The sequence below is a fragment of the Protopterus annectens genome, chromosome 2.part2, assembly GCF_019279795.1.
Source record: "Protopterus annectens isolate FY-2018-M chromosome 2.part2, PAN1.0, whole genome shotgun sequence".
NCBI classification, from domain to species: domain Eukaryota; kingdom Metazoa; phylum Chordata; order Ceratodontiformes; family Protopteridae; genus Protopterus; species Protopterus annectens.
This window is the reverse complement of record NC_056730.1, coordinates 301,454,071-301,526,159: the sequence shown is the minus strand read 5'-3', so window position 1 is coordinate 301,526,159 and position 72,089 is coordinate 301,454,071.

Sequence of the window (72,089 nt, the reverse complement as noted above, 5' to 3'; positions counted from 1 at the left end):
TATTAATAAATAACTGATATCAAAATCATGGGCTGAAACTAAATGCCAAAAAATGCATTATTATATACTTTGGAAAGTCATTTACCATAGGGAACTACCACATTGATAATACACCTCTAAGAGTTGACCCAGTTGTTCAGGATTTGGGAACATATGCAGACAGTAACCTAACTTTTGACCAACATATCCATTGTTTTAAGAAATCCCTTCCATATTGGACAGGATTATGTTTAGATCTAGGGATGTAATTTTATAATTTTACTTAGCCCTCATGAGGTCAGTCATTGAATATAATGCCCCCTTCAGCATGTATCCATCCAAAAACATGCAGTAACTTGAACACCCACAGAGATGCCATACTAAAAGGATGAAAGGTCTAAAGAACATGTCCTGCATGGACCATCCCAAAGCTCTATTCCTATATTCAGTATCCTCCAGACTAATAAGTGGTGATCTGTGTCTGGTACATAAGGCATCCTCCAACCCATTACTTACTTTACATCTGCAAGTCAAATGGCATCAGAAATACTCAGTCTAGGGATGTAAACATCTTCATTATTTCTTTCTTTCTTTCTTTCTTTCTTTCTTTATTTGCATTTTGTTTACCAGAAAGGTCCACTGGGCCATAGAGAACCCATTTTCAGTGGAGGCCTGGGGAGAAAAGCTTCATAGTACAAAAAATGAACAGTTTGAAATACAAAACTGAATACAGATAATAAGTATGTACAAAATATAGAGTAAATACCATGAGATAAATGTATAGTAGTATAATCTGAAACAATCAGTTTAGAGTAAAGATCTATATAGTGTGCTGTCTCTATAATCTGCATCTACAGAGTATCATCTTACACGCAAAAAAAAAAAAAAAACAGAAAAGAACAGAAAATAAGGTTAATAAGAAATGGTGTGGCATACACTTTCTAGGGCAGCTTGGTGCAGGTACACTTCCAGCTTGAGGATAGGTGGTTGTGAAGGGAAGTCTTGAATGAGGTAGGATTTTGAGTTGTTCTAATGGATAGGGGTAGAGCATTTCAGTTCCTAGCTATTGAGCATGAGTATAGAAGCTGGCCGGGTGGGAGATTAAGTTTGTGAACCTCCAAGAACTTCTGAACCTCTGATCTAAGGGGCCTGTTTGGGTGGTAGTAGCTAATTTTTTGAGCTCAGGGAAGGACAGTCTAGGGTTCTAAAGATTATTTTATGAGCAGCTGATAGTTGCAAGTAAGAGAGATAGTTTGGTAGTTCTAGCTATTTCAGACTTAAGAGCAGTGATGGGTGGCGTATTTAGAAGTGGCTGCAAATTTGGTGATTTTATCATAACATGTCTCAAGTTTGGATTTAGTAGAGCTTTGAATATTGGTAATTAGAGGGGCACTGTAGATGAGAGAGGGTAATAGGTAAGGGTGGCTAGGGTTATTTTTGTGGCAGGGCTTAGGAAGTAATTATGTTTATAGAGGACTCCAAGTTTAAGTAGTGTCCAGTGAATATTGTATTGTATATGGAGGTCGAATTGCAAGAGTTCATCGATAGTGACTCCAAAGAGCTTTGTGTAGTTGACAACTTTGATTATAGGCTTACTATAAGAATAGATAGTGAACTCAGTTTTATTTAATGGGGTTGTTTTCTTAGGAGTGAATAGTATGATTTTGGTTTTATTTGGGTTCAGGGCTAGGTGGTTGTTGTGCATCCAAGATTCAGTAGAGCAGAAGTAATTTTGAGTTAGTTGAAGTAGATCAGAGAAGGAGGTGGCAGAGCAGACATTAGTTGAGTCTTCTGCATATTGAATGACAAATCCTTGAGACAGAGATAAGTGGAAATTGTTTATGAATATATTAAATAGGGGTGGTCCAAGTATGGAGTGTTGGGGAACTCTGGTAGGGGTGTTGAGGAAAAAGAGATGGAGTTATGCCATGTGACAGCTTGTTGTCTTACTTTTAAGTAACTAGAGAACTAGTTTAGAGTGGGGAGGGAAAGACCAATATTAGAGAGTTGGGTGATAAGTAAAGGATGAGAAACAGTGTTGAATGCTGTGGATAGGTCAAGAAAGAGGGTGGAGACAATTTTGCCAACATCATGGGCTCTGCTAACTTTATCCATAAAGGGCAGAAGGGCAGTTGTAGTACTATGGCCAAGCATGAAGCCATGTTGTGAGGATGAAAGTATTTTAATTGTCAAGAAGATAGCGGTGCAGTTGAATACTGATTCATTTTTCTAGGATTTTGGATATTGGCAAAAGAATTGCAATGGGTCAGAAGTTCATGATGTCAGTATTATTACCACCTTTATGGAGAGGGAGAATGAAAACCTTTTTCCAGGTTTTAGGAACATAAGAGTCAAAGAGGGATCTATTGGTAAGTATGCTTATGTGGTAAGTAATACTGTCAGCAGCAATTTTGGTATATTCTGAGGGCATGCCATTAGCGGCATTAGAGCAATGTTTTAGTTTTTTAGTAGTCTTTTTATAGTTGAAATTGGGATGGTATTTGCAACAAAGGTAGAAGAGTAGCAGGTGATGGACTTTTGTGGATGTTGGGTGTAAGTAGGGGAGGGGGAGTGGGTGGATGATCTAGATGTGGGTGTGTGACATGTGTGGTAATTTGTCTGAGAAAATATTTCTGTGATGACATCTATGGAGTTGATAAAGAACGTACTAAAAAGGGAGGCTATTTTTTCAGGAGATTTGTCAGGGTGAGTGCAGGTTTTTTTTTTTTTTTGCCTGGATTAAGTAGTGACGTAACAGAATTCAAGATTTTTGGGGGGTTCTGCTTGTGGTTCTACTGATGTTTTAGGTAGTGTTCTTTTTTTATCTTTGTTGAATAGCTTTTTTACTTGGTTATGAAGTTGCTTGAATTCTAGTAGGTCTGGCATGTTTCTGTGTGCTTGCCATATTTTGTCTCTGGCATGCATAAGAAGTCGAATAGGCTTAGATAGCTAAGAGCTATGGTATTTTTAATATTTAGTGTATTCATGAAGGTGGTGCTGAAGTAATCAACAACTTCATCAAGAGAGGGTTTTTAGTAAATTCCAATCTGTTGTTTTTAGGATATTGTTAAATGTTAGATGGTTGAATGAGGTCAGATTCCTTGTTTATTTATAAAGACTGGGAGACAGTTGCTGAAGGTGGTTCGGAGTGTTTCGGCTGAGGATATTGTGTTAGGGTTTGTAACCAGAATCCAGTCTAAAATGGATCCTTTTTCATTGATATTTTTAGGTCAGGTGGGGGAGTCAATGACTTGGGTGAAGATAAAAAAAATAATATTTGAAAATGGGTGGTTGTAGTTGAATTCTAGCCAGTTGATATTTACATTGCCTTGTATGATAGTCTCATTTTTAATATTGGAAGAAATCCAGGCTAGGATATCTTCCAATATGGGTATGTTGTTTCCAGGGGATATGTAGAGAACTATGATACCAAATATTTTGCTGTTATTCATATTTAGGAAATTTATGAATATTTCTGCATTAGAGAACTGTGGTATAGGGTTAGTAAATAGAACTAGATTATAGGTGTTGGAAAAGGAAAGGGCAGCACTGCCTCCTTTTTTATGGACCCAGTCTAATCTTATCATTTGAAAGCCTGGAGGGAGAATTTCAGTGTCTTTAATATGGGGTTTAGAGCCAGGTCTCAGTGGTGGCAATAATGTCAGGTTGTTGGTGAGAGATCCATGCATGGAAGTCTGAGATTTTATTATGGATGCTTCAGAGATTCAGATTTACTATATATAATAACCTGTGTGAGTCTCTGTTGATGGGTCTAGTGAGATGGTTGAATGTAGTGGTTCCTGGATTGGGTTGTATCTCGCCGCATAAAGGTATGGTGGAGAACTTAAAAGTGTAACATGATAGTTTTCAGTTGGTGGTTGGTTTGGTGTGACTCATTTGATAATTTACAGTAGAGAAGTTTAGTTAATTCAACTTTTTATATATATTGAGAAGATAAGCTTTACTTTGTGATGGAGGAGATTTAGTTGATATATGCTCGGGGAAATGTCTGTATAGCAGTTGGGTGGAATAGGTAAGGAAGAAGAGGTAGAAGAGGTGGCAGAGATGTTAGTGGAGAAGGAATTGGGGTTTGGAACAGTGAGATGTATTAGGGATCTAAGGAGTGTGGAAAGTAGTAGAGAAGAGAATGTGAGTGTAGTGGAAGAGAGAATGGTTGTCAAGTGTAGGGTAGACAGTAGTGGAAGCTAGAGTAGGAGTTGTTATAAGGCTTTTATTGAATAAAAAGTGATAGTATAGGGTCAGAGGATTAGTGCTGTGGGAGAAGGTACAGCTAAGTTAGAGAAAGTGAATGTTAGGAAGAAGGGGAAGAGATAAAATCAGGGGTGGGACCAGGAGTAAGTGTTATATATTGTAGTAGTCTGGTGGGGTTGGGTAAGGGAGAGTGTACTATGGGGAAGCAATGTGTGCAGTTATAGTACATGAAGAGGATATTCGGGTGGAGTAGAGGTGGAGTAAAGGTAGGTAGAAGTGGTATAAGGAGGAAGTATTCTGGGGGGAGTGGCAATGAGCAATGTGAGTGATAGGTGGAATTTGTGATGGTGATTGGTTGGAGTTAACATAGGGAGGAGTTAGCCAAGTATAAGTGTAAGGAAAGTGGGGGTGTGTGGGAATGGGACTAGGGTAGGGAAGCAGAGTGAGTCCAAGCATAGCAAGGGTGAATGGAATGGGGCTACACCCAAAAGTGAGGGTTGACAACAGAACTGATCAATTACACTGTAAGTAGTGGCTATGAGAATCAAGGAAGAAAGCAGATGAAAGCAACCCATGACCTGTAGTGGGTTTATTGAGCAACATTAGCAAAACAGTTTGGAAGGACAGCTATATCTCACAGAGGATACCGCTGCTCTGGAACAGACTCTCCATCCACATAAAACAAAGTTCATCCCAGTCTATATTCATGTGCTACTTAGTTCTAAGGATGGTAAACAGAAAATTTACCCCAGGACTGCCCCCTGTGCTGCTAATGGACAAAAGTAGCACCTAAATGTTTTATCCCACACATGAGTCCCCTCAAATTATTTATGGTATGATCCCAGTTATTCCAGTTAAGAGTAATATATAATTATCAACCATGGAATGAGTAAGGCCCATCTATAACCAAATGGGATAGAGTGTTTTGATCACAAAAGGGAAATTGACTAAGCTTATACTGACCCACAAGAGGAGCAAGCTCAGTACTTGCCTATGAAACTATAAACATTAAAAAATGCCAGTGAATGAAACGCAGACCTCTGTCTGCATCAGGAAGAGTCAAGTTTGTCACTTTAATGAATTCTGTTTTAAAATGTGCTTTTGAGATTCTGTATATTCAATCCTTATTAGAGATTACAAGTACATTATGGGAGGAGATACCAGTTCTATGAAAATCCACTGTATGTGCAGTCATTCTATGTAAAAGTTTGGACACTAACAGAATTGACATACAGAGATGTTCTACCAATATTCCCACCTAGGTGACTCACAAACTTCCAACATATAACATAGTTGCAACATCTTTTTAATATTTAATATCTTGTTTTATATGCCATTAACATACTATTGTAATTTACTTTCCATTTACAGTTTGTGATACTTATTAGGCATCCATGGATAACTACTTTGTTAACATTCTAATTTAATTATAATTAAAAAAAGTATGCAGTAGAGCACTATTATCCAGATTGTCAGATGTCTACACACATGTAAATGTGTGTAACACAGAGTCTTAGACATTGATGGCCACTAAGTACCAGACAGCAGGCCCTGCCATTCATTTTTTGTATTACTGGATAAGATGCACATCCTGCTAACTCCATATCTTTGATAGCTTATTGGTCTCACCAAGTGCTTGTATAATGATGTTATGCTTTCCCCATCTATTTTTGAATTCATTCAATGTTTTTGACCTTGCAATTTCTGTGGAATATTACTTCCTCTATCTTCCTTGAACCAACCACTTTCTATCCACAAGTGTTGTTCTTCATTCTCATGTAACTATTTTTAAAATACAATGCCTATGCCTGTATTTGGACTGATAGCAGAGAAGCAAGCTGCCCATCTGTGCTGCTGGTGACATCTGTTCAGAAACAGAAGTGGGCCACATGTAGGGTCATCTGGGAGGGATAGGATGAAATGGCCAATGGCATGTTCTTTTATCTCATGGAGGGGGTCACTGCCTGTGTGGCTCTTGCTGGAGATCAGGAGTACTACAGGGCACTCGTACCATTGAGGGAAGTGACACAATGTCCCCAACATCTTTGCACATCACACTTCTTGTGTGTGGGTTACTGACTGACTGACTGACTAACACTTCATTATGACTCCTGACACCCGTCTGCTACTCCTTATCAGGTTCTTGCTTCCAATCTGTCACAGTTATGCCAAAAGGCTAAATTACTGAGTAGTCTGGTGGACCTGACCAAGCACTGGTAAAACCTGAATGCCAAAATGAGCTATATAGGGGATTCCAGGGAGAATGTAGGAAATATGTGGGGACTAGCCAGAGGGAGGGAGGGCTACAGGTAAGGAGGGTTTAGGAAAATTAAATAAATAACTAAATAAATAAATAAATAAATAAAGTGAAAATGAGCACCCTTTAAAGCTATTTATTCTCCTGAAGCACTTGAAGGCTATTTACTCCCTCAGCCAGTTGTTCTGAAGAATGTACATATTAAGGACCTTTAATCTCTGTTAACTTTTTGTGCACATCATGCACCATTTATATTGTCTTTCTTAGAACTACATCTGCCTCTCCTTTGGTGTTGTGCTTAAAAGGTCTTTAGAAATCCAGATAGTTCTGTACATGTGGCCATGAGAATTCTCTGTAAAACAGGATAGTAGCTTCTAGTCATCTCTTGATGGTAATGCTTCATATAATTCCCAATGTTTCATCCATATTCCTTGCATCTGTTACATACTGCTTGCTTAATATAATATCATATGATATGAGTATGTCAAGCTCACTTTACCTGCTGTTGCTGCTTTCCTGGTTTCAGAGGTTCATAGGTTCATAGGTAGGTACTAGGCTATCGGCCCAAGGGTCTAAGTAGACCTAGCCAACAAGGTTCCCTGGCTTACGCCACCCAAGAAAGTTAATTTCCTGTGCCTTGTCTAGCAGAGCCACAGAAGTGATCCCCGGGGTGTATTTCCTATTTCCCATCCACTTATCAAGATTTTTCTTGAAGAGTGCTAATGAGGAACTTTGCTTGACATAAATGGGTAGCTTGTTCCAGAGTAAAGGAAGTCTCTGGGACAGGAATCTATCCCTCCAGCATGTCCTGTTTATTGTGGTGACAAGGTTTAGGTCCCTAGAGCATGTAGCTCGAAGGGATTTGGATTTCTTTAGGTGTAGCATTCCAACAGCTCTGGGTTTAACATAGCTTTAAATGTTAGGCAGAGATCTCCTCAGAGTAGGCGATATGCTACAGAGTAAAGGTGGAGTTTTTTGAGACAGTCAGTGAAGGGCATCTGTTTGAGGCCAGTAATCCTCTTTGTGAGGTACTTCTGTGGCCTTTCCAGCTGCTTCAGATGTCTTGTGAGGTAGATTCCAAAAGGGACTTTGTACTCAATAATGGGTCTAATGAGGGCCGAGTAGAGGGGAACAATGACCTCTTTTTTCATGGATGAGAACCCTTTTGTGATGAGGCATGTCACATAGAAGGATTTCCTGACTACTGTGGCAATGTGATTATCAAAGGAGAGTCTACTGTCCACCTGGGTCCCAAGGTCTCTTATCACACATTCGGCATTAAATAGACTGCCATTTATGTGGTAGTTCATGGGTACAGAGTTTTTACCAAAGGAGATGACAATACACATTTTGGCATTGAGCTTGAGGCCATGCCTCTGACACCAGGCATCTGTCTCAATGAGGCCCTTCTGTAGGATGACCACATCATTTGGGAACTTGACTATGGCTCCTAGTTTGCAGTCATCTGTGAACTTCGTTAGCCAGAGGCCTTCTGTGTTAGCCTCTACTTCAGAGAAGTAGATGCCAAACAGGAGAGGTCCCAGGACTGAACCTTGTGGTACTCCACTTGTCACTGGTTTGAAGTCAGATTTGGAGTCTGCAAACCTTACAGTGTGGGTTCTGTTACTTGGCAACCCATCTTGTGATGTAAGGATTTATACTTAGTTTAGTGAGTTTAGCTATAATTCCAGAATGGAGGATGGTGTCAAAAGCCTTGGAGAGGTCAAGATAGGCTGTGTGAACTATCTTACCCTCGTCTACGGCTTTGGTGACTGCCTCAAAGAAGTTGATCAGGTTCAGAAGGCATGATCTGCATTTCACAAACAGAAACTGGGTGGGGTCAAGAGTTTGGAGGTTACCAATGTCTTTGTTTATGAGTTCCATGACGATACGTTCCATGGCCTTGTAGACCAGGCTGTCAGGCTAATAGGGCGATAGTTCCCAGGATCAGTGGTGCCCCCCCTTTGTGGAGTGGGATAACTGTTGCTGTGTGCCATTCAGTGGGCACAAAACCTGATGTGAGACTATGATTGAACATGGTGCTTAGGTGGGGAGCCAGTTCATTCTGATGTTCATGTAAAACGCAGCCTGGAATGCTGTCCAGTCCCATGGATGCTGTGTTTTTGGTTTTAGAGAGTGCAGATTTTACCTGCATAAATGTGATTACAGGGACTCTGCATTCTTCCTGTATAGATATGGGCCCTTTAGTGGGTGAGAGGGGGGTAAAGTTAGCACTGAACCTATCTGCCAGGATGTTGGCAATATCAGTTGGTTCTGTAATTTTTGTGCCATTGTGCTGCAACTCAGAGCAGATCTGGGTGTTGCCATTAAGATTCTTGACATAGCTATAGAATGCTTTGTGGTTGCCCTTAGAATCAGTGGTGATTTTGTTTTCGTAGCTAGCTTTGGAGGATCTTATAAGGGATCTCAACTTCTTACTGAGGCTGACCAGGGAGCTCCTCCACTCATGGGATTTTACTCTCTTTTGCAACAGTTTCTTCCTCCTGTTGTAGAGTTTGTTTATGGCAAGGGACCACCAGATTGGCTTCCTTTTTTTGGAGGATAGCATCTTGGTTCTGTTTGGGATAGCACGATCCATGCACTCATGTAAGTGCTTATAGAGTGCATTTGTGTAGGATTCAGCAGTCGTAACTGTATTGTCCATCTGCATGGGTGTCATGAAGTTTGCCACTTCTGTCTTAAGAAGCATGAAGTTGGCTTTGGAGAAATTTTTCCTTAATGGTGGGTGGGGGCGGGATGGAGATATCTAGGGTGATTAGCTTATGGTTGGATCTGACCAACGAGGAGTTGACTTCAGGTGTGGAACACCGGTCACTCATGTTGGTAATGACTAAGTCTAGGATATTGTTGCCACTGGTGCGGGTGTGGATAAGTTGATCCAGGGCATTGAAATTTATGAATTCCAGAAAGCGTTGAGTGAAGGAGTTGATACATGAGTAGTTTTCCCAGTTAATAGTGGGGTAGTTGAAATCGGCCATTATTAGGGTGTTTGGTTTAACCCTAATATTTTCCAGTATATCGAGAAAAGAGGAGTGGGAATCATGGGGTATGGTGGGGGATCTGTAGCAAGCTACAATTTAGATTTCAGTTTTGCCCAGAGCTAGTTGCACTTGGATAACCTCGGATGCATTATGCTGTGCAACTAGCCTGGAGGTATGGATATCCTTAATGAATATGGACACACCTCCACCTTTGGTGTTCGGGTCTAGGTTAGATGGCCGAAATGTGCCATATGAGTTATAGCCTGGTAATGCAGAGGTGATCTCTAGAGCCTTGAACCAGTTCTCAGTCACTGCACAGATATTGATGTTCTCCATTTTAAGGAGTGTCTCGAGTGAATGCATTTTGAGATTTAGACTTCTAGCATTGAGTAGCATTAGCCTCAGTGTTTGCTTGCCTGTTCCTGTTACGTTGGTGAATTTGTCATTTGAACCTTGCCTAAAAAAGGCACTATAGGGGCGGCAATACCCTTAGCCAGTATCTGGAATCCCAGGGGCAACAGGTGCAGGCCATATCTGGCAAAGCATTGTGGTCTGTCGACCATGTCGTCTCAGGCAGACATATACTGGATCCCCTTAGAATGACACTAGAAGCTTAGCCAATTGTTGAAGTCAATCATTTTGTCCTTGAACTACGGTATCATTCTGGGCAATGGCAGGATGCTACTCAGGGCTAGGGTCATACATGGCTGGGCTACAAGATTGGAGAGCTCTTCCATATCTCTTTTCATGTAGTCCAGGGAGGTACATCTCAGGTCGTTCACACCAACATGGACAATGACAGAGTCATATCTGTCCTTGTTGTGGAGTGACCTGAGTGCGTGGGTTATGTGGAAGATCCTGGCACCCGATAGGCAGGTGACAGTAACCTTCTCCTTGTTTAGCCTGGTGAGAGGGACATCATTGTGCCTGACTATAGAGTCACCTATGACTAGTGTGTATGGTATGTTCTTTAGCCTTATGGGCTGTAGTTTATTGGCACACTGAGTCTGTGGGCTATGTGTCATTTGGGTTATGTTGGGGGTTGTGGTTGCTTGCGTTTCTGCTTTGGAGGTCTCTGTTGCTTAAGCAGATTATTATTGAGAGCCTCTGCGAATGTTTTTGTGTTTCTATGTGTGGATTTTGGTGGTGTAGGTTTAGTGGGATTATGTGATGAGTGTGGTGTGGTGCAAGTGTTTACCTTCTCCTCTTAACTGTTAAGTTCAGTCTTGGTTGGAGAGAGCTTTGCCTCCAGTTTGGCTAGATAAGTGCATCTCTCACAGGTTGTGGTGTTGGGTGGTAGGAGGAGAGGGTTATCTGTGTACATGAGGCAATTGCTACACTGCCCCAAGATGTCCAGCCAGATTCATCAGATAGACAGGAGAGAACACAGGGCGCTGACCCTTGGACATGCCTGAATAAAAAACTACTTTCCTATAGACAAGTGAGGAAAGTGAGTATAAGAGCTGTTTTTCTCTAAGCAGGTGAGGAAGTACAAAAACTGTTTTCCTCTAGGTAAAGAGGAAGGTTTCTATTTCCTACATGTATTATTTTATATTAGTTTGCACAGAATTACATCTTCCATGCTTCAGCCATTCCTTTAGTTTTTATGGCCACCCCCCCCCCATAAAGATTAAAGCACAGGAGGATGCTGGGTGTGCTAACTGCATGTATTGGTATGTGGTAAGACATGAAGATGAAGGAAGACTATTCTACACCAAAGTGTGTAGTAATTACACTGCAACCAACACTGTCAAATGATTTGGCATGAGATCTGGCCGTTTTATTCCCCAGACAGGGCAAAAGACCTAAGGTTCACTCATTCTTTGACTGCAGTAAGGCCCCTACAAGCATATTCATTCCCTTTCAAAGGCAAGAGCCAGACACACTGGACAGATCATCACTCATGGGGACCCACCCCTTTTCAAATACCCCCCCCCCATGGTGATTGTGAATTTTTCAGTCACTGATTTTAGGGAGATTAATAATTCCTATACATACATGGTCAGTCTGCTTGATTAATGAGCAGTATAGTCACCACTCCACCTATAGTGCTGCATGCTAGACCCCACCACTAATAAAAGGGTTTACGCTACAATGGATTTGACTGTCTCCCTCCCTTTTCAGGGACTGGTGAGCTGGTATTGGCTGCTAACTCCCAGCCTTTCCCACCTGGCTTTTCTAGTATCCAAGCTGCTAATTAAAATCAGGTCATCTGAATTGTTCTCCAGCCCTTATTCCGCTGTGCTATGGAGGTGGGCTTGATGGTGGCTATTATTAACAAATCCCCTTTTTTTCCTTCATGAATGCAGAATGACTCATTTATTTGACACCATTTTCTATAACATTTAAAATATCAAGATTTTATAATTATAATTATCCAGGAATGTTGTATATCTAGCTACTTGCTCTTTGAAGAAAACATTTCATGTGGAAAAGCTATTATGACATTGAAAGAAAGTATTTACGAGCACTGCCTCTCTGTTATGAGTTGAATCCAACTGCTTGAATGACCCCCATGGACAGGAACTTTTATCTACAGAGTTTTCAAGGCAAAGGGGGACATGGAAGTAGACTGTCTGGTCTGTCTTCCATAGCACATCCACACATGCACTCCCCCTATAAACAGTTTAGAGTCTTTGATCCATCTACTGCATATTTTTTGAATGTGGGATCAAACAGGAGCATCTAGAGAAAATCAATGTGAACAGAAGAAAAACATGGAAACTCTGCACAAAGGCATGCCAGCTAAGAAATGAACCAGAGAACCTCTTGCTGTGGGGTGGCAATACTACCCACTACACCACTGTACCACTTAGAGCTTTACAGATATGTGACAGGAATAATGCCCTGTCTAGGCATTTCCTGTCATTTAAAAAAGCTTCAAGAAATGTATTTATGTGGTTATTGACAATATGTATTTTTTTGTCCTAAGAGGGGCAGATTTAGAAAATGTACTTGATAGTAAAGAATTTGCCTGGCAAGTCAGGCCAGATAACTGTACTGTTCTGGGCATAAATTATGTATTACTTGTTAAATGTGTATTACAAAAGTAGTATGCTATGAAGTCTAAATGAATGTAGTCTGATTTAAGTGTGTTTTGTGATTTTAAATATTTCATAGCTATGTGAGTTTTATGTGATGTTTGGTGATCATGTCATCTCTAATGGTTATATAAAGAAGGCTGTAGGCTAGCCACCCAGCAGTGTAAAGCTTGGATCGAGATGATTGTCACTGTGACACCCCGGCCCCATGTGCAAAACTGGGAAAAAGGGGTTGAGGATAGATGGATGGATTTAAAGAAGGCTGTCAATGAAGTTCTCAAAACCTGAAGAAGTCCTTAGATGAAAGCACTTACTACAGAACTGAATAAAGCCACGCTTTCTGGATATTTGCGTGTCCATTTTTTTATTTTATTTTTTGCTTTTTCAGTTGCTTTTTTATCTCAAGTATCATAGAAAATGTAGATGGGCTACTGTGTCTGTCAGTCTGAGGTAGTAGTGGTATCTATTGTAATATGAGAATGACACTAATTGTGGAGTCCTGTAGGTGCCTTTTATACAGTAGACTCATGCTAAACCATCTTCGGATGCCTTCATGCTGCCTGGTGTGTCTTCCTGAGTACCAGAGTCATGTATCTGTGCTGGTCTGCATATGTATGTATATCAGATGGGCATCTACCTCCTGCCATATAAGGAAGTTATGAGACATTTATTTATTATTTATTTATTTTATTCTACATTATGAGACATTTATTTATTATTTATTTATTTTATTCTACATTTGTTGACTGGGATATTCCCACTGGATACATGTCCATTTTCAGCGGAGGCCTGGTGACAAAAGCTCCACCTCACATATGAATAACATTGTACAGTATGTCTTGGTATAGAATGCTAACTAGATAACATACAAAATATTGTAGTAAAAACTCCAGTCATACAGATAATAAACAGGGTAGTCATAAATTTATATATAATGCATAAGTAACAGATAATAATTCTACTAGGCATTAAAAGACTAACAAGGTTATAGGGCATTAAGAAGAAGTCAGAGTTAGTCCAGTAAAAGGGAAAGGTATGGAAAAAAGAGAATTAGTGTAGGATATCCCCTGATTAACTTTGACCTAGTAAAAGATGTATGGTAGTGTATAAGTAGGGTAAAAAAAAGATAAGAAATATATCAGTGAGGAGGATGGGTGGGAGGGTAGAGATAGAAAGGATGGCGAGGTGAAAAGTGATGTGTTACATATATTTCTCTTAGAGGGAGGAGAGATAAGTTAAGTATGGAACAGTAGATTGCAAATGTTCTATCACCTTATCTTCTACCAGACACAGCTCTCTCTGTGACTCTTTATTTCAGAAGATCACAGCATTAGCCACTTTGACTACTGCAGGACACAGGAGAACGTACCTGTAAATTAGTTTGACAGACTGTCCAGATTTTCCTTCATGTTTTTGGGCTGTTCCTCATAAAATGTGGGTTTTTCTGGCAAATCACTAAGGACTGAAGTCACTAAATAATGAAATTTTTTTCAGTTTTAGACTTCATATAATTTAGAAATTAATGCAAATCCAAAAATGGTTATACTAGCAACTTTCTAAGTTTATGGGAAGAATATTTAAAATTTATCCTAATTATCAGTATCTGTTCCTGCATTATTTTGGCTCTGTCCAGAATTCTTGCACTAAGAGAATGAGAAGTTTGCAAGAGAGACTGGCAGATTGGCAAAGTTGGTTGTACTGACATGTACTGACCCATTTTATATCCATATTCCATCCCAATGGTAAGATGGGTTCACTTATGGTGACCTACTTTTTTATTTCTCCAAATCTTTTTGGTTTCTAATAACATGAAGGGAATGAACTTCCTAACTCAAAGTATGATTAAAGTTCATGAAATTATTGTTTCAATCTTTGATGTTAGCCAGAAGTGCTCTTCACAGCACCCACAGTGTGCCCAATAATGACTCCTTCTACAGTTCATATGGACTTATATGTATCGGTAACATATCTAAGTTTGATTGTAAATTCTTTTTATAAGACCCGTTACTCCTACTAGTACTGGAAATGTCTGGGGATCCTTCTTCGACATTGCCCTCATTTTTGCCTGCAAACCCTGGTATTTAATGACTTTGTTTCTCTCAGTATGTAAGACACTGTAGTCACTGGGTGTAGTAATTTCAATGATCAGTGCTACTTTTGTCTTCTTTTCATGGACTGCTATATCTGGTTTTCTCACATATATGTTTGAACTGTTGATAATGGATGATCCCATGTGATAAAAACTTCATACATTTTTATAATGCTTTGTGGCTTATGTTTCCAGTGTTTTTCAGCTACTTCAATACCATAACGTTTGCACAATCTCCAATGCAACAGTCTTGCCACATTATTATCCCTTCCCGTATACAGTCATTCTGCCAGTAGTATATCAGAACCAGCAACAAGATGTGTGACTATGTCCAATTCTGTTTTACAAAACTGACCTTTGGTCTTTTACAAACCAATGTGCACATAGTCCACTATCTTGGGCCACCAATATTAACCTTTCATCTTGTGGTTTAAATTCTCCTCTCCTTAATCATTCCTGCATTCGAACCTGATCAACATGAGATTGTTCCAAGAGTTTTCTTTACTTGCAACTATATTTATGCATTTTTCACATTTCTTGTCTTCTTGTCTGATCCTTCACCTTATTTTCTTTCTTTTGTTTTTTTGGCACATTGAGTTGATGCCTGATTTTTATCTCCTTCTGGTTAGATTTCCATTCCCGCTTGAATCAGATATGTTTCTGTTAAACTAAGTAGGCAAGTCATCTTAGACTTATTCTCCTCTTGTTTCAAAACGTTCACTATGTTTGGTTCTTGTGAGGTCAGCAGATATGAATGCAGTCCCAATACCTTCTTCAAAACAGGGGATATATAATCTTGGTATGCACTGAATTTTATAAATTGTTTTTGAGCATGAATCATTCTTCTTGTTTTCCTGTCCAACCTATCAAGAAACTTTTGGGGCCAGTCAATCACTCCAAAACTTTGTTAGGACATGAAGAGCTTGGACTTTGTTCCTAGCTGTCAACACTGTTTTCAGTATTAGTTTAAGTCTTCTAAAGTATTTCTTACCAAGTTTTATTCACATCTCTTCATGGTTTATTGTTGGTCCTTCATTAATTTCCAAATATTTATATATTTCCTCTTGCTCAAGTTCTTTTATATCATATTCTTGCCCCAGACTGATGTTTTCTTGGTGCTGCAGCTTCCCTGCTTTAAAGGTTGCTTTTGCACATTTATCAAGCCCCAATGACAGTCTTATATCATCTGAAAACGTTTTGATCACTTGCAGTTGTGCTTTCAGTTCCTCATCTGATGAACTATACAATTTTAAATCACCTACAAAAAGATGAGACATTTTTGCACTTTGTTGTTTTCTGGGAGCCAAATTGTTTCCATGACCTAATTGGTTATAGGTTCATAGGTTCATAGGTTCATACTAGGCTATCTGCCCGAGGGCATTTACAAGCCTAGCCCATAGTTTTGTGGCTTACGCCACCCCTTTAGTATGGGGAACTATACCCATTATTTTGCTGTGCCTCTGTCTAGTAGTGACACTGAGGTAATCCCTGGGGTATATCTGTGATCTCCCATCCATTGGTCAAGATTTCTCTTGAACAAGGCCAGCGAGGTGCTCTGCCTCACATATACCGGGATTTTGTTCCACAGCATAGGGAGTCTTTGGGTGATGAATCTATCCCTCCAGCACGTCCTATTAATAGTCGTGTCGAGGTTTAAGTCTCCTGCCCTTGTGGCTCTGACGGATCTAGATTTTTGAGGTGAAGCATATTCATCAAATCTGGGTTTGACATGGCCTTGTATGTCAGGCAAAGGTCACCTCTGAGCAAAGCGGTGTTTACTGAATAGAGCTGGAGTTCTTTCAGTCGGGCAGCATAGGACAGATTTTTGTGACCCTTTATCCTTTTGGTGAGGAACTTTGTGGCCTCTCCAGCTGCTGCAAGTGTCGGGTCAGATACATTAATGGGGCATTGTACTCAATCATTGGTCTGATGAGTGATGAGTATAGGGAGACTATGACCTCCCTTGATCTAGATGTGAATCCCTTCATGATAAGGTGGGTAATGTAGAAGGTCTTCCTAACTACTTTAGCTACATGGGTGTCGAATGACAGGCTACTGTCAACCTGGGTCCCCAGGTCCCTGATAACTTCTTCTGTGCTCAGTGGGTTGCCACCTATATGGTAGCTAGGGATAACCTTGTTTTTCCTGAAGGGTATGACTATGCATTTTTTGGCATTTAACTTTAGGCCATGGCTCTGGCACCAGTTATCCGTTTCTGTGAGACCCTTCTGAAGGATATCTGTGTCAGATGTGTTTTCAACTATGGAGTTTGCAGTCATCTGCAAACTTTGTCAGCCATAACCCTCCTGTGTTTGCTTGTACTGAAAAGTAGATGCCAAACAAGAGTGGGCCCAGGACTGAGCCCTGTGGGACACCACTTGTGACAGGCTTTGAGTCTGACATGGCGCCAGCAACTCTGACCCTGTGGGTTCTGTCACTCAGCCAGTTTGCAACCCATCTTGTGATGTATGGGTTAACATTTAAGCTGATGAGTTTTTCAATGATACCCAGTGGGGTATTGTACGCCAGATCGAGGTAGGCTGTATGGACTGCCTTTCCTCATCAATGGCTTTGGTGACTGTTTGAAAAAGTCAACCAAGTTTAAAAGGCATGATCTGCCTTTGACAAAGCCAAACTGGGTTGGATCCAAAGTCTGCAAATTCCCTATGTCTTTATTTATGAGGTCCATTATGATCCTCTCCATGGCTTTGCAGATAAGGCTTGTCAAGCTAATGGGCCGGTAATTTCCAGGGTCGGTGGAGGCACCGCCTTTGTGAAGTGGGACCACAGTTGCAGTGCGCCACCCTGGATCCAGAGGTGAGACTATGATTAAACTGCTGTCCTAGCTGTGGGTTTAATTCCTCGTTGAGTTCGTGGAGCACACAGCCGGGGACACCATCAGGTCCCATGGATGCTGTGTTTTTGCTTTGGAGAGAGCAGTTCTCACTTGGGCGTTAGAGATGTTTGGGGCAGGAGTCGTTTGGTAGAGTTATCGCTCCTTGTGGGGGGGGGGGGGGTGAGAAGTTTGCACTGAACCTGTCAGCCAGTATGTTGGCAATGTCTGTAGGATCAGTAATCTTCACATCATTTTGAACTAGTTCTGAGCATATCTGGGAGTTTCCTCCCAGGTTTCTAACATAGCTAAAGAAGGCCTTATGATTGTCTTTTGAGTCTTTAGCTATTTTTCTCTCAAAATTTGCTTTGGATGATTTTATGAGAGCTCTTAGTTTTTACTTATAGTGATCAAAGGTGTCTTACCTTTTAAGGATTTTGCTCTATCTTGTAGTAGCTTCCTCCTTTTGTTGTAGAGTTTGTTTATGGCTGGGGTCCACCAGACTGGACGCTTGCCTTTGGTACAAAGAGTCTTTGTTTTGCTTGGGATTGCCTTATCCATGCAGTCCTGCAGGTGCTGGTAGAAGGCATTTGTAAGTGATTCAGCGGCTTGAGTACTGTTTTCTCAGGGGCCTTAAAGGAGACCACACTAGTCTTTAGAAGTGTAGTTCTTTACTGTGGTCTTTTATTTCAGGTGGGGTGGGATGAGGACCTCCAGCGAGATTAGTTTGTGATCTGATCTCACCAGTGAGGGGTATACTTCGTGTTGAACATTGTGCTCCCATGTTCGTGATGATGAGATCAAGTATGTTTTCTCCTCTTGTGGGGATGGTGACTAGTTGTTCCATGGCATTTGAGTTTATGAATTCCAGGAACTTTTGGGCTAGGGTGTTTGGGCTTGAGTAGTGTTCCCAGTCTATATTAGGGTAATTGAAGTCACCTAGTATGATGGTGTTTTGTGATACATTTATCCCCTCCAGTGTTTTCAGGAAGGCCATGTGAGGTTCTTGAGTTTGTGAGGGTGGCCTGTAACATGCTACAATTTGCAGAGCAGTCTTGCCTATGGTTAATTGCACCTGGATGGTCTCCGATGCATCGTGCGTTGCCACCAGTCTTGAGGTGTGGGTGTCCTTGATGAATATGGATACCCCCCCTCCTTTCTTGGTATTGTCCAGATTTTGGGGCATGATATGAGGTAAAACCTGATAGTGCTGGGGTGCTCTCAGGAGCCTTGAACCAGGTTTCTGTCACAGCACAGACATCGATGTTCTCCATACTGAGAAGGGCCTCGAAAGTGCATTTTGAGATTTAGACTTCTGGCATTGAGCAGCATTACCCTTAGTTTTTTCCTTTTTGTGTTCTAGGGTGGTAGGTTTAGAATCTGAGCCTTGCCTAAAAAGGCACTATGGGGGTCCAGCATGTCATCCCAGGCAGACAGACATTGATCCCCTTTGAATGACACCAGAGTTTAAGCCAATTGTTAAAGCTGATCATCTTATCTCTGTATTGTGGCATCATTCTTGGTGAAGGTAGGATACTGCTCAAGGTCAGGGTCATACCTGCCTGAGCTACATAATCAGAGAGCTCCTCAATGTCTCTTTTCATGTAGTCCATTACACCAGCGTGACAATGACTGAGTGTACCTGCTGTTGAGAGACCTGAGTGCTTATGTGGCTGATTCTAGCACCGACAGGCAGCTTACTGTAACTCTCCTTACTCAGTCTGGCAGTGTGTCTGACTATGGAGTCACCAATGACTAGTGTGTCTGGCATTGTGTTTGGCCTTAAGGGCTGTGACTGTGAGGTCTATGTGTTGCAGGTGTTGTGTTCTGAGGTGGTGGTTGTTTGGGTGTCTGCTTTGGTGGCATCTGCTGTTTTGGTAGATTTTTGATCAGAGCCTCCGAGTATGTCTTTGTGTGTTTATGTGTATGATTTGAGGTTGTGATGGTACTATGTGAGACTGGGTCTATAGTGTGTGTGGTAACCTTCTCCTCCTGACTGGTCTTGCCAGTCCTGTGTTGAGAGAGCTCAGCCATAGTTGCATCTCATGTATTTGTGTTTTGTGGGAGGAGGAGAGGGTTGTTCAGTACATGAGGCAATTGTAACATTGCCTCAATATTCCCAGGTTCACCAGCTGAGCAGGAGAGGACACTAGCAACTGATCCACATGCTAGAAGGAATAGACAAAAACTTTAAAAGAGATTCCGGGGATGTGGGTGACTGAGAAATGGGTTTTGGGGTACTATTTATGACAAGAGTGCTGTATCAAGGTAATAAGTACTGTAGGAGCAAGTGCTAGGTTTAACAGATATAGAATAGTCTACTTGGAGTCAAGTAGAGATGATCTTTTTAGTTTTAGGATACGCTGATTAGAACAGTAGTATAGTTCGAGGAAGGTAGTTTAAAATTTGAAGAGTGGACTTTAGGTAATAGTTTAAACCTTCTGCCCTAGTGTGCAACAGTGGCAACTCCGCTAAATCACATTGCGCTAAAGCGCGGCTGCTAAAACGCTTTATAGCAGGGGCTGGAAAAGACAGGAAATGACCCAAAATGGCCAATAGACTACAAGTTACTGCCTTAAACCACTCCTCTAAGGACAAACAGGCAGCTCAGTACTCCCCACTCTCACTGGTGAGTAAAGAAACTTCCCCCTGACCAAACAAGGAAAATGGAGAAACACAGGAACCAAGACAAAGCCCAGGGATCAGCAAAATCTGGTCTCTGGAACACTAGTTAGGAAAGTATGGAAAGCAGACAGCTTATTGGGTTAAGGGCAAGACAAAAGAGCAGCGGTGACAGTGTCACCCTGGAATAGCCCCCCTTTGAATTTTTATCCCTGGAATAATAATTTGTCCTTTATCATGGCTCAACTGCAAAGTGGTTTGCCACTGTTTCATGGTCGATATATTGTAATCAATCAGTGTAGGGTGTATCTTATACATTTAAAGAACTTGTTTATCCATGAAAATGGGATACTGTCAAATGCTTTTTTATAGTCTATCCATGCCATACTTAGATTCTTTCCCTATTTCCAGTTCTCCATTATGACTTTATTTCACAACAAATGATCCTTTGTTCCATATGACTTTCTTTTATTACCCTTTTGTTTCATTGACATGACTGAGTTTTCTTCTAAATGACTATAAAGTCTGTTGGCATCAATACCAGTGTATAGTTTATATATCACTGGAAGGCAGGTTATTGGTCTATAGTTTTAAGGATAACTTGCAGAGCACTGTTTTTCCTGTTGTTAACCAGGCTGGTGTGAGTTAATACTTTTAGCCAGAAGTTAGGTACTGTAGCTGACCTGGGGCTTTGCCAATTAAGAGCTTTTCTTGACTTTGTTTAAATTTCTCTGGCCATTACTTCATCCCATTTTATATCATGTACATTTAAATTTAGTATTCTTCCATTTAGCCTCTTTGTTATGTTCCACTTGATCTTCATAGATGCTTCCCCAAAATGTGTCTAGTTCTTCTTTTTTGATGATGTTTCAATTCCTTTTGCCTTGTTTCCCAATTCTCTATAAAACTTTTTTGGGTCATCAGTAAATTGCTTCTTTTGTACTTTTCCTTTATATTTATCTATATATATTCTAAGATTTTCTGCCTGTGCTGATATTTTTAGTTTATTATTTGTGATTGTGCACGGTAGATCCCAATCTGTTATAATACTGCGTTTTGTTTTTATCACGTCTATCTTTCTAAGTACTTTTCTTGATCTCTTCCCTCTTCTATACTCCTCTAACCGTTGCACTTCTTCTCTTAATAAATACTACCCTACTACCACCCTGTGTACTTGTGGTAAGACTACCTGTTATTAATGTAACTGCACAGTAATATATCCTATTTACTTTTGTTATATATAACATGAATCTCTAAGGACAGTCCTAATTACTGTGTTCATTTGTTTTACTAAACTTCTAACTTTTGTGTTTTATTGACCTTCTGTAGTCTATTTATTTCATTGATCTTAATATGTCTGTCCATCTCTATTAAATCAAACAACTCTTCTCTTAGATCATGTTCTTTTAAACTGAGGGCACATTCTTTGTACTCCATTTCCATTTGCATTTCACGCTGCAACTGGGAACCACTACAGACACTTGGGTTAGACCAGGCAGTAGACAACTTCAATACTACCTTCTCTAACATCCTTAACAGTCTAGCTCCCAGCAGAAAGATCAGAGTTAAAGCCAGCTGTGCCGTGAAGGAAAGATTAGTTTGCATTTATTTTTTGTATTTTTGTATTACTTTATTGCCTTTCTATATTTTGAATACTATGGTTTGTTTTCTTTACCTTGTGTTTTACTTGCATTCTTCTTTAACAGCATAGTAAAACTTCAAAAGAGACCACAGCTCTCTCTCTTCTGAGTCAGGCAGAATTTTTTCCCCACCTCCCCACCCAGTTACAGTTCTCTTGTTAAATACCACTGTCTTTCTAGTTGCCTGCCTCTTATGTTAATCTTACCATATATCTCATTTCCTCTCTACTTTCACTGGCTTGTGTGAGTAATCACAAAATCATCATTTTTGAAATCCCTCCCCTTCAACTATTTAAATTTATTGGCCATCCTACTGTATTCCATAGTAGCAGAATACAAAAGTGACCACCCCTTTCAATCCATTTTGCTGTTTTAAAAATAGTAACTCTCCACTAAACTTTAACTTTTTAAACAGGTAAAACTTAAGTTACCTACTTTCACATCTAACTTCTCTAGTGCACACTACAGTGTGCATTTTTTTTTCATCTTACCTTTAAGCATTCCTGTGACTAGCACTTGCTCTAATACCTGCTGGAAAGCACTAGGAAGCCTTAAACTGATACAATCACTCAACTCTCCTTGTTAATAAGGAGAAATTAATAGTAGGCACTAAGCAGCCTATAATTGCAAAGTACCTTTCTAAAGTAAGGGAAAACAGCTCCTGTACTTTACAAAAAAAAAACAAAAAAAGCACCAAACCAGGCATGTCCAAGGGTCAGCTTCCAGTGATTTCTCCTGTCCACCTGGTGAATCTGGGCATACTGGGGCAATGCAGCAATTGCCTCATGTACACAGACAACCCTCTCCTCCTACCACCCAACACTACAACCTGTGAGAGATGCACTTACATAAGCAAAATGGAAGAAAAGCTCTCTCCACCCAAGATTGTGCTAGACAGTCAAGAGGAGAAGGTTAACACCCACACTACATCTCAAGCAACACATAGCCCTTTTAAACCCACACCACCAACAACCACATATAGCAACACTAAGTCCACATATGCAGAGGTCCTTAACTGTAACCTGCCCAAGCAACAAGGACCTCTGAAGCTGAAACGCAAACAAACACCAATCACAACCATAGTGTCACATAGTTCACAACACCAGTGTGTCACCCAGCAACAGCCCCTAAGGCAAGACAATGTACCTAACACTTTAGTTATAGGTGACTCCATAGTCTGGCACACTGATGTCCTTCTCACCAGGTTGAACAAGGAGAAAATTACAGTCAGCTGCCTGTCGGGTGCCAGGATCCGCCACATAATGCATGCACTCAAGTCACTCCACAAGTACAAATATGATTCTGTCATTGTCCATTTTGGAGTGAATGACTTGAGACGTACCTCCCTGGACTACATGAAAAGAGACATGGAAGAGCTCTCGGATCATGTGGCCCATGCAGGTATGGCCCTAGCCCTGAGTAGCATCCTGTCTTCGCCCAGAATGATACCACAATATAAGGACAAAATGATTGACTTCAACTATTGGCTAAGCTTCTGGTGTCACTCAAAGGGGATCCAGTATCTGTCTGCCTGGGATGACATGATTGACAGACCACGATGCTTTGCCAGAGATGGTCTGCACCTGTCACCCCTGGGATTCAGGTTACTGGCTAAGGCTCTTGTCACCACTATAGTGCCTTTTTTAGGCAAAGTTCAAAGGACAAAACCACCACCGTAACAGGTACAAGCATGCAAAATCTGAAGGTAATGCTACTCAATGCTAGAAGTCTAAACCTCAAAATGCACTCTCTCAAGGCACTCCTAAAAATGGAGAACATCGATATCTGTGCAGTAACTGAGATCTGGTTCAAGGCTCCAGAGAGCACCCCTGCAATACCAGGCTACAACTCTTACCACACTTTTCGGCCACCAAACCAGGACCGAAACACTAAAGGTGGAGGAGTGTCAATATTCACCAAGGATATTCACACCACCAGGCTAGTTGTCCAACACAATGCATCTGAAATTCTCCAGGTGCAACTAACACTAGGTAAGACTGCAATCCAAATTGTAGCTTGCTACAGATCCCCCTCCATACCCCAAGATTCTCACTACACCTTTCTAAACATACTGGAAAATATTAAGATAGAACCAAACACCCTAATACTGGGTGATTTTAACTACCCTGCCATTAACTGGGAAAACTACTCAGGTACCAACTCCTTTGCCCAACGGTTCTTGGAATTCATAAATTCCAATGCCCTGGATCAACTAATCCATAGTTCCACCAGGGGATCCAATATCCTAGACCTGGTCATTACCTACATGGGAAATCGATGCTCCACACCTATGGTCACTCCCTCGTTAGTCAGGTCTGACCTTAAGCTAATCACCCTTAACATCCACATCCCACCCCCACCCCCAGTAAGGAAACCTCCATAAAAAACTTCTCCAAAGCCAACCTCATGCTACTCAAGTCAGAAGTGACAAACTTCATGACACCCATGCAGATGGGAACTGAAAGTTCAACTGCTGAATCCTACACTAAGGCACTGTATGAGCACATCCACTCATGCATGAATCGTGCCATCCCAAATAGAACCAAGATGCTCTCTTCCAAAAAAGGAAGCCAATCTGTTGGTCCCCTGCCATAAACAAACTTTACAACAAAAGGAAGAAACTGTTGCAGAAAAGAGGAAAATCCCAGGATGCAAAAAACTTGCTTACCAGCCTCAGTAAGAAACTGAGATCCCTCATAAAATCCTCCAAAGCTAGTTACAAAAATAAAATTGCCAAAGATTCCAAAGACAACCACAAGACATTCTATAACTATGTCAATAATCTAAATGGCAATGCTCAGATCTGCTCTGAACTAAAACAGAATGGCATTAAATATACTGATCCCAAGGATATTGCCAATATTCTGGCAGATCGATTCAGTGCCAACTTCACCCCCCTCTCACCCCCTAAATGGCCCATCTCAATACCAGAAGACTGCCAAATTCCGGTAATCATGGCCACACAGGTAAAAAATGCTCTCTCCAAAGCTAAGAATACAGCATCCATGGGACCACATGACATCCCAGGCTGTGTACTACATGAACTACAATATGAATTGGCACCTCACCTAAGTGTCATGTTTAATCATAGCCTCACCTCAGGTTTCATGCCCACTGAGTGGCACAGAGCTATAGTTATCCCACTCCACAAGGGGGGATCCACCTTGGATCCCGGAAACTACCATCCCATCAGTCTGACAAGCCTTATCTGCAAGGCCATGGAGCATATTATCATGGAACTTATAAACAAAGACATTGGCAACCTTCAAACACTGGACCCCACCCAGTTTGGGTTGTGAAGGGCCGATCTTGTCTCCTGAACCTGATTGACTTCTTCGAATTAGTCTCCAGAGCCATGGACAAGGGTAAGGTGGTCCACACAGCCTATCTAGACCTTGCCAAGGCCTTTGACACCATCCCTCACTCTGCAATCATAGATAAACTTACTAAGCTAGGCATTAATCCCTACATCACCCAATGGATTGCTAACTGGCTTACTGATAGAACCCACACTGTAAAAGTAGCCGACTCCAAATCCAGCTCCAGACAAGTGACAAGTGGAGTACCTCAGGGTTCAGTCCTGGGACCGCTCTTGTTTGGCATCTACTTCTCTGAAGTACAGGCCAACACTAAGGGACTCTGGGTAACAAAGTTCGCAGATGACTGCAAACTGGGAGCCATTATTGAATCCCCTAATGATGTGGATACTCTACAAAAGGGCCTTATAGAAACAGATGCTTGGTGCCAGAGCCATGGGCTCAAGCTCAATGCCAAGAAATGTATAGTTATCCCCTTTGGGAAAAAACATGTATCTGTGAATTACCATATAGGTGGCAGTACACTAACCACTGAAAGTGTGATAAGAGACTTAGGGACACAGGTGGACAGTGGTCTCACCTTCAATAACCACATCGCCACAACAGTCAGGAAATCCTTCTATGTGGCACACCTCATCACTAAGGGCTTTTCATCCAGAAAAAAGGAGGTCATTGTCCCACTGTACTCATCCCTCATTAGACCCATTATAGAATACAATGCCCCGTTTGGTATGTACCTCTCAAGACATCTGTAACAACTGGAAAGGCCACAGAAATACCTCACTAAAAGAATCACAGGCTTAAAGCAGATGCCCTACGCTGACCGCCTTAAAAAACTCCAGCTATACTCTGTCGCATATCGTCTACTCAGAGGCGATCTCTGCTCAACATACAAGGCCATGTCAAACCCAGAGCTGTTGGACATGCTACACTTAAAGAAATCCCAATCCCTCAGAGCTACATGCTCCAGGGATCTAAACCTTGTCATCACAATAAACAAAACATGCTGGAGGGATAAGTTCCTGACCCAGAGACTCTCCAGACTCTGGAATAGATTGCCCATACATGTCAAGCAGAGTGCCTCTTTGGCCCTCTTCAAAAGGAACCTTGATGATTGGATGGGAGAAAGGAAATTCACCCCAGGGATCACTTCAGTCGCCCTGCTAGACAGCGGTCCAGGGAAGTAAACAATGTGGGAAGAATTAGCCAGGGAATTGTTATGGCTAGGCTTGTATAGGCCCTAGGGCTGATAGCCTAGTACCAACCTATGAACCTATGAGCTACGCACCCTTTCTAAATTAGGGCACCAGAGCCTTACTAAAAGCTAGAGATAAAGCCTGGACAATCTGGAAAACTGACAAAACCCTCTAGCTCCAGGCAATACTATCAACAGCTTAGAAATAAGGCCAAGGCTGAATCCAAAATAAACAAACAAAACTATTTTCTTAGCGCCCAAAGGAAATATTCAAATAATCCACAAAAATTCTGGCATGCCATTAACTCCCTACTAAAGCCAGGCAAAACCACAACTCCAGCACCCAGCTCTACTAACAATACCCTAGACATAGCTTCTCAATTTAATAACCATTTTACTAAATCCATCTTAGCCCTGTCCAGTCAAATAACCAAAAACAGCCTACCTCAATCACAACCTAACCTATCCCACACCACCCCCTCTTTCAGCCTATCACCAGTGCCCACCTCAACTATCAAAAACCTCCTCCTAAAACTAAAGCCAACCACACTGGCAGCTGATAACATACCTGCTGCATACCTAAAAATGGCTAGTGGCTTCCTATCGTATCCTGTCTCCATCCTTATCAACCACTCCATACTAGAATCCTACATACCCAAACTCTCAAATCATTCCTCTCCATAAAGGAGGTAATTCTTACGAATTCTCCAACTACCGACCTATTGCCATCCTTTGCCCCTTATCCAAAATTCTTGAGAAATGCATCCACTTGCAAGTGATGACATTTCATAACACACACAATCTACTATCTACCACACAACACGGTTTCCGTCCACATCACAGCACTACCACAGCCCTTCTATCCTTCACTAATTATATAAACCTTCACAGGAATGATAACAAATATGTATCAGCCATTTTTCTAGACCTCTCCAAAGCATTTGATATGGTCTCCCACTCCATTCTACTAGACTCACTAACATCATTATCCTTCACCTCTGCTACTATAGCCTGGTTCAGAAGCTACCTATCTGACAGTCAACAATCAGTCCAGTGGAAAGGAACTCTGTCTGCACAACTTCCAACCACCATAGGAGTCCCACAGGGCTCTATACTGGGCCTGCTATTGTTCTTTATTTTCACAAATAACCTCAACAGCGCTACACAACATGCCGCACTCATACAATATGCGGATGATTCTACCCTGATCTGCTCCGCCTCATCTCCCACCACCCTACATACACTCACTCAAGATACCTTTAACTCAGTAGAAAAATGGATATCAGGTATCCAACTAATTCTAAATCCCAAAAAGATAAAACTGCTACTATTTACCCCTAATAGATCAAAAAACTCCTCTCCTTTACCATAACATCTAAGGACGGCACCACCATCTCCCCTTCTAACCACACCAAACTTCTGGGGATTGAAATAGACAATAATCTCCACTTTGATGTTCACATCTCACATACCATAAAACTAGTACACAAAAAACTAGGGTCCCTATACAGGCATAAGTCATTTCACTCACAAAAAACAAGAGTCACTCTTGCACAAATCAACCTCCTCTTAACTCTGTTATATGCAGCACCAATCTTTACCCAAATCAGACAATGTGACCTAGACAAAGTAGAATCATGCTACAATAAAATAGCCAAGTTTGCTACTAACTCAACCTATAGAACCCATCACTGTGCTGCACTAAAAGAACTTAAATGGCTTGAGCTACCACAGCTACTAAACTATCACCAGCTGGGCACAGCCTACAATATTCTCAAATATCCTGAAAAAATCCCTCATTATCCAACCTACTTACTGTCTATACTGCAAACCGGTATCTAAGATCCAGTGAAAATTTCTCCTCTCCATCACCAAGGCTAACAATAATGCAGGGAAAGTGCTCTACTCCCACACCATTGCCAGAAACTGGAATTCTCTTCCCCAATCCGTGCCCACTGCCCCCTCCCCATCCATATTCAAAACCTCCCTCAAATCACACCTTCTTAGTACCTGGTTATGCCCTTGTATCACATAACCCTACCCATACTACTATTAACTCCCCAAACTCCTCTCTGATCACATGCTGGATCTCTGATCCCCTGTAGGCTTGGTCATCTGTATGGGTACTTTTAACTGTAGAATCTTACTTGATGTATTTTCTTCTCTTACCAATGTATAACTGACATTGTCTTTTTACCCATGTTCTATATCTTCTTTTCCCTGTAGTGTTTTATTAATTTCTTGTTATATTACTATGCTCAGCATATATGATAAAACCTGTTTTGTGTATTATGCTGGGTGTACTGTAACTGACATTGTCTTGTACCTATGTTCTATATCTTCTTTTACCTGGAGTGTTTTTCTTAACTTCTTGTTATATTACTATGCTCAGCATACATAATGTAACCTATTTTGTGTATTATGCTGGATGCACTGTATTTGTATAACTTGATGCTGGAGCTTTTCTCCCTGGGCCTCCGCTGAAAATGGACCTGGTCCAGTCGGAATTTCCCAGTTAACAAATGTAAAATAAATAAATACATTTCCTGCAGGCATTCTATAAAACTTTCCAGAGCATCTTCATGTGCCACATTCTCTTCAGTTTCATCCTGTGTCATCTGTTGCTCCTTCATATGGGAACTCATTGGCCTGTAACTCCACATTGACTGTGACAGAGTTGCCAGTTTCCTGTTCCTTCCCTTGCTATCCAACTCCAGCTGAACATTTGTGCTGGTTTCCTATGGAAAGCTCCAAATTATCTTCATATGGCAAGTGATCAGATGCTTCACTCTCCACTGGTGTATCCTTAATTTGGGTGTCCATTGCTCTATCCTGTTGTGATGTTATCTGAGTCAAATTTTCTGCACTAAGTCCTTCACTTTGCAGGTAATCCATAACCACCATTTCTATTTCTTTAACTTCTCCATTACTAATCCTATTTTCTACTTTTCTTCTATGTTTTCTTATATTTTGTATTGTAAAATTTTCCATGTCTGGATACCTTTGCCTGTATTTCTTTTTGAATATCTTTGGTGCTGCTCTTTTTGTATTGCTTAGTTTTGCTTTCTCCTTTGCATAAATATTGCACCATATTAAATCTTTTTTTCTTCCCCATGTCCATATTTCTTCTTCAGTTGTCTTCTGCTCCTCATGTTTCTCCTTACTTGTGGGACTCGTTGTTCCATCATGCTGTGATATAACCTGTGTTAGATTTTCTACACTAAATCCTTCACTTCACAAGTATTCCATAACTTCAACTTTTTTTTTTTAACTTCTGCATGACTAATCTTCTATTTTGTGTTCCCTCTTTCTAATCTTATTTTTTATTGTGAAATTTTCCTTATCTGGATGCCTTTGCCTGTATTTCTCTCTGCATATCTTTGGGGCTACTTTTTTGGGTTGATTAATTTGGCTTTCTCCTTTGCATAAATATTGCACTATATCACCTCTCCTTTTTTCTCCCATGTCCATATTTCTTTTTTATAGCTTTCAAAAGTGTCTAGATTTTACTCTTTATATTTTTATACTTTTTCAGTCACTTCTTTTTCCAAACAGCTTACGGTTTCTTGGTCTATATAGTGTTTGTCATGGATATGTTGTATTAATGAACACAAATTTCCATTTGAAGCTTCTGACAGTTTTTTTTTTCTCGTGGAAGTATTTTTCTTCCCTCTAATTTCTCTCTTAGTCTTTTCATATATCTTCTGTCTGGAAATTCTGGTCTTGTTGCATAATAGCAACAATACGTAATTTTTATCTTATCCTCAATAGCCCACTCTATAATCTGTATGGCTCCTTTTTGGCCTATCAGTTTTTGTGATTTTTCTGGACAGCTGCTTCCTTCCATAACAGGGGGGGGTGCATCCATCCCCCTGGGCCTGGCCTAGTCCCACTGTAGGAATGTTTCCATTTCTTGAGGATTCTACACTGTAATTTTTTTCCAATCCTGGCACCAGGATTGGGTGCTTTTTTGTCCTGGGTCTAGTGTGCCCAGCTATCTTTTCCATATTTTAACCTACTTCTGTCTATGATATATGCTGCATGAAACACAGTCTATATATTCGTGTCACCTTGGTGAGATTTAGTGAAAAACAGAATCTACCTCAGGATGCAAAAAACTCCCTTACCAGCCTCAGTAAGAAGATGAGATCCCTCATAAAATCCTCCAAAGCTAGTTACGAAAATAAAATTGCCAAAGATTCCAAAGACAACCACAAGGCATTCTATAGCTATGTCAAGAATCTAAATGGCAATGCTCAGATCTGCTCTTTGCTGCAACAGAATGGCATTAAATATACTGATCCCAAGGATATTGCCAATATCCTGGCAGATTGATTCAGTGCCAACTTCACCCCCCTCTCACGCCCTAAAGGGCCCATCTCAATACCGAAAGATTGCCAAATTCTGGTAATAATGGCCACACAGGTAAAAAATGCACTCTCCAAAGCTAAGAATACAGCATCCATGGGACCAGACGACGTCCCAAGCTGTGTACTACATGAACTACAAAACGAACTGGCACCTTGCCTAAGTGTCATGTTTAATCATAGCCTCACCTCAGGCCTCATGCCCAATGAGTGGCACACAGCTACAGTTATTCCACTCCACAAGAGGGGATCCAACTTGGATCCTGGGAACTACCACCCCATCAGTCTGACAAGCCTGATCTGCAAGGTCATGGAATATATTATCATGTAACTTATAAACAAAGACATTGGTAACCTTCAAACACTGGACCCCACCCAGTTTGGGTTTGTGAAGGGCCGATCTTGTCTCCTGAACCTGATTGACTTCTTTGAATTAGTCTCCAGAGCGGTGGATGAGGGTAAGGCGGTCCACACAGCCTATCTGGACCTCGCCAAGCCCTTCGACACTATCCCCAGTATGGAATCATAGATAAACTTACTAAGCTGGGCATTAATCGCTGAGTTGCCAACTGGCTTACTGACAGAACCCACACTGTAAAAGTAGTCGACTCCAAATCCAGCTCCCGACAAGTGACAAGTGGAGTACCTCAGGGTTCAGTCCTCGGACCGCTCTTGTTTGGCATCTACTTTTCTGAAGTACAGCCCAACACTAAGGGACTCTGGTTAACACAATTCACAGATGACTGCAAACTGGGAGCCATTATTGATTCCCCAAATGATGTGGATATTCTACAAAAGGGCCTTACAGAAACAGATGCTTGGTGCCAGAGCCATGGGCTTAAGCTCAATGCCAAGAAATGTATAGTTATCCCCTTTGGGAAAAAACATGTACACATGAATTACCACATAGGTGGCAGTACACTAAACACTGAAACTGTGATAAGAGACTTAGGGACTCAGGTGGACAGTGGTCTCACCTTCGATAACCACATCGCCACAACAGTCAGGAAATTTTTCTATGTGGCACACCTCATCACTTATGGCTTTTCATTCAGAAAAAAGGAGGTCATTGTCCCACTGTACTCATCCCTCATTAGACCCATTATAGAATACAATTCCCCATTTGGTATGTACCTCTCAAGACATCTGCAACAACTGGAAAGGCCGCAGAAATACCTCACTAAAAGAATCACAGGCCTAAAGCAGATGCCCTATGCTGACAGTCTAAAAAAACTCCTGCTATACTCTGTCGCATATCGTCTACTCAGAGGCGATCTCTGCTTAACATACAAGGCCATGACAAACCCTGAGCTGTTGGATATGCTACACTTAAAGAAATCCCACTCCCTCTGAGCCACACACTCTAGGGATCTAATCCTTGTCATCACAATCAACAAAACATGCTGGAGGGATAGGTTCCTGACCCAGAGACTCCCCAGACTCTGGAATAGACTGCCCATACATGTCAAGCAAGTGGCTCAACAGACACCCTGACCACAATTCATCTTTGCTGAGCCTGAATCTGGTGAGGATGTTGGGGCTTGGAGTTACTCAGTGAGTATTCACAACCACTGAATAGCAGCGAGCCCTCCCCTATTGCTACCAGAGGCCAGCAATAGCTTATGCAATTGGTGGAGACTGTGTTTGACAGAACTGTGGACAGGCACATGCCCTGATGAGAACACTTTCTAGAGCATATTGCAGATTCTCTCACTTGGTCACCCCTAACCATCTAACCAACAGAAAATGCTTTAGTTGATGTCACCAGTTGACTGGATCCATCTAACAATGGTGTGTTGCAGTGTTATCCTTTTGGGCCAGGACAGCAACGTTCACATTGCTGTCTGTATCTTACCCTATTCCTGCCTGTGCTCCCTTCCTATTGTACATGGCCCTACACTTTGTGCTTTGTCCAACCCTCCTCATTACTGTTTGTCTGCCATTTGCATGTTTCTGTCCATCCTGTGACATCCCATCTTGCTGCACATAAATCCAAATCTGTTTGTCTGCACTTGTCTGCATTTGTCTTTCCATCTCTGCACACTTACCTACCTACTCTGCCTTCCTTCCTCTTTTTTATCTCATCTTTACTCCCCATCCCTTCTCTCTATATATAGATAAAGATAGGCCCCATCCTAACCGAAAACAGGAAGAAATGGATGTCCTGCCTTTCCAAACCTGCACTTTTCTACATGCTGTCCTTCTGTGTGTCCATCTACTTGCTGGCTGGTTTACCCTGCTTTCCTATATACCCCAATTCTTCCACTTATTTTATATGACAAGTGTCTATGTATGTGGACATCACAGTATTATGCTTGCAATTACTGTACAGCTGTATATCACTCTGCATCACTTTATGCTGTCCTGCAGAGAGATATGCTATCATATGTAGGATTGTCTCTTTAAAAACTACTATGCATTGCCTTATTCAAATATAAGGCAGTTTGATAAGTAAGATTTGCATCTATTATATGATTCACACATGGTGGCACATAGCCACTATACGTATATTGTCTCCTGTGCATTTTGGTATGTCTTCCATTGTTCAGATATTTCTGCATGTGTCTTTGCAGCACTGCTCATCTAGATGCAACTGAGCACAGCTGCCGTATGGAAGCTCTACTTGTCCACTGTATATGCATAATTAATGCACTGCTGCACATTGCTAAAAATGTGCAAGTCATGTGCATGTGTGCAACACATGATTGTTAAGCAATTTCAGCATATGTTTCTATGTAAGTCGAAGCATGCTCAGTGAAGAATGGTCTTAAATTAATTTCTAGCTAGCTGCAAACATTACTGTATGTATATGCACAATGTGAAGGTCATCATACAGATATAAGATGCTTAGGACAGAGCTGCCTAATATCCAGGCATATGTAGCATTGTACTGGTAATTCAGTGAAAAAGTATATTGAGCTGGTTGGAGCTGTGAGAGTTTTTTATTTTTTATTTTTTTCATTTTTCTTTTAAATACAAACTTTAAACATATTGATTTTTCAGCAGTGTTGCTACTTTTAGAGTTGTGTGAAGAATTCACCAATCTTTAATATTATGTTCTGAATGCTAAAAGAAATATTTTGGAAAAGAATGCCAAATATGACAATTATTTCTGAAATACAAGTAATGGTGTGATTAAGCATTTATTTAACTTTTATAGAGATTGGCTTTCAAATGTGAATCCATTTGAGAGGGTCTCTGAACTTGGTAACATGCTCCCCAAGGGAGAATAAAAAACCCTCAGACTCTTAGGTATTTTGTACATGGAGCAGCAAACTAAAAAATCATGATGACTATCAGGTTAAAATATTTTAGATTTATGAAAATATTCAGCTACTGTGATCAAGCAGCATGTCTGCAAACCTGTAATGTGAAAGTAACACTACTGCATTGAGTTGCTTTTCTCTAAAAGGCTTTCTTATATTCAGAAGTCTCAATTCTGATACGTGTCGAAATAATTGTAGGATATCTATAAAGATCTAAGGAGCCATTATTCTATTTATATTGCTTTTATGTCTTTCTGCTACATTGCTTTTATGGCTTTCTGCTACACAGAAATGTATAGTTATTGTCTTGTACTGTGTGAAAATGTCCTAAATTGCACAATATTTCAGTAAGAACTGTCATTTCTGCAGACACTTTTACTGTAAATTGTGCCTAATTGCAAGATGCATGAATGAGAACATTCTTCCTCATGTGCTCCTGGAAAGAAGCAGAATATGTCTGACAGCAGAGCTTTCCATAAATTACAAGTACTGATAAACACGCACACAGACACGCGCACACTCGTGCGCGCACACACACACACACACACACACACACACACACACACACACACACACACACACACACACACTAATACATACACATTTTTTTTCATCTGAAAATATAAATATTCTGAAACTTCATTACTATAATATACACACATCATTTTTAAGTAAACATCCTGGATACATAACATCTCAAAAACAGCATCATCAGAAAGTGTGTTTCATTGAAATAGGAAGCATGCATATCAGAATTTGATTGAAAAATATATTTCCAGATTTAAAAGAGTGACCATATTTTGATTAGGCATCCTTCAGACAAAGGGTGACAGCCAACATACGTCTCAACTGTACAGATTTTCACAGAATGTCCAGATATGTGCCTCATTTTTGGTCTGTTCCTCATAACATTTTGTTTTACTGGCCACTCTTTGTCAATTCCTTGAGAATTAAAGTCAGGAAATACCGGCAGACATCTGAGTTTCAGAATTCATACCCCTTGGAAAATTCATGCTAAAGCAAAACTTGTTCTATCAACTTTCTACATTTGTAAGAGCAATATTTAAAAATTGTCTCTATTTTTGGGCCTTTGTTCCCCATTATTTATGGATTTCTCTAGATTTCTTGCTCTAAGAGATTGAGAGATATGACAGCCAATGAGATGTTTTCTAAAACTAGTACCATTTTTTATGCTTTTCTTTGTGACTGTATATAGATATGTATAAAATAATACTTGCTTGTTAACAAATTAAGATAAAACCACAACATATCCTATAATCCCAACATAATACAAAAAAGTAAATCCTGATAGCTGCTTGATCACTTTTGCAGTGAAGACCATTTAGTTGGAAAATGTTCACTGCAAAACACCTTCCATGAATCTAAGATTGCTTTTACTCCGCTGTTGTGTTACCACTGACTTAGTATGTATACAATAAAATAGGATGTGGCGATTGCCCTTCAATCGATGTATGCAGGAGATTTGCAGCTGTGCAAAAAACACTTTCAGTTTTGTTTGTTGAAACTGATTTTCAGTAGACTTTTTCTGACTGAATAAGCTTCATTGAAAAATGTCCGTGGTAAGCTGACATGAGCTTAGAACTCTGTTAATCAAATTGCATATCTGTCTATTAATATGTGTGTGTGTGTGTGTGTGTGTGTGTGTGTGTGTGTGTGTGTGTGTGTGTGTGTGTGTGTGTGTGTGTGTGTGTGTGTGTGTGTGTGTGTGTGCGTGCATGCATGTCTGTGTGTGTGTATATATATATATATATATATATATATATATATATATATATATATATATATACATATATATATATATATATATATATATATATATATATATATATATATATATATACATATATATATATATATATATATATGTTTACAATCAGAATCTTGAAAATCAGAAGACCGACCTGCTCCTGTTCAAACATGGAAGGAGCGACAGTCAGTATGTCGATAGTCAAGTGAATGGGAGTTCAGAAGATCATCAGCAGGGCAGAGAAATGCAGCATGTCTTTACATAGCAATCGTCGATATTAAGATCGACAACTGACTGTTGCTTGTATGCGTCGATCATCTAACCTCATTAATATGCATGAGGCAATGAAATGCATCGAAGATATCCACGTTCCCAGTTTTGAATTCCACGATTTTGATAGTAAACCTATATATATATATATATATATATATATATATATATATATATATATATATATATATATACATACATATATGTATTTGTATCTATATACACATACACATATCATTTTGCACAATATTTCTTTACTCAAATGAAATAAAAGTCAGTGTGTACAATCAAAAATTAGCTTATTGCCTGTACTGACTTTTATTTCAGTACAGGGGACGAGATATTTGCCCATTCACCACTGTATTGCGATCTCAGAGTTGTTAGATATAATTAGTAGGGGGTGTACTGGGTGCAGGGGAGTTTGTCCCTGCGAAATCATAGGGGGGAATTTAATAAAGCCTGCATGGACCTTTTTTCCATGTAGGAATCATGGCACACTGCTTACATGAAATTAAGCAGGTTTGCGATCCAGTAAACAGAGCTGGGCGGTGCGCACGTACGTGCCAACATGGAAGTATCTGTGGCATGCAAATCACCTCATAAGCAGGTGAATTACATGCAAATGAGGGAAGTAGCGTGATCCAGCAAAAGGATAGGCAGTCCTGTAGACCCCCTGTTAGTGTTCGTAGTGAACACGGAAAAATTCTGTGTACTGGATTTTAAACAGACCACAGGGACTGTAAAAGTGTAGTTTGATGGACAAAAATAGCATAGCAGACACAGATATGTACAAAATTATTCACCATGTGTCCAAAACTGTATGGGAAATAATTTAAAATAATTTTATTTTTTTTTATTGATGTGGGTATTCTTGTGCGCCACATCACAGTGCGCAAACATGCTGTTATGAAAAAAAAATAAAAAAGAGTGTAAAAACCAGATTTATTAGTATGTGAAAGTAATGTATTATAGGACCTTGCATGGAGTATCTACAATGGTGGAATGGTGCTGTTGCTAATGAGGCAGGGCCTTGAACTGTGTAGTTTCCTGGTCATGTGTTTGGATCCCTATGCAAATGAGGTGGGGCTACTGAATATCACAGATGGGTATCCATGTCTGCAGATCCCATCTGTGTGTTGGTGTCCAGAGAAGAGGTAGATGACATCAACCGGGGTGTGCCTGAGGACTGTAAGCTCATTGGAGCTCAGCTGCGCCTGTTTGTGCATTGCACAGCTGTGCTCAGCAAGAAGTGTGTGTATAATGACTGTTAAATTTTGTTTACCTTCATGGCATGTGTTTCATCATGTTTGCATGGTGTGCCACCATGGTGAGCATAAACTTTCATGGGGGTGTGTGCATTGACTGCTGAGCATTGTTTACCTTTGCAGCCCATGTTTGCATGGTGAGCCGCAGTGCTGAGCGAGGAAGGCTGTCCAAAAATATGGCTGAGAAAGCCAGTGGTGTATTAATTACAGATGACTCCTGTTTCAATCAAACTAGGGCCATTAACAGTCCATAATGATGACCTTGGCAGGTGGAATGCATCATGGGTAGCTCATCACATAGGCTGCACCTACAACAGAGCACTATAAAGGTTGCATACAATCTGATTTGACCCCCATACTCTGAACCAGTAGAGTATAGACTTGGGATTTTTAACTGAAAGAATGCTAGGGGCTGCTGCAGGTCTGCTACATCTGTATGTGCTAGATGCTGAGGTCAATGTTGCTGCTGCTGCTGAGGCTGACAATAGGCCTAGAGTGAGAAGGAGAAGAACATTCAGGCCCAGAGTAACTTTCCAGGGGCTTCATGAGCTGGATATTGTAGAGAGCTACAGGGTGGTCAGGAACATGCTACAAGAACTCACTGAGCTCTGCTGCCCTCAACTCAGACCCAGAGCCAATAGAAGGGAACACATCCCAGTGGAAACAAAGGTATGGGTAGCGCTTAGGGTACTAGTTACAGGTACTTTCCAAAGACCAACTGGGGACATGATGGGGGACTCACAGGCATCAGCATCCAGGGTACTCCATCAGTTCCTGGATACTATGCTGCCTCATGCCAGTGAGCACATTTATTTTCCCACACCCCTGAGGGAAGGGGTAGCAGTATGCAGCACTTCTACCATGTAGGACACTACCCTGAGGTACTGGGTGCCATAGATTGCACTCATGTATACATCAAGGCACCACCTAGTGAGGAGGGTAGAATCTACATCAACCACAAGGGGTATCACTCCATCAACTGCCAGGTCATGTGCAGTGCCCAGGGCATTATCATGAATGTGTGTGCTGGCAGCCCTGGCAGTTATCATGACTCCCATATCTGGAATGCATCACAGCTGTACCAGATGTTTGCTAGGGGTGACATCCTGCATGGCCATTTACTGGGGGATGTTGGCTATGCACTGGAACAGTGGATGATGATACCCATCATAAATGTACACACACCCATGGAAGAATGCCATATGAGGCACATGCACAAACTAGGAATATCACAGAGCATGTGTTTGGGTTGCTGAAGTCACGGTTCCGGTACCTTAATATATCTGGTAGAGCCCTGCAGTACTCTCCAGCCACATGTGCACAGATGTTCTCAGTATGTGCCATGCTACACAATATGATCCTGTGGAAACAGTTACAGCAGGCTCAGTAAAGGGAATGGATACACAGCTCTCCACCAGTGCCTAGGTCACCACAGCTGCATCCACAGGGGGACTCCAAGGAGGAAACCCCCAAGGATGTCCCTGTAGGCAGACATAGTCTTGTCCAGTATGCCCTGTTCTTGGCCAAGAGACAATGCATAGCACATGCACTAACATCCTAGGGCCCTAGGGACTGACACCTTATTATGATTCACATACATATAGTAAAAATGATGCTAGACAGCCCACACGACCTGTACCTAACCATGTATTAGCTGTGTCCTGTATGCATCAGACAGAATCAGCCCCAAACTACAGATCTGTTAACTGCTGCATTCACAAGGTAAGTTACTCACCTATGCACCACTTTTAAGGGGTACAAGAATATGGTAGCATATGTATGGACCTGCCACATGTATGCAAGGGAGTATAGTGGGCTACTGGGCTACTTGGAGAGATCTAACAGCCACTTGAGATAACAGATACTCCATCCAATAGTATGTGCTCCATAATATGCACTAGGCCCCATGGCTGGAAAATCCACTGCATTATTCAAGGGTGACGGCAAACAGTGGGGTCATAGGACAGTCACACATGACCTGGCAGTTGATGGAGTGATACCCCTTGTGGTTGATGTAGATTCTACCCTCCTCACTAGGTGGTGCCTTGATGTATACATGAGTGCACTCTATGGCACCCAGTACCTCAGGGTAGTGTCTATGCCAGCAGAGCATGGGCTGGTCATCCCCCACCCCCAACACATCAATGTTCCCATACAACTGCTGCAACAGTAAGTCTGCAATGATATATCTGCGGACCAGCCAATTCCAGGGCTGTGACATAGAACCTGGCCACACGTTCTATGCCTCACATAATGCAGGGATGACACTGTATGTCTGCATGCTATTGATTGTGTGATGAATGACACTTAGGTTCATAGGTTCATAGATAAATACTAGGCTTTCGGCCCTAAGGCCTATACAAACCTAGCCAAATGAGGTTCCCTGACTTTTGCCACCCAAGAATATTATTTTCCTGTGGCCCTGTCGAACAGAGCCATAGCAGTGATCTCTGGGGTGAATTTCATATTTCCCATCCAATTGTCAAGATTTCTCTTAAAGAGGGCTAATGAGGAGCTTTGCTTAACATGAATGGGCAGCCTATTCCAGAGCAAAGGAAGTCTCTGGGATGGAATCTATCCTTCCAGCATGTTCTGTTTATTGTGGTGACAAGGTTTAGGTCCCTGGAGTGTGTGGCTTGGAGAGCTTGGGATTTCTTTAAGTGTAGTATGTCCATCAGGTCTGGGTTAGAGATGGCTTTGTACATTAAGCAGAGTTTGCCTCAGAGTAGGCGACATGCGACGGAGTAGAGCTGGAGTTTTTTGAGATGGTCAGCATATGGCATTTGTTTGAGACCAGTAATCCTCTTAGTGAGGTATTTCTGTAGCCTTTCCAGCTGTTGCAGATGTCTTGTAAGGTACATGACAAATGGGGAGTTGTACTGTATGATGGGTCTAAAAAGGGATGAGTAGAGAGGAAAGATTACCTCTCTTTTTCTGGAGAAGAACCCCTTTGTGATTAGGTGTGCCATATAGAAGGATTTCCTGACTACTGTGGCAATGTAATTATCAAAGGAGAGACTGTTATCCACCTGTGTCCCAAGGTCTCTTATTACACTTTCAGTGTTTAGTAGGCTACCGCCTATGTGGTAATTCATGGGTATGGTATTTTTCCCCAAGGGGATGACAATGCACTTCTTGGCATTGAGCTTTAGGCCATGACTTTGACACCAAGCATCAGTTTCATTGAGGCCTCTTTGTAGAATGTCTACATCCTTAGCTGAATCAATCATGGCTCCTAGTTGGCAGTTGTCTGTGAATTTCATTAGCCAGAGAGTAACTGTATTAGCCTGGACTTCAGAGAAGTAGATACCGAACAGAAGTGGACCCAGGAATGAACCATGTGCTACTCCACTTGTCACTGGTCTTACTTCGGATTTGGAGTCAGCTACTTTCACTGTGTGCATTTTGTCAGTGAGCCAATTGGCCACCCATCTTGTGACATAGGGATTTTTGCCTAGTCTAGTGAGTTTATCTATAATGCCAGAGTGAGGGATGGTATCGAAAGCCTTGGCGAGGTCAACATATGATGTGTGTACCACCTTACCCTCGTCTACAGCTCTGTTGACTGCTTCAAAGAAGTCAATCAGGTTTAGGAGGCATGATTTACCTTTTACAAACCCAAACTGAGTGCGGTTCAGAGTCTGGAGGTTACCTATGTCTTTGTTTATAAGCTCTAGGATGATGCATTTCATGGCCTTGAAGACCAGACTCATCCAGCTAATGGGGAGGTAGTTCCTGGGTTCTGTGGTGGCACCCACTTTGTGGAGAGGGATAACTGTCGCTGTCTTCCATTCCATAGGCACAAAGCCTGAAGTGAGGCTATGGTGGAACATGGTACTTAGGTGGGGTGCCAGTTCATTCTGTAGTTCATGCAGAATGCAGCCTTGGGATGTTGTCCAATCCAATGGATGCTGTGTTCTTGGCTTTGGAGATTGCTGTCTTTACTTGTGCAGCCATGATTTCAGGGGCTTTGCAATCATCAGGTATGGGGATGGGGCCTTTGAGGGAGGTGAGGGCAGGGTGAAGTTAGCACTGAACCTGTCTGCCAGGATGTTGGCAATATCAGTTGGTTGGGTAAATGTAGTGCCATTGTGCTATAGTTCAGAGCAGATCTGAGTGTTGGCATTGAGATTCTTGACATAGCTGTAGAAGGCTTATTGGTTGTCTTTAGAATCCATGGCGATTTTATTTTTGTAACTAGCTTTGGAGGATTTTATGAGAGATCTCAGCTTCTTGCTGATGCTGACCAGGGAGTTCCTGCAGTCTTGGGATTTTATTCTTTTTTGCAACAGTTTCTTCCTTCTGTTGTTGAGCTTGTTTATGGCAGGGGATCACCAGATTAGCTTCCTTTTTTCTGGAGGATAGCATCTTGGTTCTGTTGGGGATGGCATGGTCCATGTACAGATTTATGTGGTTATACAGTGCATTTGTATATGATTCAGCAGCAGTGCCACAATTTTCCATCTGTGTGAGTGTAATGAAGTTTGCCACTTCTGACTTAATAAGCATGAAGTTGGATTTGGAGAAGTTTTTCTGGTGGTTTCCTTAATAGGGAGGGGGGGGTGAGATATGGATGTCTACGGAGATTAGCTTGTGGTCGGACCTGACTAGCGAGGAGTTGAACACTGGTGTGAAGCATCTGTTACCCATATTGGTAATGACCAGGTCCAGGATGTTGCTACCCCTGGTAGGGGTATGGACAAGGTGGTCCAGGGCGTTGGAATTGATGAATTCCAGAAAACATTGGGCAAATGAGTTATAGTTTTCCCATGATGGAGGGCTAGTTGAAATCTCCCAAGATTAGGGTATTGGGCTCTACCTTGATATCATCCAGTATATCGAGAAACATGGAGTGGGTGTCCTGGGGCATGGCAGGGGATCTGTAGCATGCTACAACCTGAATTGCAGTCTTGCCCAGTGTTAATTGTACTTGGATAGTTTCAGAGGCATTATGTTGAGCAACTAGTCTGGAGGTGTGGATATCCTTTATGAATATGGACATGCCCCCTCCTTTAGTATTTCGGTCCAGGCTATGTGGCCGAAAGATGTGGTAAGAATTGTAGCCTGGTAATGCAGGGGTGCTCTCTGGAGCCTTAAATTAGGTCTCTGTAACTGCACAGATGTCAATGTTCTCCATCTTAAGGAGAGCCTCAAGTGCATGCATTTTGAGGTTTCGACTTCTAGCATTGAGTAACATTACCCTCAGATTTCACTTGTTTATTTCTACTATGGTGGTGCGTTTGCCATTTGAGCCTTGCCTAAAAAGGCACTATAGGGGCGGCAAGAGCCTTCTCAGTCTGGTGGGTGATGTGGCTCACTGCGCTAGGGATGTTAGCATGGACGATGGTGTTGATGGTTTGAATTTAGCAGCATCCACATCTTTTGCATATGAGGTACTCATATGGTTATATTCACATAGACTGTCATACCCCTCAATCTGTTACTGCAAGAAAGCTGGACAAAGTCAGACAGAATGGAGGGACAATGGGCCAAAACTACAGACATACATTACACATACTCTGATGAACCTAGAAGGTGACTAGTATAACAGCAGGTTGCAACAGAAAAGAATAGCTGCAGGATGTAACGGCCGTCACTTAAATGTTTCAGTAGTTAGTACAATTCAGTGACTGCATTACACACTATTTTACTGGAACAACACAAAGGTATTAGGAACAGACCAGACATATGAGATGAAATGCTGGACATTCTGCAAAAACAAGTACAGTCAGTGGTATGTAGACTGTCACCCTGTTTGTGGTGTTACATTATGTACCCTAGTCACATATTAAGTAGAGCACACAACCAGGGAATGCCTTAGACAATTTCAGGGAAGTTCTGTACTGCAGAAATAGGTGCAGTAGCCAATGTCTGAACCACACAAAATCCCAGATTGGAGTACATGTAGCTCTGGCCTGGAGTCACCCTGAACGTACTGACAGTCCCACTGGGCATGGTCCTACACTTAGTTAACTTGAGCACAAGTCTATTGCCTCTTCATCACAAAGACCTGCTATGTTGTAATATGTCTGTACATAAAGACCACTAGGCATTCATATCTGTCTGTCCCTATCCCCCTCACACATGACTAGTGTATCTATCAGTATGTATCATATATACATATGATATAAATAAATATATATATATATATATATATATATATATATATATATGTGTGTGTGTGTGTGTATATATCTATATAAATTGCAATGATACATTGACTCTTCACATATATCTGCCTAACACATTTACATAATGTGCACACACAGCAACATTTACAGAGACATTTCTGTTATACATGTTTATATATATATATATATATATATATATATATATATATATATATATATATATATATATATATATATATATATATGTGTGTGTGGAGATGTAAGAATGTCCCCACATACTCTCAGAATGCTAAAGTTGTCTGCACTTACACATCACAACAGTTGTCCAAAGGAACCAGACCAAGACTATACCAGTATATAATCCACTCATGCACTGATCCCTGTGCATGCGGAATGTCACCTTGTACACAGACACAGGTGAGCAGGTATTGTAATGTACAATGGTATCAACGCATGCCTTGGACAGGCCTTTTTGTCCCTGGTTGCCTATCTAACTGCAACCAGCCACATATGGCCATACTGGTAACTGTACACACATAGCAGTGATACTAACAGGTATCCCACTCCTAGGACACTAGATACAATAACAGTACCAAGTGATATCACTCAGCAGGCCACAAATGCTGTCAAACACAAGGCTACTTTGTGTACTCCACAAGTACTGTGCCTGCAATCACATATACAACAGACGTAACCAGTGGTGCATGCAATAAGTATTGTGAGCTATAGTGTGTAGTAGTAGATATGGGTTCTAATCTCACATCAGTTTATGTAAATATATCCTGTTGCAGCACTATGGGCATGCCCATTTTGGCCATCTCCGTGCAATGGTTATGCATTTTATGGCCCAGTGACTAGCTGCTGGCCTCTACATTGCCTTCATCTACAAGGTTGGCTGATGTCATCCACCTTAAGAGTGCTGACAGACAGTCTAATATCAGATAAGCTCTATGGTGCATGTGATAAGGGCTGTGAGCTATAGTGTGTAATAGTAGATAGGAAGAGGTTTTAATCTCACATTAGCCAACTCTATGTGTGTGTGTGTGTGTGTGTGTGTGTGTGTGTGTGAGTGTGTGTGTGTGTGTGTGTGTGTGTGTGTGTGTGTGTGTGTGTGTGTGTGTGTGTGTGTGTGTGTGTGTGTGTGTGTGTGTGTGTGTGTGTGTGTGTGTGTGTGTGTGTGTGTGTGTGTGTAAATATATCCCCTTGCAGCAATACGGACATGCCCATAACGTGCACACAGTCACGCCACAAAAAGTACAAATATGACTCTATCATTGTCCATGTTGGAGTGAATGATTTGAGATGTACCTCTCTGGACTACATGGAAGAGCTCTTGGATAATGTGGCCCAGGCAGGTATGACCCTAGCCCTGAGTAGCATCCTGCCTTCGCCCACAATTTAAGGACAAAATTATTGACTTCAACAATTGGCTAAGCTTCTGTTGTCATTCAAAGAGTATCCAGTGTCTGTCTGCCTGGGATGACACGATCGACAAACCACAATGCTTTGCCAGAGATGGTCTGCACCTTTCACCCCTGGGATTCAGGTTACTGGCTAAAGCTCTTGCCACCCCTATAGTGCCTTTTTTAGGCAAGGTTCAAAGGACAAAACCACCACTGTAACAAATATAAGCATGCTAAATCTGAAGTTAATGCTACTCAATACTAGAAGTCTAAATCTCAAAATGCACTCTCTCGAGCCACTCCTAAAAATGGAGAACATTGATATCTGTGCAGTAACTGAGACCTGGTTCAAGGCTCCAGAAAGAACCATTGCAATATCAGGCTACAACTCTTACCACACGTTTTGGCCACCAAACCAAGACCGAAACACTAAAGGTGGAGGAGTGTCCATATTCACCAAGGATATGCACACCTCCAGGCTAGTTGCCCAACAAAATGCCTCTGAAATTCTCCAGGTGCAACTAACACTAGGTAAGACTGCAATCCAAATTGTAGCTTGCTACAGATCTCCCACCGTGCCCCAAGATTTTCACTACTCCTTTCGAAACATACTGGAAAATATTAAGATACAATCAAATACCCTAATACTGGGTGATTTTAACTACCCTGCCATTAACTGGGAAAAGTAATCAGGTACCAAAATCTTTTCCCAACAGTTCTTGGAATTCATAAATTCCAACACCTTGGATCAACTAATCCATTGTCCCATCAGGGGCTACAATATCCTAGACCTGGTCATGGGAGATAGATGCTCCACACCAGTAGTCACCCCCTCATTGGTCAGATCTGACCATAAGCAAATCACCCTTGGCATCCACATCCCACCCCCACCCCCCAGTATGGACACCTCTATAAAAAAACTTCTCCAAAGCCAACTTCATGCTACTTAAGTCAGAAGTAACAAACTTCATAAACCCCATGCAGAAGGGAGCTGAAAGTTCGACTGCTGAATCCTACACTAAGACACTGTACAAGCACATCCACTTGTGCATGAATCGTGCCATCCCAAATAGAACCAAGACACTCTCCTCCAAAAAAGGAAGCCAATCTGGTGGTCTCCTGCCATAAACAAACTATACAACAGAAGGAAGAAACTGTTGCAGAAAAGAGGAAAATCCCAGGATGCAAAAAAACTCCCTTACCAGCCTCAGTAAGAAGCTGAGATCCCTCATAAAATCCTCCATAGCTTGTTACAAAAATAAAATTGCCAAAGATTCCAAAGACAACCACAAGGCATTCTATAGTTATGTCAAGAATCTAAATGGCAATGCTCAGATCTGCTCTGAGCTACAACAGAATGGCATTAAATATACTGATCCCAAGGATATTGCCAATAAACTGGCAGATCGATTTAGTGCAAACTTCACCCCCCTCTCACCCCCTAAAGGGCCCATCTCAATACAAAAAAATTGCCAAATTCTGGTAATCACGGCCACAAAAAGTAGAAACCGCACTCTCCAAAGCTAAGAATACAGCATCCATTGGACCAAATGGCATCCCGGTCTGTGTACTACATGAACTACAAAATTAACTGGCACCTCACCTAAGTGCCATGTTTAATCATAGCCTCACCTCAGGCTACGTGCCCACTGAGTGGCACACAGCTACAGTTACCCCACTCCACAAGTGGGGATCCACCTTGGATCCTGGGAACTACTGCCCCATCAGTCTAACAAGCCTTATCTGCAAGGGCATGGAAAGCATTATCATGGAACTTACAAACAAAGACATTGGCAACCTTCAAACACTGGACTCCACCCAGTTTGGGTTCGTGAAGGGCCGATCTTGTCTCCTGAACCTGATTGACTTCTTCGAATCAGTCTCCAGAGCTGTGGATGAGAGTAAGGCAGTCCACACAGCCTATCTGGATCTTGCCAAGGCCTTCAACACCATTCCACACTCTGGAATCCTAGATAAACTTACTAAGCTGGGCATAAATCCCTACATCACTTGATGAGTTGCCAATTGGTTTACTGACAGAACCCAGACTGTAAAAGTAGCCAACTCCAAATCCAGCTCTAGACAAGTGACAAGTGGAGTACCTCGGGGTTCAGTCCTGGGACTGCTCTTGTTTGGCATCTACTTCTCTGAAGTACAGGCCAACACTAAGGGACTCTGGCTAACAAAGTTTGCAGATGACTGCAATCTGGGAGCGATTATTGAATCCCAAATGATGTGGATATTCTACAAAAGGGCCTTACAAAAACAGATGCTTGGTGCCAGAGCCATGGGCTCAAGCTTAATGCCAAGAAATGTATAGTTTTCCCCTTTGGGAAAAACCATGTACCCATGAATTACCACATAGATGGCAGTACACTAAACACTGAAAGTGTGATGAGAGACATAAGGACACAGGTGGACAGTGGTCTCACCTTTGATAACCACATCAACACAACAGTCAGGAAATCCTTCTATGTGGCACACCTCATCACTAAGGGCTTTTTATCTAGAAAAAAGGAGGTCATTGTCCCACTGTACTCATCCCTCATGAGACCCATTATAGAGTGCAATGCCCCATTTGGTATGTACCTCACAAAACATCTGCAACAGCTGGAAAAGCCACGGAAATACCTCACTAAAAGAATCACAGGCCTAAGATGCCCTGTGCTGACCATCTAAAAAAACTACAGCTATACTCTGTGTCATATTGTCTACTCAGAGGTGATCTCTGCTTAACATGCAGAGCCATGTCAAACCCTGAGCTGTTAGACATGTTCCATTTAAAGAAATCCCAATCCCTCAGAGCCACATGCTCCAGGGATCTAAACCTTGTCATAACAATGAACAAAACATGCTCGAGGGATAGGTTCTTAACCCAGAGACTCCACATACTCTGGAATAGACTGCCCATACATGTCAAGCAGAGCACCTCCTTGGCCCTCTTCAAAAGGAACCTTGACAATTGGATGAGAGATATGAAATTCACCCCAGGAATCACATCAGTCACCCTGCTAGACAGGGATCCAGGGAAGTAAATACTGTGGGAAGCAATACCCAGGGTATTTTGATGGCTAGGTTTGTATAGGCCCTAGGGCCAATAGTCTAGTACCAACCTATGAACCTATATTGGCCATCTCCGTACAATGGTTATGCATTTTAGGTCCGTGACACACTTGTCATTCTGTAACACTACCAGCAGTCCAACATCATGCAACAAAGATATACAAAGTGTGATGTGTAGTCATGACACATGCCAGCATACAATACCTGATGTGGCCCAAAGCAAGTGACATGACAATACCATACTGGATGTCAAGTAATATAGACACTCTGTACATCAGACACATAGTAGCATTTCCCTGCATCGATGGCAGGGATAACAGGGATGTGGCACAGGTATCATCACATGCAAAGGGTGTGGTGTTGGGGTTCTGGAGGCCCAGGCTGTGTCAAACAGTTGACAGCATGTGTGAGAGTCAGGAAGGGGTGTGGGTTAGATGGGCCATGGAGAGGTGCTGTGTGTATCTGTTGGTGACCTGCATCTGACAGTGGTGTGTGAGTGTGTGCATGTACACAGTCAAGCCCAGTGGTAGCCCTACACATGTGTATGTTGGACAACTGTGGAACATACATGGTAGAGTGGTTAATTCACCATCCCCTGGCCATGAAAACAGGAACTGGCTCTGCCAGGAGTAGCACTGGCACCACCATGCCCAAGGTCACATGCAGTGCTAACACCCGATGGTAACTGCTGTCTGCTGGGGCTGTATCTCCCCAGGACCACCCAGGACCATATGCCCATAGCCTGCCTCATTGTGATGTGGACAGCACACTTCCCTCTGTACTGCTGGAAGTACTGCCACTATGGAAGTGTAACTGTGCATGGCCACATGGACACTCAGCATATGGTGCTGCTGACATACATCCACATGTCCGATGCCCAACTCCAACCAGATGTTTTAGCCAGACAATGTGTGGTCCAATACAGACACTGTCTCAGCCCACCATCTGTCCACTGCATCAGTGAACCAATCCAGGGTGTCCCCAATGCAGTGGAGGCAGTCATAGATGTCAGACACTTCTGCATCCATAACCTTAAGCATCCATCTGGTGTTGCATTCAGAATGTGCCTGTGCCTCCATGATGGCCTGAGACATGTGCCGAGTGACCCATGATGTGACACCTGCAACAGGTGTTGGATGGACAGCAGTCCTCCTAGGAGCACACCTGTCAATCCTCCTATGTGAGACTGTAGCCCTCACCAGCTCTCTGGCAATGGACAGTGTCGACACTCAGTGACTCCATAGTTGCCACACTGCCCTGTTCAATGTCACCACCCTCTGGCTGTCCAATATCTGTGGCCTCTGGGGACTGGGTATGTGTGGGTATACTGACTGTGTGCAGTGACAATGTGGACAGAAGACGGATGTCAACTTGTGGGAAAGATTCAACCCCCAACACCCCACCTGTGCCTCACAATGGCCACCATTAATCATCATTAGAGTCCAGTGAGACACTGACAACAGGTTGTGAGGGGGACAGACTCTAACCCTCCTGTCACCTGTGAAAACCAAGACAAAAGCAGTACATTGCTACCTGCACTTTTGTGTATGGTAAACCACACATACTCATACAAATGAGGATCCACAACTGCATTACCAGTCTCACATCTTCTCATCTCCTCTCACATGCAAAACAGACAACCTCACACCAACATACATAGACAATTCAAGCCCTTTATAACATGCACGTCAGCCACATCCAGTTAAAGTAGCCAGTACTATCTGCCTGTAAAGTATGTAATCTGACTCTATACTTGATAAAACTACACATAAAATCCAGTACACCTATCTGGAGAATAATATGCTAGTACTAGTTTCACTGCCTCAGGTATGTACCATCTCCTTTTTGTGTTTGAACAGGCATCTGGTAGTAATTGTTTCATGTGTACCAGGCTGTATAGCTGCTTATAACTTTAAGTGCAAAGGTGTCGATGGTCGTTCAAATACACACACATGTGATTACCCAGTCCATGAGCCGTAGTTAACTGTTCCATAATGGAATATACAAATATTCTACTCTGGCTAAACACCACATTTGTACATAGGGCAATATGGTAGCCATCAACTTTCATATGGTATATATGATCCATAAAAATGGTATTACACTTATGTACAGGACCACGGACTTGGGCCACACCTGATAGACCTATGAAAAGGTGAAGGAGAGTTATTCTCAGCACCACCAAATGTTGCAGCACTACAAGATAATATGTGCATATATCCACATGTGCAGTAGCTACTGTGATACTGGCTGTATTGCTGACATTATGAGTATGTGCACAACTGAGTGTAAACCCCAACCCCCCCTCAATGTACATAGAACTGACACCCTTGTACAGGCATGTACAGCCTGCCACAGTGCCTGATACAGTATTACACTGATGAACACAGTACACTTACCTGAATGCTCCTCTGCTGCGAACACTGTGGTACTCACCTCTAAGATGTTTGTTGTGATGGATTACTGAAAGCTGTTTTGTGCCCCTAGGTTCACCAGGAATTTCTCTGTAGCTGAGAGTGGTTGTTCTGTCACAGGCCCTCCACTGGTGGTGGCATGATCCCTGTCAACATCAACTGCCTTTTGTCTTGGAGCATTCAGCATGTCTGTGACCCAATGTCAGACCTGCTCATAGGTGCTGTCCTGTTGGCCAATCTGATTGACATTGTGCAAAATGTCTGTCTACAATGCTGCCTGCTGTTCCACGTTTTGCCTCCTCCTGGACAATAAGATCTGATGGTGCTGTCTCAGTCCATCCACAATTATGTCATGCTCCATATCTGAGAAGGGGGCATGTCTTCTGTAATACATGGTTCCTGAAAGACAACAAGACTTGAAGAAGTCAATCAGGTTTAGGAGGCATGATCTAACTTTTACAAACCCAAACTGAGTGGGGTCCAGAGTTTGGAGGTTACCTAGGTCTTTGTTTATAAGCTCTAGGATGATGCATTCCATGGCCTTGTAGACCAGACTCATCAGGTTAATGGGGTGGTAGTTCCCAGGGTCTGTGGTGGCAAATACTTTGTGGAGTGGGATAACTGTCACTGTGCATCATTCCATAGGTACAAAGCCTGAAGTGAGGCTATGGTTGACATGGTACTCAGGTGGGGTGCCAGTTCATTCTGTAGTTCATGCAGAACCCAGCCTGGGATGTTGCCCGATCCCCATGGATGCTGTGTTCTTGGCTTTAGAGAGTGTGCTCTATACCTGTGTGGTCATGATTTCAGGGGCTTTGCAATCATCCAGTATGGGGATGGGCCCTTTGGGGGTGGAGGGGGTGAAGTTAGCACTGAACCTGTCTGCCAGGATGTTGGCAATATCAGTTGGTTGGGTAAATGTAATGCCATTGTGTTGTAATTCAAAGCAGATATGAGTGTTGCCATTGAGATTCTTGACATAGCTGTAGAAGGCTTTGTGGTTGTCTTTAGAATCCATGGCGATTTTATTTTTGTAACTAGCTTTGGAGGATTTTATGAGGGATCTCAGCTTCTTGCAGATGCTGACCAGGAAGTTCCTGCAGTCCTGAGATTTTACTCTTTTTTGCAACAGTTTCTTCCTTCTGTTGTAGAGCTTGTTTATGGCAGAGGACCTCCAGATTGCCTTCCTTTTTCTGGAGGATAGCATCTTGGTTCTGTTAGGGATGGCATGCTCCGTGCACTAGTGTATGTGCTTATACAGTGCATTTGTATATGATTCAGCAGCCGTGCCACTATTTTCCATCTGTGAGGGTATAATAAAGATTGCCACTTCTGACTTAATAAGCATGAAGCTGGCTTTGGATAAGATTTTTACGGTGGTTTCCTTAATGGGGGGGGATATGGATGTCTAGGGTGATTAGCTTGTGGTCGGACCTGACCAGCAAGAAGTTGACCACTGGTGTGGAGCATCTGTTACCCATATTGGTAATGACCAGGTCCAGGATGTTGCTACCCCTGGTAGGGGTATGGACAAGCTGGTCCATGGCATTGGAACTGAATTCCAGAAAACAATGGGCAAATAAGTTATAGTCCTCCCAGTTGATGGAGGAGTAGTTGAAATCTCACAAGATTAGGGTATTGGGTTTTACCTTGATATTATCCAGTATATCGAGAAACATGGAGTTGGTGTCCTGGGGCATGTCGGGGATCTGTAACACGTTACAACCTGAATTGCAGTCTTGCCCAGTTTTAATTGTACTTGGCTAGTTTTGAAGGCATTATGTTGAGCAACTAGCCTGGAGGTGTGGATATCCCTTATGAAAATGGACACGCCTCCTCCTTTAGTATTTCGGTCCAGGTTAGGTGGCTGAAAGATGTGGTAAGAATTGTAGCCTAGTAATGCATAGGTGCTCTCTGGAGCCTTAAACCAGGTCTGTGTAACTGCACAGATGTCGATGTTCTCCATCTTAAGGAGATCCTTGAGTGTGTGCATTTTGAGTTTTAAACTTCTAGCATTGAATAGCATTACCCTTACATTTCGCTTGTTTATGTCTGCTATGGTGGTGCATTTGACATTTGAGCCTTGCCTAAAAAAGGCACTATAGGGGCAGCAAGAGCCTTCTCAGTCTGGTGGCTGATGTGGCTCACTGGGCTAGGGATGTCAGCATAATTTGAATTTGGCAGCATCCATATCTTTTGCATACGAGGTACTCATATGTTGGTATTCCCACAGTTGGTCATACCCCTCAATCTGTTACTGCAAGAAAGCTGGACAAAGTCAGACAGAATAGGGGGACAAAGGGCCAAAACTACAGACATACATTACACATGCTCTGATGAACCTAGAAGGTGACTAGTATAACAGCAGGTTGCAACAGAGCAGAATAGCTGCAGGATGTAACAGCCATTACTTAAATGTGTCAGTAATCAGTACAATTCAGTGACTGCATTATACAGTATTTTACTGGAACACCACAAATCTATGAGAAACAGACCAGACATATGGGGTTAAATGCTGGACATTCTGTAAAAACATGTACAGTCAGAGGTATGTAGACTGTCACCCTGTGTGTGGTGTTACATTATATACCTAGTCACATATTAAGTAGAGCACACAACCAGGGATTGCCTTGGATAATTTCAGGGAAGTGCTGTACTGCAGAAACAGGTGCAGTAGCCAATGTCTGCAGCACACAAAATCCCGGACTGGAGTACAGGTAGCTCTGGCCTGGAGTCACCCTGTAAGTACTGCCAGTCACACTGAGCATGGTCCTACACTTAGCTAACTTGAGCGCAAGTCTGTTGTCTCTTCACCACAAAGACCTGCTATGTTGTAGTATGTCTGTACATACAGACAGCTAGGCATTTATATCTGTCTGTCCCTACACCCCTCACACATGATTGGTATATCTATCAGTATGTATCACATATACATATGATACCAATGTGTATATATATATATATATATAATATATATATATATATATATATATATATATATATATATATATATATATATATATATATATATATATTTACACACACACACACACACACACACACACACACACACACACACACACACACACACACATATATATATATATATATATATAGCTATATAAACTGCAATGATACATAGACTCTTCACATATATCTCCCTAACACATTTACATAATGTACACACACAACAACATTTACAGAGACATATTTGTATATACATATAAATATATATCTATATGTATATATATATATATATATATATATATATATATATATATGTGTGTGTGTGTGTGTGTGTGTGGGGATGTACGAATGTCCAAAGGAACCAGACCAAGACCACACCAGTACATAATTCATGCACAGAACCCTGTGCCTGCAGAATGTCACTTTGTACACAGACACAGATGAGCAGGTGCTGTAATGCACAATGGTATCAATGTATCCCTTGGACAAGCCCTATGTTTGCATCTCTAGCTGCATCCAGCCACATATGGCCATACTGGTAACTGTACACACATAGCAGGGATAATAACAGGTATTCCTCTCCTAGGATACTAGATCCAATAACATTACCAAGCAATATGACTCAGCAGGCCACACAAGCTGTCGAACACAAGGCTACTTTGCGTACTTCACAAGTACTGTGGCTGCAATCACATATACAACAGACGTAACCTGTGGTGCATGCAATAAGTACTGTGAGCTATAATGTGTAATAGTAGATAGGTAGGGGTTCTAATCTCAAATCAGCTGACTTTGTGTCTGTGTGTGTAAATATATCCCCTTGCAGCACTATGGGCATGGACATATTGGCCATCTCCGTGCAATGGTTATGGATTTTATGGCCCAGTGACTAGCTGCTGGCCTCTACATTTCCTTCCTCTACAAGGCTTGCTGATGTCATCCACCTAAAGAGTGCTGGAAGACAGTCTAAAATCAAATAAACTCTGTGGTGCATGTGACAAATGCTGTGAGCTATAGTGTGCAATAATAGATAGGTAGGGGTTTTAATCTCACATTAGCCAACTGTGTGTGTGTGTGTGTGTGTGTGTGTGTGTGTGTGTGTGTGTGTGTGTGTGTGTGTGTGTGTGTGGGTGAGTGAGTGAGTGTGTGTCTGTGTGTAAATATATCCCCTTGCAGCACTACAGACATGCCCGTACTGGCCATCTCCATGCAATGGTTATGCATTTTAGGTCCATGATGCACCTGTCATTCTGTAACACTACCACCAGTCCAACATCATGCAACAAAGATACACAAAGTGTGATGTGTAGTTATGACACATGCCAGCATACAGTACCTGTTGTGGCCCACAGCAAGTGGCATGGCAAGACCATACTGCACTACACAAGTTCATGTCAAGTAATATAGACACCCTGTGCATCAGACACATAGGGGCATTTCCCTGCATCACCGGCACAGATGGCAGGGATGTGGCACAGGTATCATCACATGCACAGGGTGTGGTGTGGGGGTGCCTGAGGCCCAGGCTGTGCCAAACAGTTGACAGTATGTGTGAGAATCAGGAAGGGGTGCAGGTTAGATGGGTCATGGAGAGGTGCTGTGTGTATCTGTTGGTGACCTGAATGTGACAGTGGTATGTGAGTGTGTGCATGTACACAGTCAAGCCCAGTGCTAGCCTTACATATGTGTATGTTGGACAGCTGTGGAACGTACATGGTACCATGGTTAATTTACCATCACTGGCCATAAACACAGGAACTGGCACTGCCAGGAGTAGCACTGGCACCACCATGTCCAAGGTCAGATGCAGTGCTAGTACCTGATGGTGACTGCTGTCTGTCTGGGTTTTATCTGCCACAGGACCACCCAGGACCATGTGCCCATGGCCTGCCACATCGTGGTGTGGACAGCACACTTCACTTTGTACCGCTGGAGGTGCTGCCGATACGGAAGTTTAACTGTGCAATGCCACATGGACACTCAGCATATGGTGCTGCTTACGTGCGTCCACATGTCCGACACCCAACTCCAACCAGATGTTTTAGCACAGACAATGTGTGGTCCAAGACAGAACTGTCTCAGCCCACCATCTTTCCACTGCATTAGTGAACCAATCCAGGGTGTCCCCAATGCATTGGAGGCAGTCATAGATGTCAGAGAGTGCTGCATCCTTAACCTTAAGCATCCATCTGGTCTTGCATTCAGAAAGTGCCTGTGCCTCCATGATGGTCTGAGATATGCACCGAGTGACCTGTGATGTGACACCTGCAACAGGTGGTAGATGGACAGCAGTCCTCGTAGGAGCACCCTGTCAATCTTCCTGTGTGAGACGGTAGACCTCGTCAGCTCTCTGTCTATGGACAGTGTTGACACTCAGTGACTCCATAGTTTCCACACTGACCTGTTCAATGTCACCACCCTCTGGCTGTCCAATATCTGTGGCTTCTGGGGACTGGGTATGTGTTGGTATACTGACTGTGTGCAGTGACAATCTGGACAGAAGTGGTATGTCAACTTGTGGGAAAGATTCAGCCCCCGACACCCCACCTGTGCCTCACTATGGCCGCCATCAATCATCATTAGAGTCCATTGAGACACTGACATTGAGTTGTCAGGGGGACAAACTCCAACCCTTCCCCCGTCACATGTGAAAACCAAGACAAATGCAGTACATTGCTACCTGCATTTTTGTTTATTGTAAACCAGAAAGACATACAAATGAGGATCCACAACTGCATTACCAGTCTCACATCTTCTCATCTCCTCTCCCATGCAAAACAGACAACCTCACACTAACATGCATAGACAATTCAAGCCCTTTATAACATGCACTTCAAACACATCCAGGTAAAGTTGCCATTACTATCTGTAAAGTATAGAATCTGACTGTATACTTGATAGAACTACACATAAAACCCAGTACACCTATCTTGAGAATGATATGCCAGTACTAGTTTCACTGCCTCAGATATGTACCATCTCCTTTTTGTGTTTGAACAGGCATCTGGGTGTAAAGGCCTCACGTGTACCAGGCTGTATAGCTGTTTATAACTATAAGTGCAAATGTGTCAATGGTCGTTCAAATGCACACATGTGGGGGGGGGCATGTCTTCTGCAGTACATGGTTCCTGAAAGACAACATAATGAGAACACATTACAGGACCAGATACGTGGATGTCCACTATGTATAGATCCAGCACACCCATAATGGCCAGTACTATCCACTGCTCCCTCACTCCTAGATAGTAGCAATACTGGGGTATGTACATTTGTGCTGTGACAGATTCTGCTGTATGTTCCTACACCCAGCACTACAGTATACTGTGGTGTGTCCCCTACAGCCAAACTCCCTCTAATATGTCATACAGCCAGTGCCAGACAAATACTAGTGTGCTATTACAACCACTATATGGAGACAGTCCAGCAACATCAGTGTGCCACAATGACAGAAAACAATGCAAAACTGCTGTAGTATATGTTTCCTGTGGGCATCATACCTGTCAACTATACAGATATTGGCAGAATGTCAAGATGTTTGCCTCATAGTTTTGGTCATTTTTACACAACGTTGTGGATTTCTGACAAAAGGTTGGCTAATCATTGATGTTTGATGTCAGAAAATTAAGACAGACATCTGAATGTAAGATGTCATGCCCTTCAAAATATGGTTATGCTACTGTAATATCTGTTATTCTATTCACTTTCTTACTTTGTACAAGCAACAGTTACAGTGTCCCTAATTTTTGGCTTTTGTTCCTCCGTTAATTATGACTTTGTTCAGATATCTTACTGTAACAGGTTGAAGCTATGTTAGTCATAGCTCTCAACCTGATGGGGAACAACATAAACAGAAGCATAGACTTAGCCAGAGTACATCAGGGACAATCAGGGGCACTTTTAAAATGTTAGAACTATTTATGTGAGACATTGACAGAATAAAAGGAGGTGAATTAGCGTATATTATCTACCATTACAGGAATATACATCCTTACTTATTGTCACTACATTTTACTTGCCATTCACTAGTTTCCCTACAACAGCCAACCATTGTAGGAGAGAATAATAGAGGGCCAGTGCTAAGATGTGAGTAGAAATCAGGGACATTAGAGAGGCATGTCTGTAGGTGTAGGACAGCTGAGTATCTATGAAATGTCATTATCATAGGTCTAAGACAGGCTTACTGCTTTGATCTCTATTTCCCATACCCCCATCCTCCCATCTGCATCCTGTTATATGGATAAATCAATTACATACCTGGCTGAGTGCAGTACTCCTTTGTTGAACTTTGCTCCTGGTAATCTTTTGAAAATACACTCTCTGTCTGAGGTAAGTCTCACACAGACTTGTTCCCCATAGACAGCTGCTTGCCTTTTTAAGGTACTGCTCATTAGCAGGTAATTGCTTCTGCACCACTCTGTGGTTCTGCTATGGTAATTGCAGCCAAAACAGCTGAATTGCACTATCATCAGCCAATGACATGCCACCACAGTGCAATATATAAGGCCTTCATGTAGACCTGGACCCATTTCTTAGCTCTTAAGATGGACATTAATGAGGTGTGGACAGGAGCGGCCTTATGTCAACTGGTGCCCTAGGCAAAAGGGCTCCACAGTGCCCCTTACCACACCATCTGGTGCCCCCATCCTGGTCTACCTACAACAAATAAATACTAGAAAAGCACCTCTGCTACAGCGGCGCCCTAGGTGGCCACCTAGTTGGCCTATGCCTAAAGCCGGCTATGGGTGTGGAGATGACAGCATCACAAAGTGTAGGTAGCATAACTGTCAGCTGTAGAGATTTATGCAGTATGTCCACAGTTTCGCCTCATATGTGTGGCCAGTGTCCCATGACATTGTGGTCATCTGGCAATTCACTGGCAAACATTGTGGGTTGAGGTCAGTAATAAAAGACACACATCTGAGTGTCAGACTTCATAGCCCTCTGAATATGCATGCTAATACAATTGATGTTATTGTATCAACTTACTATCAATGTAAGGAGCAAGCTGTAAAACATGTCCCAATCTATGGACCTTTGTCCCCCCAATTAAGTATGGCTGTGTCCAGATTCCTTGTGCTAGGGGGATGGGAAGTAGGGTCTATATTAGATCACCGAGTGCTTAAAAAAGTGAATGGTGATTAATCGACCCTATGTAAGCGAAAGCTTACAATTTTGAACTGTCAGAACAGCAATTTTTTTTCCTAGGGAAAAAAAAATCGCTGTTCCAACAACAACACAAAAATAAAAAACATACTTTAAACATTACATTAAGTGGGGGCTTTGCCCACCACACACTCCCGATGTGGGGGGCTGTGCCCCCCACACCCCCCTACTTAAATATACCAACTCTGAGACAGCACTACAGTGCTAAAAATGGCAAAGTAACGAAGCAACCAAGCAAATTCTTTCCCAGGGAAAGAATTCACTTAAAAGCCGCTTCGATATTTTGCCATTTCAGGCTTTTGAGTTCGACCAAGACGCATTCGAAAGAATGCATCTTCGGTCTTCTAATAGGGAACCGGGAGGTATGGTAGCTCTGTAGTAGCTACCTTTGCATACAGGTGTGTGTGCTACAGGTTGCAGCTGCTGCTGCAGCCTAGAACACATAGGGGGAGTGTGAACACTTTGGAGGACAACAAGCTGTACATGTAACTGTGGCAGCTGCGGCAGCCCTGTCATTATGGCAGAGCCAGGTAATTATACCCTTTACAGTTCAATTGAGGCATGTGATTAAGGTACATCTGTTATGCAACAGTGCCAATAACAGAGTAGTAGGCGATATATAGTTCTGCTATATCGATATGTGCAGTGTGTCCCCACCTGCAGGCCTTTGACTTGCAAAATTGGATAATAGTCATTAATTAGCAGTAACCTGTGTGGATAAAGATTCCATGACTCTGTCATTAATTGCTGTCTTTACAATAATGTAATTGAACTGCAACACAAGACTGGATTTGAACCCATGACTGTGTATGGCAAAATGTACTGCATGCAAGACATTTAACAGACTGAGCTACTGAGTCATTGCTACAGCAGCTGTATTTGCAAGGTATATGTGGAGACATACAGGCTATGACACACATTGTCCACATCCATCATTATGTGCATGTTTTTCTATGGATGTATTTCTGCACCAGGGTCCAAGTTGAGCATGTTCTTTGCCATTGATGCCTTATCAGGTGTCTTTCTACATTTTGCTGATACAAGGGCACATTTACCTGCTATCACAGGCCTCACTTACATCCATTTTTATGTCTTTGGCTGTCTAGTGGTGCATTATTGCACCAGAGTCCACGATGCACTCTCATTTTTCCCAGTAATTTTTAATTCCAGTTTGCATGGTGCAGCAGGGCATGCAGCTCTGCTGAGGCACACCTAATGACTGTATGTGGCAATCACTATGTTTTGATGAAAACACCTGCTTTAATTGTGATCTGTGTGGCATGGTGGGTTAATGCTGTTAGTGTGATGGGTTTGGGTTTGAAACATGACAGAGGTGTTTAGTTTGTATGTGACCTACAATGCTATAAACACATATATTAATTACAGCTCTATTTAGCTGAGCTAAGCGAAGCTGCGAGATGCGGCATGCAGCACAGCTCCACTCTAAAAAATACAAAGAAAAGAAAAAAAGGGGAGATAGAAAAGTGGTGAACTGGGGGCAAGCATGGGGAAAAACATAGTGAAAGGCATATAAGGATGTGCAGTAAGGGTGTAGGAAAGAACCATAGCTATCCACTTCTTGTACAGCAACAGCTGTGTACTTTGACAGATTTTGTAGATGAATTTGAACTCTCAGACCCCAGAGAGAGGGGTGAGGGCAGCATAACTGCATCGTCAAGGCAATTGGACCAAATTACTTGTGTCCAGTGGACACGTGTGCAAAATGGAGAGCTATGTATGGGCGATAAGTTTTGGGACAGGTGCCCATTTTTGTTATTAAGATGGGAGTGGAATGTTAGAGAAGGTACTTAGGTACATATGGGGACATAAGTTCGATAGGAGATGATACATTTACAGACAGACAAAACAGACAAACCAGCAGACAGTGGCACTGTGTGACACATGAGGTGGGTGAACATCTTGGATGGGGAGGGAGTTGTGGAATCCAAGTCACATGTGCCTCCAGATGGCAGCAGCATGACTCATGTCCCATCCCATGGTACTGTTGACACTGCTCTTTCACTGCCCTGAGGGTGGCTGTGCTGAAGGCTGTGCACCAGGATGAGGCTGCCCCACCAGGTTGGCCAGCATGCCCTCAATCTGGTATGGGCAGCATTCATAGCTCAGATGAATAATCCTGTGCACCGTGCCCACCAGTTCAGCCTGGGTGACAATGCTCCCACCACCATCGCTCCCAGGAGGAGGGCAGGCTCTGTCTCTGGAGGTGGTTCCACCCAACTCCACAGGTGGTGCGAGGGCAGCAGATGAAGCACCACTGATCTGGGTCCCAGATGTGCTAGGACCAGGTACCATGGCCAGTTGAGGCAAGGTAGGCAGATCAGTCGGAACCAGTCTACTCTAATGTGCTGTAATAATGGAGGTATAGCAATAAGTATAGGTTAGTTGTGAACAAATCATTTTAAGTAATAACAGCATGGCAGAACATTGGAAATAACCCAATTACATATCAATGCATATTATGTGAAATACAATAAATAACAGAACAGTCAGTATGTTAACAGCATGCCAGTAACAGGTACAGCATAACACCAACAAACTAGCTAATGTAACAAGATATGTTAATATGCAACCATTATAAAACAAAACAATAATAAAACACATGTCCCAAAATACAGTTAATGTAGCAGCATATGTTAATAGTAAACCAGAACCAATGGATAACAATAAGAAGTAAATGAAGATAAGGGGCTGGGAAGAGAGAAAAACAGTCCATTAGTAACATTTCAGGTTATTTCTTTGACAACATTACTACTATCTACTCTATGGGTCTGTGTTTTGTTTATGTGTACAGTGACCACAAGTCTCCTATAGCTGATGTAACACGTACATACCTCTCAAGCTATTTGCATGGGACACTATGGGTCAAGCAGTAACAACTGCAGATACACAACTACACAGAACACTTGCACATCAGGTGGACCTATAAAACTACCAAGGTGTTCTTTGGTCTGATTTGGTGATACTTTGCAATCTAGGTAATCATTTCCATGGTAATCCTGTATCAGATGGATTACATGCCAGTAATTATATAATGTGAAATCATGATACTTGAGAGACATGTATGTGTGTATTACTGACACTAAACAACTATCATGCTTTGGTTGGCAGGTATGCAAATAGAACTCAATAACAGTGACAACAGGGGAAATCTGCATAGAATTCATTAAATGACAGCAGCAACTTTTAACAGACACTCCAGGCATAGAGCTATACCAGGATTACACATTTTATTTCTGACTGAACATTGCTGATGAGCACATTCTTGCTAACAATTTTAATAATCTGTGACATCTAAACACAGAATTATCTACTCATAATATGGCATACATCACCCATTTACCTGTAGTTCCTGTGGAGAGAAAAACTGTGAGCATTACATGACTGCTACTGTAATATTTACTGCTACATACCACTGGATTTGAACCCTGGACTATGTGTGACAAAATTAATTGTATACACAGCATTTAGCAAACTGAGCTACAGATTCACTGCTGATTGCTGACTGACTGATATTTGCCTAGATCTTGCCTGGAACCAACATATGACCTGGTAGTACTACTACAGTGTTATACTAGAGTGCAGTGACAATAGAATGCTCATGCATGAAATATAGACATAACGCAGATAGTAGGTAAGCTATATTTCAGTATCATATCTGTGAAGTCAACAAACAATATCAGCTCATAGAGTGGGCTACCTCACCCATATACCTTTATTACCTGATGTCTGTGGATGGCATTATGTAACCAATATTGGCCTAGAGACAGCCATGAACAGTACTTATATGAGATAACCATTACAATTTGCAGCCATTACATTTGCATTCTACAACTATTACAGTGTTATACTTCACTGTAGTTCCTTACATTACAGCCTCAATGCATACAGCTCTACTGCAATGGTTACAACACAATCCTGATGTACACCATTTTCCTTGGTGATATTGTTTCATGTTTTTATTGCACTACAGTTGGCATTATTCATTCATTGCATTACAGCTCTAATTCCACATTTATTGCACCACAGACTTTACTGTATATACTTTATTGCAGTTGATGTTTTACTCTTTCTTGCTTATTTGACTACAGTTAGCATAATACATCTGTATTCACCACACTCACAGTGCATCCTGGCCAAGTGCCCGGCATGTGACTTGACATCGCAAGCCCACTAAGCTGCAGCTGTTTGGAGAGAAACACACCATTATGCATACCAGTTTTGCAGACATTCAGAGTACATATTGGTAGAAGAGAGGAAAGAATACTTACATACTTGTGGGGCATTCCCTGCCCATGCTTCTTGGACCTAGGTGTCCAAGAGTCCCTTCTTCCATATTTTCAGGTCATCATGGTGGTGACAACACTGATAACCTGTACAGGGAATACTAGTGGCACTGGTGAGTTCTCTGGCCAGCCAGTCCTTGGACTCCACCTTACACTCCGAGCCCTGGAAACCTCCCTGCAGCAGTCTGTCAGCATATTTTTGCACAAGGAACCCAACCATGACCCTCATGTAATGATTTATTGATGTCAATAATGCATAGTGCAAATCAGCTGTTTGAAAATGTAAATCAGGCTCCTCTGGTATCAGGGATATTGTGACTAAAGACAAAAGTTGAAAAGAGTCAATGGACCTGGCAACTTCCCATTGAAGAGATAATTAAGACACAGATTAAATTTAATCCAAACAACGCTATCTTCAGTAGTATATATATATATATATATATATATATATATATATATATATATATATATATATATATATATATATACACTGAACCCCATTCCTGTGGACCCCAGGCAGCAGATCTGAAATATAAGCATTATTTGATGGCATTGTGATATTGTCGATGAACAGCTAAATGACAAACAACTGATTTGTATTAGGTATTGAGTTGCATATTAAAGAAATTAGGTTGAAGGATAAGTAAAAATGTATAAAATTACAAATAGTAAAATTTTTTCTAACTTCTAATTATACTTATAAAACTTTAAGTAATATCAGAAAACAAAAAAATAAGTAAGATTTGGAAGTGTTGCACTGCATAAACAACCAGACAAATTCAATAAAGCCTACATGGTCCATTTACACCTTGTGCACATGGCATTCCACTATTTTGGATTCAATTAAGAAACTCTACATGGTGTGTATAGACGTGCAAACAAGATAAACACTGTGGCATGCTAATTACAGCATAAGCAGCTGAATTTTACACTAGTCAACCAATTGAAGATGGTGGAGCTATTCAATTAACTATTAAACAACTGTGTAGACTTAGTGCTGGTTTTCCCTGCAATTTCCAAAACTTATTGGAATACAGCCACAGAAAGAAGTCTACATCAAAAGAATGTTAGGGGCTGTTGTTCCTTTAATTGATGTGTACATTCAACAGGCTGAAGACTATGCTGCTGCTGATGCTGCTAATAGATAATAGTTAAGAAGGAGAAGAGCTTTCAGACCACATTTAACTTATCACAATCTGCAGGACATGGAAACTGTAGAGCACTATAGAGTGGATAGAGACACACTACAGGAATTCTTCAAAGTCTGTTGTCCTCATATCAGAGCCAGGACAAACCAAGGGGAAGTCATACCACTAGAGACAAAAGTAAGTGTAGCATTTATAATTTTAGCTACAGGAACCTTTCAGACACCAACAGGGGGATATGCTGTGGGGGGGGGGGGGGGTCACAGGCATCAACATCTAGGATCCTGCAACAATTCCTGAATGCTATGCTCAAACATGCCAGTGACCACATCTATTTCACCTGTACTCTTGATAACAGGGCCACAAATATGCAGGAGTTCTACCCTGTAGCACACTACCCTGAAGTACTGGGTGCTATAGATTGTACACATATAGAGATTAAGACACCACCCGGGGAACAGGGAAGGCTCTACATAAATAGAAGCAGCTTCTACTCTAAATGCCAAGTCAGGTGTAATGACAAGGGAATCATTTTGAACATGTGTGTTTGGCAAACCAGGCAGTTACCATTATTCACATATCTGGCACACCTCCAATTGTATCAGAAGTTCACTAGGGTGGATATTCCACAGGTTCATTTACTGGGGGATGCTGGTTATGCACTGGAACCATGGCTTATGATGGCCATCAGAAATGCACACACAACTGCTGAAAATGCCATAATAAGGCACATGTTCAAACCAGAAATATTATACAGTGTGTATTTAGGCTGCTGAAGTCATGGTTCCAGTGCCTAGATGCATCTGGGGAAGCCCTACAGTACAATCCACATGCATGTGCTGAAATATTCACCATACATGCCATGCCACACAGCATCATTCTGAGAAAGCAGCTTCAGCAGGAGCAACAGGGGGAAGGGCACACATCTCACCACCAATGGCAAGGTCACCACAGCCACAAACAGATGAGGATTAAGAGGGGGAAACAGCAGCTGCTGTGGGTGTAGGCAGACATAGGCATGCTCAATATGCCCTCACATTGGCTAAGAGGCAATACATAGAACATTCACTCACCATCTAAGGGGCTAAAACCTTCCTCCTATGCACATACATATAGTAACATTGATTCCAGGCATTGCTCACAGTCTTCGCCTGCCCATGTAATGGATGTGTACTGCTAGCATCAGACAGAGTCAGCCCTGAACTAAAACTGTTGCAACTGCTTGATTTACAAGGTAAGTGGTGAAGCTGTAGTGTACTCTTCAATAACGCAAATGAATGGCATATCCATATACAGACATTACTTTAACATGTGGCATCAGAGACTTATGTGACTATATGTGTCCTGTATCAAGTAGTACGCCTCAGGCATCAAAGATTCACACATTCATACTTCCCAAAAGTACTGATGGTCACAGAATGTCCTCAGTTTAGCACCCTACTTTTGTACTGGAAACTCATTAAAGAGAGAAGCTAGAAAGTATTGAGACACATTTCAATTCCAGACTTCACAACCCTCAAAAGATCATTAACAATACTGATGCAAAAAATACTTGATTCTATGAATTGTCTAACTTTCTATGACCAAAATATGTCAAAGGTACAATTAGCAAAACAACAACACAAATGCAGATATACAAAGGACTAAATCAGCTATGCACCCTGAGCATCAGACACAAATGTTATGTATCCCTGAATCCAAAATATAGACAACATCAATATGGCACAGTTATCATCACTAGCACAGGGTGTTGTGGGGGGTAGGAAGCCAAGGCTGGCATGAAAGGTTGGTGAGTGTGAATAAGAAAGAGAAGCAGGCAGACATTTGGATAACATAACAAATGGCCACTGAGACAAAATGAGGTTCAAGCTTTGCGGCTGAACCATGTTAACTGTTTTGTGTGTGTGTGTATGTGTGTGTGTGTGTGTGTGTGTGTGTGTGTGTGTGTGTGTGTGTGTGTGTGTGTGTGTGTGTGTGTGTGTGTGTCTGTATGAGTCATCTAGATGAAATTGGTGTGTGAGTGGCTGCATGAACACAGCCAAGCTCTGTGCTAGCTCTATGTCTTGGTATGTTGGACAGGTCTGAGCCATGCATGGTAGAAGTGGGAGTTCATCATTGTCATACCCAGCCATGAGACATGGCTCTGCCAGGAGTTGCACTGGAACATCCATGCCGATGGTCAGATGCAGTACTGCTACCTGAACATGACTGATGCCTGCTGGATGAGCTCCTCTCAGGAGGACGCCCAGGACCACGACCTATTGTTCTGCCCCATCTGAGTAATGACACCTCAACCACAGACATAGCAATGGAACTAGTATCATTGTGGGAGCATGGCTGGGCATGGCCACGTTGGCTAACAGCAGATGATGTGGTTGACCTATGCGCATGAGGATGCCTCCCAGCAGATGTCCCATTACAGACACTACCCATTCCAACTTGTCATTCATCTGATCCATTAAATTGGCAACACAGTGGAGGCAATCAGACATGTCAGCCTGTGCCACATCTACAACTCTATGCATTTTTCTGGAAGATCTATGGGAATGTTCCTGTGCCTCCATGACTGCCCTAAACATATGTTGAGTGGCACAGGAAGACTCACCTGGATCAGGTGGAGGATGGGAAGCAGGCCTTCTCCAAGTATCCCTAACAACCCTCAAGCATGGCACTTCACCCTCATTTTAGCTATGGCCAGGGTCAACAGGCACTGAAGTCACAGTTCCCTAATCAAGTGTCTCACCCTCCACATGTCCAATATCTGAGGGCTCACTTGAATGGGTGGGTGTAGGCCTACTGGCTGTGTCCCATAGAATTGCAGTGAATGGCTTCATGTCAACCTTAGTGTCAGATTCAACTTCTGTGCCACCCTGGCTGTGCGTCTGTTTGGTCACCATCATCATCAGAGTCTGACAATACTCTGACATCAGGTGGTAAGAGTCCTACACTTCTGCTGCCAATATCATCTGTGATAATAAGTAACAAACACAAGAAAAAGTTAATAGCGACACTACTAAAGTCAAATGCATGCTAACAAACTAACAGTGTTGCCACTACTACAGACAGTAAAGCAATACACACAACAGTCCTGACACCCACGTCACACATATAGATAACATTTTATATATTTCTTTGAACTGCTCATCACCACTTATAAAGAAGATATTTGGCTTACCATGTGCAGTTGATACTATGCTTCCCATGGAGGATGGTCCTGGAAAAAGTTATGCAAAAGTTAAGGACAACATCATCACAATTAACAGTAACACAGGGGGTTAAAACATTTTGCCCTTTATATGTCCATTAACTATACTTTCAACTAGAACTTGGATAACAAGTCCAATCTAAGCCCAGAATGTGTTAACTGTAGCAATCTACAAGTCCCCGCCCACAAATAAATTTGTTGTTAAACAGAACATATTGCTATCAATATTTTATTATACAAGAGTATTTAACAATTGCGATACATAAGCCTAAATGGAAGTTCCTCCTGGGACATACTTCTTGTCCCAGAAACAGTAGCACCAGTTTCAAGGACATGCTGTTCTGCACTTTCCTGGGAGCTGTCTGGATCCCTGATAGTGGACAGGAACTCTTCATTTGCTGTTAGTGGTGGCTCTATAGCAGGCCACCCGGTACCCATCTGATCACTGGCCACTGCAGCAGCTTTCCTCCATGCAGGTGAGATCATGTCAGTGAGTCTATGGCACACCTAATTATATTTCCTGCTCTGGCTGACTACTACAGTCACATCAGCAACTATCTGCTGCCAAATTTGCCTTCTGCCTGACATATCTCCATGGTCCCTCTCAAGCAGAAAGACACCATGTTCCTATAAGCTTCCACAGTGACCTGAATCTCAGGGTCACTGAAGGGGGTGGGGAATTGAGATGCCTGGGTGCCATAGTCCTAGGTGACCTAAAACACAGCAGAAGGATAATGCACATAAGTATCACATAACTAAAAAAGTCCTGTTTCCAGATAAAACATAAGAGGTAGCATTTCACTATTACCCACTGGAGAATCATAAAACAATCAAGATAGTGAAATATAAAAACAGGATTCGTGTGGTTGTAACATGTTGCATTTACACACAAAGTAAGGCTGGATGCAAAACAAGGTGAGCAACAGTAACAACATATCCTTGTTTGTGCCAAAACAGAAATGCAGCTTTGCTCCCCCACCCCATAAGAACAAGCAAATGACACATTTTGCTAACAATCCATCAGCGAAATGCTAAATGTGCCATCAAATGAACTGTTCCTTAAGCATGTCTACATATTTATCACACAACATTGCCAATCATGTCTACCTGTGGCCAGCACTCCCCTCGAGGTGTGTATGGTCCATCCTAGAAGGCTAACACCCTTGTGTCATTAACAATATAGGACATTTATCATTTCACAGAAATAGAAATAGAAGAGTGTACACAGAAAAACAGTTGTAACATTAACACTTGTGATGACAGTTAATAAGGCTGTGCATCTGAAAAAGTGAAATGCCCTGACAAATATGCTCATGCCATCAGTGCACTTTTAAGCAATGCATACAGATAATAGTAGCATTTCCTAATGCATATATATAAATACCGTAATTGCAAAATCCCGAAGACCAAAATACGAAAGCCATAAGGTCAAAAAATTACTTTACTGAAAAGTTAGTAGATCAAGTCTCAGAATATCAAATTCTCATGTGAACGTTAAAGGGTAAGTGGTGAAATTCTGCTCTGTCGCTTTAAGGGTTAGAGCTTAGTACGTAAAAGAAATGTTGCAAAATATTCATTCCTAGTTCCAGGTGTCAATAGAGAAGTTTTTGTAAGTTTAATGTTTAAGTAAATAAATAAAGTGGTAATAATTCTTTGGTATGTGTTTGTAGTGTAGTATTTGTCAGAATGTATAATGGAGGTGTTGGGTAAATGTGAGCTACCTTTGCAACAGTCGGTAAAAGTGCAATGATGTTCATATGGATGGCAGCATGAATATTAATTGTATTTTAGTACTGTGCACTTTTTCACATTGTAATGTAATCTAAGAGTTGGTTATTTAAGTTGCAGGGAGTATGGGGGGTCCAGCAAAAGCATAGGAAAATAGTTTTATTTTTTATATTTAAGTAAGTGAGGTTATGCCCCTTTTGTTTAGATCAGTATTGGAGGTAGTGATTTATGGAAAAGGAAAGTGTTTTAACTTCTGACATATTATTGTTAGGAGATGCTTTTAATCTGAAGTATGTGTTGATGTTAGGTAGTGTAAAATTCGATATTATGAGATTTCGATGATTTGGCATTCAGGATTGTAAACTTTCATGATATCAGAGTTTTGACCTTATGGTCTCAGTATTTTGGTCTTCAGGATTTTGTAATTATGATATTTAGAAGTAGATCCACACACACACAGACACAGACACACACACACACACACACACACACACACACACACACACACACACACACACACACACACACACACACACACACACACACACACACACACACACAAACACACACGCACACACACACACAAACACATATATATAGATAGATATAGATATATTAACAGGATTTTTCCTAATGACATTTCAGCATATGCAGTATATAGCTGAAAAGTGCAAGCATACCTTCTCAAGGTTAGTAGTCTTCTGGCAGATATATCCCAAAGTAATAGCCTTTTCTGTGTTCTCCATATAAACAAGTCTCCTCACCTTCTGGTTCTCTCGCTACATGATTGCTTTTTATGGTGTAGATTCAGGACTGTGCGCACAGTGAAGATGCAAATGAGGTGTGAAGTCATTAGAATTGCTAAATCCAAATACTTGGCTCCATGTATCTGTTGTAAACATAGTGCAAGCACTCCATCACTGTTTATTGCTAATGGACTGCTACTGTGAATGATTACTGGTAGGGAGAAGGAAAACACAACAGCAATGCAGACTGCCCTATCTCCAGTGGGTGTGTCAGCCAGGTTAGACTTACAAAGTGTAGAAGTAATTTTATCAGTGTCTGAAATGTAAAGTAACCAGGACAAAATTCACAATTCCTGTTCATTAACATCCAACCTCCCCTTCATTTGCTGACAACTGCATATTATTGCCATTTAATATACTCACGCATTTTAAAGGAAATGATATAGAATGCCTTACAGACTGCATGTTTCAGATTACTGCTCAGATAAGACAAAAATGACCAACAAATACAGAAAGATAAGACAGAGTGGTATTTTTGCAAGCAATAGTCATAAATGGTTGTATGATCACTCAAGGTACTACATCTGAAATTAATACATAAACAAATAAGTGTCATGTAGCTTGTTAGTACTGGGGATTGTATTGCATTTGGTTGTATGCAGAATGATTTTAGTTCCCTGCTGCAAAACTGTTGGTGTGGCAAAGAGGAATAAGACACCCTTACTGTGTTCTGAAGTTTCACTGGAGCGAGAGTTTAAATCCAGACCCTTGTAAAATAAGTCATGTGTAACAACAAGCATTTTATTGTAGTGTTTATTTCCTAGATTGATTTTCTTCATTTCAACCACTTTTCCCCTTTTTTAATTTGCATTGTTTGCGTAGTGTGCCATTTACACAAACAAAAGAAACAAGAGACACAATGAATGTCAGATTTAGCTTTGCTTATCTTGTTTGTGCAATGCTTAGCAGTGTACAAATCCAGACTAGTGTCCCACACAGGACACAGAACAACTGTAGACAGGGTGTAGACTGTGTAAACGTCAGAAAGGATACATTGTTGCAGTTTTTTGCTTTCCATCATGCAACGTTGCTTAGCAATGTTGAGCAGTGGTTATCAAGGTTCCCCAACACCTGCAGCCATCAAACACCTGCAGAGAAGATGTAAACAGCCAATAATTGAAAATGGATACATTCAATTAATGCTGCTATGCACCATGCAAACACTTTAAGTGGCATTGCTCAGCAGTTAACACACAGAACTTAAGAATGACTAGGAAACTATGGAACTGTCATATAACTACTCCTGTGGTAGTAAGTGTAAGTCTAGGGCTGTAATACAGATGGTCCTGGGTTCTAATAGAGGGAGTATGACATATTTTTAAAGTTGTGACCATCTAGTTTATAGCAATGAACAGAAAAATATACAAGTGTTATTTCAACATTCTTGTGGCACTAGATGTAAGTCTAGGGCTGCTATACACATGGTCCTGGGTTCTCATACAAGACATTCCAGACATTTTTGCTGTTGTTTCTTTTCGCATTATATTTAATTTCACTTATAATACTTTAGATAGTGAAGCTGATATAAATTATATGTATGAGAGATAAGGCACCCTTATTGTGTTTTCAGATGCACTCATATGACTGAGGGTATATTGTCTACTAAATTTCAGTAAGCATAATTCTGCTATCTGGACTTGGACAGCCTTCACAATTAAATAGGATATACACACAACTGAATCTGTATACCAGCCCCATGTCAGGTCACACATATACATCTTTAACACCTCAAACTGTCAGTTGTATTTATGAATGATTCATGATAATGTCTGAGAATCACTTCTTCTGTAGCAAAGATGGAAAATCAGTACTGTGGAAGAAAATGTTTGTTAATTATGCCTAGGTCTGAATTCCCTGCTTTGAAATCATTTTTATCAGTGTATAAAGCCAAAAAAATGTGTCAGGTCACAAAATATTTCCCCCAGTGCATGTCTGCAAACTTAACTCATCTAACAGTTAGTTTCCACATTTCAAAATATATTTCCAAGCTACAGCAACAGAGACCCCTCAAACTAAATCAAGTTTCCTCCCTGTTTGGTACTGCTGCTCTCCACATCTGACAAATGTAGATGACATCATTGCTTGGGATCATGCAGTACCAGTAAATGCAATAATGACATTGGTGGGAGATCATTAGTTGCCATATCTCTAGTTCTGGTATTAGACATGTTTGAAGTTAGAGGGGAAGATACCCAGATTTGGGTACAGAGGTGGAGTATTCAGGAGTCCAGGATATTTATTGCAGTCCTAGTAAATTGCCACAGCCAAAGTCTTCCGCAGGTGGACTATTCTGGCTCCCAGTACAAGCCTGAGGGTTGGAGTAGTTTGGCTCAGGCTGTATCCAGTGCAACTAGCATCCCACACACTGGAGAAAAGTGTAGACACCATTTTAATGAACTACAAAGGCCCAAGAACACTCGGCTCAACCGGTGGTTTACTGAATTTCAACTTGTGACATCCCACAGCTGTGTAAGTATGGTAATAATAGAGTATTTTTAATATATAGAAAGCTAAATATAGGCAAGAGTGGTATGTGTAATGCTTTTCTATTCTTTTCTATTCTTTCCACAGCTAATGGTGAAATCGAGCTTAATCACCAGGCTCATGCTGATCAAATGGAGAGATCGATGAAAGCAA